The 65,229-nt window shown below is 38.0% G+C and overlaps 1 protein-coding gene across 1 annotated transcript; it reads left to right on the top strand.

The window, feature by feature from the left end:
* Positions 1-16,157: 16,157 nt before the first annotated feature.
* LOC103035402 (transmembrane protein 47) lies at positions 16,158-50,387 on the top strand. The gene is made up of 3 exons (XM_022686644.2): positions 16,158-16,391; positions 33,584-33,724; positions 46,718-50,387. Exons 1-3 carry the CDS (start codon positions 16,196-16,198, stop codon positions 46,897-46,899), a joined length of 519 nt encoding a protein of 172 aa, XP_022542365.2. The 5' UTR covers positions 16,158-16,195; the 3' UTR covers positions 46,900-50,387.
* Positions 50,388-65,229: the final 14,842 nt, after the last annotated feature.

The following is a 65,229-nucleotide window of genomic DNA, read 5'->3' as shown; positions in this document are numbered from 1 at the left end:
TTAGGTGCAGGGCAGGAGAGAGCTGATTGGTCCTGAGCAGTGTGTATCTCTGATAGTGGTGAGATGCAGATAGTGGGAGGGGCACTGGGTGATGTATGGGTTTAGGTGCAGGGCAGGAGAGAGCTGATTGGTCCTGAGCAGTGTGTATCTCTGATAGTGGTGAGACGCAGATGGTGGGAGGGGCACTGGGTGATGTATGGGTTTAGGTGCAGGGCAGGAGAGAGCTGATTGGTCCTGAGCAGTGTTCTTCTGATAGTGGTGAGACGCAGATGGTGGGAGGGGCACTGGGTGATGTATGGGTTTAGGTGCAGGGCAGGAAGGAGAGCTGATTGGTCCTGAGCAGTGTGTATCTCTGATAGCGGTGAGACGCAGATGGTGGGAGGGGCACTGGATGATGTATGGGTTTAGAGGTGGGGCAGGAGAGAGAGCTGATTGGGCTGAGCAGTGTTCTTCTGATAGTGGTGAGACGCAGATGGTGGGAGGGGCACTGGGTGATGTATGGGTTTAGGTGCAGGGCAGGAGAGAGCTGATTGGTCCTGAGCAGTGTGTATCTCTGATAGTGGTGAGACGCAGATAGTGGGAGGGGCACTGGGTGATGTATGGGTTTAGGTGCAGGGCAGGAGAGAGCTGATTGGTCCTGAGCAGTGTGTATCTCTGATAGTGGTGAGACGCAGATGGTGGGAGGGGCACTGGGTGATGTATGGGTTTAGGTGCAGGGCAGGAGAGAGCTGATTGGTCCTGAGCAGTGTGTATCTCTGATAGTGGTGAGACGCAGATGGTGGAAGGGGCACTGGGTGATGTATGGGTTTAGAGGCGGGGCAGGAAGGAGAGCTGATTGGTGCTGAGCAGTGTGTTTCGCTGATAGTGGTGAGACACAGATGCTGGGAGGGGCACTGGGTGATGTATGGGTTTAGAGGCGGGGCAGGAAGGAGAGCTGATTGGGCTGAACAGTTTGTATCTCTGATAGTGGTGAGACGCAGATGGTGGGAGGGGCACTGGGTGATGTATGGGTTTAGGTGCAGGGCAGGAGAGAGCTGATTGGTCCTGAGCAGTGTGTATCTCTGATAGTGGTGAGACGCAGATGGTGGGAGGGGCACTGGATGATGTATGGATTTAGAGGCGGGGCAGGAGAAAGAGCTGATTGGGCTGAGCATTGTGTTTCTCTGATAGTGGTGAGACACAGATGGTTAAAGGGTCACTGGGTGATGTATGGGTTTAGAGGCGGGGCAGCAGAGAGAGCTGATTGGTGCTGAGCAGTGTTCCTCTGATAGCGGTGAGACCCAGATGGTGGGAGGGGCATTGGGTGATGTATGGGTTTAGAGGCGGGGCAGGAGAGAGAGCTGATTGGGCTGAGCGGTGTGTATCTCTGATAGTGGTGAGACGCAGATGGTGGGAGGGGCACTGGGTGATGTATGGGTTTATGGTCGGGGCAGGAGGGGGACCTGATTGGGCTGAGCAGTGTGTCTCTCTGATAGTGGTGAGAAGCAGATGGTGGGAGGGGCTCTGGGTGTTGTATGGGTTTAGGTGCGGGGCAGGAGAGAGAGCTGATTGGTGCTGAGCGGTGTTCCTCTGATAGTGGTGAGACGCAGATGGTTAAAGGGGCTCTGGGTGATGTATGGGTTTAGAGGCGGGGCAGGAAGGAAAGCTGATTGGTGCTGATCAGTGTTCCTCTAATAGTGGTGAGACACAGATTGTTAAAGGGGCACTGGGTGATGTATGGGTTTAGGGGCGGGGCAGGAAGGAGAGCTGATTGGTCCTGAGCAGTGTGTATCTCTGATAGTGGTGAGACGCAGATGGTGGGAGGGGCACTGGGTGATGTATGGGTTTAGGTGCAGGGCAGGAGAGAGCTGATTGGTCCTGAGCAGTGTGTATCTCTGATATTGGTGAGACGCAGATGGTTGGAAATAACTGCAATAAAAGTGTATTTAAAAGGTTAGGAAAAGTTTATAAAATTTTAAGCAGGTCTGAAATGTTTTATAACTTTTAATGAACACGTTTTAGCTATTAATGGAGAAGAATATGGTTTAGGGTTTAGTGGCTCTTTAAGGACATAGATAGAACTGAGAAAGAGAGATAAAAGAAAGGAGAGAGAGAGAGAGAGAGAGAGAGAGAGGGTTTAGTTAATGCTGAGAGTCTCTCTCTCTGTTCTGAATGAGGTTGATGATGATCTGGGAGGTTCAGTCCATTAGCCGATCCACTCGTCTCACTGAAGAGCTCACGCCGGAATATGCATCTCATACAGCTTCACTTTAATCACGCATCTCATTATCACACGAGAGCTTTTCACCACCCACCACCATCTGATCAACCCCACCGTACCACACGCCGAGTTTATACACTCTATTATACACCATAATATATACCGTTACATTAAAATCTTCTGTATTATAGATTAATACTGAGTATTAAACAAATCAGAATATGTTCTATATTTTACATTATTCTGTTTTACACATCTGGACATGCTGGATTTTCTCAGTCAGCCTTATGATCAGGGTTCATACACTTTTTAACCAATAAATTTCCACAATTTGTTCATGACTTTTCCATGCCTTAAAAGGGAAAGTTTTTCACGACCATACGGTTTTTATTGAATTTAGAACTCTGAACTGATTTGTCTTGTATTTGTATCTCAAAATCATAAAATTTTCTCCATCGATAAACTGAAACGCAAAGATCTGTAGACCAAACTTCCATGACTTTTCCAAAACTTTCCAAACATTTTCAAATTCCTTTACGTTTCCAGGGCTTTCATGACCGCACAAACCAAAACCTGTATGGGGTAGAGTCTCCTGGAATTCAGGCTTTCAGTTAACAGCTGTGCTGAACTCATCAAGAGTTAATTACTTGAATTTCTTGTCTCTTAATAAAGTGTTTGAGAGCATCAGTTAAAGTAAAGTAGTGAAGAGGTAGAGTTACAGGTATACAGTGAATAGTGTATGTTATGTAAGTAATGTTCGAATCCAGGTTATGAGAAGCAACAACTACCTTAACTACCCAGCTGGAACACAACCGATCTTCAACGTAGAAATGTGGTTGAATGTAGAGCTTAGATTCTCTCCCTGAACCAAACCCGGGATTTACCACCACTTTCCTTGGGTTGGGCTCTGTTTTTTTTATCCTGTTTTTATTTTATATAAAGCTGCATAATGGTGTGATAATCACAATATAGCAATGTAACAAATCAATTTGTGTTTTTTAAAATAAAAAGTTGCACGTTAGAATGTTATAATCACAAACAACAAACCCAAGCTTCTGAAGTGAGGATTAAAATGATATCAGCTGAGCTCACTTTTTAGCCCAGTGTGTAGGAGATTTTAAAACCCTCAGATTTTCAGAGTGTAAATAAATATAATATGTTATTTTACTGCAGAGAAAAAGGGTTTTGTATCACCTACACCTGTAAGCTGTATACAGGACAAGAAAGTTTAAGGGGTTAATAAACATTGTTAATAAATAGTAGGTCTATGCTTCTTCAGTGTTGCAATGTTAATGAACATCATTATGAACTGATTTTGCTCATTCAAACAGCCTGAAAATGCTTTTAAAAAGCTCAGTTTTAATGCTCTGCTTACTTAAAAAAATTATGGGGTTTAAATCGGGCTCATACTCGATTTGTTTATAAGTCGGGTCGGAAGTAATGTCTGTTGTTGTTTCTACATTGAAATAACATTTAATGTTAAATTTAATGTCCTCAACCTTCTGCTTTTTGAATTAATATTTTACATTTCATCACCATGTAATTTCTAAAAAATGGTTGGATGGAGGGATGAAAAAGTGGTTAACTTCTATTTGCAGTAACTGCTTGTTAATTGTTCATGTTCTATTAGTTTTACTATTCTAGTTCACTGTTTTTGAGATCAGATGTTCAGTAATCAGATTGGGAGTGGTGATGGGTATAAACTGATTTTATACTCAGATTTACTAAAGTGATGTAAGTTTATTGTTAATACTTTGTTAACCAGATAATTGTTCACATTTAGTGAGCTATGGTTTATTTAAGGTAAAACGTATGACGTTGAAACTACGTTACTGTATCAACGTTGTTGATTCACTTTTCAAAATCGACACCAAACCCAACCTTGATTCAATGTTGAAATGCCAACTGGGTAAGTAAAGAACTTTGAAAGTTTCCTCAAGTACAGTCACTACGAAGGCCATTAAAAAAGTTATGATAATGGGGGAACTGGCACTCATCAGGACCGCCCTAGTTAAGGATAGAACAGTGAGTTTCCTCTGTTGTACAGGATGAGTTTATCATCGAGTTTCCATCTTCAGAAATCACAAGTTAACAAACATCTCCCCAGATAAGAGTATTTAAATACTTCACAGAGTATTTTGGTTTGTTTAACACTGTTTTTAAGTTACTACATGATTCATTACGTATTCCTTCATAATCTGATAGATAGTTTGAAGTAGATGTTATGAGTCGTGAATGAGACACACTGGTGTTGACGGGGCTGCAGGACATTCTGGCCTGATTTAGATGACCTGATTTACAAGACCACAAATTTGTGGTCACAGCACAGTGGGATCTGATGTATATTTACATTACATTACATTACATTTGGCAGACGCTTTTGTCCAAAGCGACTTACAATAGTCAAGCACAATGTAAAATAAGTTTAAAGGAAAAACATCTTTGGATAGGGATAAAAGGAGGTCAAAGGGGAATAATAGGATAGAGGAGTGAAGGAGGGGAAGAAGGAAATGAGGTTAGAAGTAGTTAGTGTGTTAGAGGTGTTAGGAGAGTAAGAGCTCTTTGAAGAGCTCTGTCTTCAGGAGTTTATTAAAGATAGTGAGAGATTCTCCTGATCTGGTAGTAGAAGGTAGTTAGTTAGAGGTGTTAAGAGAGTAAGTGCTCTTTGAAGAGCTCTGTCTTCAGGAGTTTATTAAAGATAGCGAGAGATTCTCCTGATCTGGTAGTAGAAGGTAGTTAGTTAGAGGTGTTAGGAGAGTAAGAGCTCTTTGAAGAGCTCTGTCTTCAGGAGTTTATTAAAGATAGCGAGAGATTCTCCTGATCTGGTAGTGGAAGGTAGTTTGTTCCACCATTGGGGAACTCTGTATGAGAACAGTCTGGATTGCTTTGTGTGAATGTTTGTTTGGTAAAGCGAGGCGACGTTCATTGGAGGAGCGCAGCGGCCGGGAGGTAGCGTAAGCCTTCAGGAGCGAGTGCAGGTAGGAAGGAGCTGTTCTGTCATCACCTTGTAGGCGATTGTAAGAGCTTTGAATTTGATGCGAGCATCAACTGGTAGCCAATGGAGCTTAATGAGCAGCGGGGTGACATGTGCCCGTTTTGGCTGGCATATTTACTGTATTTGGACATAAACTGTATAAAATATGCAAATATAATCTGTAATTTATGGTTAGAAAAGCTATATAGTGAGGTTTAAACCCTGAACGGTCAAAAAAATGAGTTGAGTTTGTAAAAAATAAAAGTCCAGGCCTGATGATTCTTATCAAAACCAAATATATATTGAAAGATTCAGAAAATAAACTCAATAAATCACAAATATTAGATATTTATCTACATTTCCAACACAAATAAACGCCAAGAGTGACCAAATACAGACTCAAAAACAGAAAATAACCCATATAATACAGAATATCCAATATCAAACACATGATTACACTCTCACAATTCCACAAAATAAAAACGATAAAATTAAGAGAAACTAAACAAAATTTAACAGGAAATAAATACATTAAACAGACAAAGTGTGAAAGATAGATTCAGCTGTAAGAAAAGCTCCTCAGACGTGATGTTCAGGTCAGTGGTGAGTTATAAAGAGTTATAAACACTTCATGAAGCTGAAGTTTGCAGAACTGAAAACTTAGGAGTACCCACAATGCCTCAGGTGAGAACAGTGACATCACAGAAGTGTTACATCATTATCTCTTCTTAAACTGCAATAATCATCAATTCACTGCTATAGTAGTAACTATAAAAATAGATTTAATATACAGATTTAAGACTATCAAAGTGAATTCAACACTACAGTAGTGAATTCCACACTATTATTGAACTGAACACTACAGTAGTGAACTGGTTACTGTCATGGCGAGTTCAAGACTACAGTAGTAAAGTGAACACTATCGGTGTATTTGACACTTTAGTAGTGAATTCATCACTATTGTAGTGAACTGAACACTATAATAGTAAAGTCAACACTACAGTAAAGGGAACACTATCATACTGAATTTAACACTATAGTAGGGATTTCATCACTAGAGTAGTGAAATGAATACTAGAGTAGCAAATTCAACACTACAGCAGTGAACTGAAAAGTATAGTAGAAAAATCAACACTGTCATAGTGAAACGTTATAAAGAACTGAAAACTGTGAGTACCCAGGATGCCGTGGGTGAGAACAGTGACATCACAGGAGTGTTACATCATCAATACTTCTACTTATCCCCCAAAAATAAATAGGGAGGTGCAACACCGCAGTTGTGAATTAAACACCATAACCATAGTGAGTTCAGCAGTATAAAAATAGATTCAGCACTACAGTAGTGAACTGAGCAGTGATAGTAAATACAGCACTGTGGTAGTCAACAAAACTATTTAGTAGTGCAATATAGTAGTGAACTAAACTCTATAGAAAATAACTCAGAACTCAAATTACAGTAGTGAATTGAACAGTCATAGTAAATTAAAAACCATAGCAATGAATTCAACCCTATAAAAGTGAATTCAAAGTTGTAAGCTGATCACTAAAGTAGTGAATTCAACACTACAGGAGTAAACTGAACACTATAAAAGTGAATAGAATAGTAGAGTAGTGAATTCAAGCCCATAAAAATAAATTCAGCCTTATAGTAGTGACAGACTTTTTTACACAACATTGTTATAGTGCGTGCTGATCAGAATCGTGAGTACAATACTGTAATACTAACATGAACACTACAATAGTGAATCCAACACTGCACCTTCAAAGTTACCATAGGAATTCAACAATGCAGTAGCGAATTTATCACTATAGTAGTGATACTATACAGCAGCACTGTAATAGTGAATTTAGCAGTACAACAAGATCTGAAACTCATCATTACAGTCGTGCACATAATACATAATAGTGGTCACTCTTAAGAGTGATACAACACTCCAGATGTTTAGATGTTCCTTCAAGACGTCAGAGGGGCGTTGCGTCATCAGCAGCCACTTGGTCCACCCCCGCGAATCCCGGTACACCTCAGCGAGGCGGTGCCGAACCCGGGGAACCGAACCCCGACATCTTCATCATCTCCATCCTCTTCATCATCTCCATCCTCCCCATCACCTTCATCATTATCCTCCTCGCGCGCTCTAGTCAGTCCTACACGAACTGGGGCGAGTCGCTGGAGCTGGACTCCGCCCCCTCCGCGCGCTCCACGTCCGAAGGAGCCACGGTGTGCTTCATCCGGTACAGCATCACGACCAGCAGCGCGAGCAGCAGCGCGAGCAGCCCCGCGAACAGCGCCACGTGCGTGTGCAGGCTGGGCAGGCGCGGGTCCGCCGCGGGGTACGTGGGGTACGTGGGGCGCGCGCTCCAAGCGGGTCCGGTGGGGTCAGGGGTTGACGGCACCGCGAACTTCCTCCATATCACGCGCTGCTGCTGCGGGGTCATCGCGCGCGCGGCCACGAGCTCATGTCCAGCGCGCCATTGTTTCCAGAAACCGCAAAATAAACAACCGCTAATAAAGAAAACAACCGCAAACAAAGAAAACAGCCGCAAATAAACAACTCAATAGATCCGCAGCCTCAGGGAGCGCGAGCTCTGCTGCCAACCACGACTGAAGAGCGATGGTTTTCTTTTTTTTCCACCCCTATTCAGACAACATTAAACATGCCCCGCCCCCCGCTGCTCCGGCGGCTGCGATTGGCTGTTGGCGGATTGCGCCTGTGACATTGTAACTAACCAGTGCTCCAATTTAGAACGGAGGAGCAAAAAATTCAAAGACAAAAAATGCATGCACTTTAACCAATCACAGCACAAAGTGGGCGGAGATATCTATGGCTTTCTGGAATGACAGACTGGTTACAGGAACACCACTGGCCAATCACTGCTCAAGAGAATGGGATCACTATCCAATGACAGAGCAGGTGGAATGCTACTATTTGACTGGCAACAAGTATGGACTACAAACCAATCACATAGCGTGAGGGGCGGGACTACAGGTAGACTGGTTCCAGGAATGGGACGTAACTGGCCAATCACGGAGCAGGTGGGTGGAACCCTAGGAGCCAATCAGTGTTTAGGAGAATGGGACATCACTGACCAATCACAGATCAGGTGGGATGCTACCAACCAATCAATGTGCACAAGGGCTACAGTGCACTGGTTACAGTAAATGAATATTAACCAATATAATGAATAAAGGGCGGGACTATGGCTTTTTAGAATGGTACAAGTATAGAGTGGCTACAAGTATAACCTACCAACCAATCACAGTGCACAAGGGGCAGGGCTATGATTTTCTTGGGTTTTGTGACTGGCAACAAGCATGAACTACCAACCAATTACAGAGAATAAGGGGGCGGGGCTACTGTTTTTGACCGGTTACAGGTATGGACTGCTAACCAATCACTGTGCATGACGGGCAGGGCTATCAGTTTATAGACTAGAATATGAGTTAGAGAGTGAGGGACCACTGGCCAATCACAGAGCAGCTGAGTAAAACATTATCAGCCAATCACTGTTCAGAAGAATGGCGAATTACTGGCCAAATTAAAGAGCAGGTATCGCAGTGTATGGATAACTAGTAGCAAATTACAGCTCAGGTCAATGGAACATTTTAAACCAATCACAAAGCAGTTGGATGAAACAGTGTTAGCCAATCACTAAAGTGGTAGACTAATTATAGTGTTTAAAAGGCGGGGCTATGCCTTTTTTGAATGGTAAACTTTGACAGCTCATACCTGTAACCAATCAATCATTCACAAGTGGGTGGAGAGTGGAGCTATAGGTTCATACTGGAATGGTGGAATGCTAATGACCAATGACAGTGCATGGGGGCGTGGCCTGTGCCACAGTGTAGGAGGGCAGGGTACGTTGGAATACAGGTGGGATAAAAAAAGAACATAAGGACCATTTGCTGGAGAGGGGCGGGGTAAGGGGTGTGGTTATGTGGAGGGGGGTGGGGTATCTGTGTGCTCAGTGTTTCCCTGGTGTTTCAGGATGGTTTAAGTATTTATGAGGGTGGAGCTCAGCGGCGCTAAGCTAAAGATGACCTTGGCGCTGCTGATAGAGCTGCTCATCACCTGACTCTTCATGCATGATAATGATGTTTCACACATCTGTCACCAGGAGACACACAAGGGGGCGGGGTTAGCAACTAACACCCTCATTAGCATCTGTCAGCACCACCAGGTACATAATGATGCATCCATCGCTAACCTCGGTGTCGCTAATATATATTATAAGGTAATGGAACGTCATCCGATACCTTTGGGATCAATATCTGACCTCGCTGAAGCTCTCATGGGTTTGAATGCAATCAGATCATTCTCACAGCAATGTTTCTTAAAAATACAGTGTATACCACAGCAACCACTAAGAAACAACATAGAAGGAACCACATGGAACCCCTTAGCAATTCTACAGCAAGCACCAGGGGTACGACAGCAACCACTAAGGTATAGCATAAAAGGAAACATATGGAAAACGTTTGCAAATCAACAGCAACACCCAGGGGTACCACAGCAACCACTAAAAAAACAACATAGAAGGAAACACAAGGACACCCCTAGCAAATCCACAGAAACCCCTAGGAAAGAACATAGAAGGAACCATAAGGAACCCCTAACAAATCTGCAGCAACCACCAGGGCTACCACAGCAACCACTAAGAAACAACATAGAAGGAAACACAAGGACCCTCTTAGCAATTCAACAGGGACCAACAGGGGTATCACGCCAACCACTATGAAACTAAAAGAAAAATACTGCAACCATGTGGAATAGCTTAGCAACCTCATAGCAACCACCATTATAAACATTATAGAAGGAACCAAATGGACACCTTAGCAATTCTACAGTAACCACCAGGCGTACCGCAGCAACCACTTAGAAACAACATAGAAGGAACCACATGGAACAATCATGTGGAACAGCCTAGCTACCTCATAGCAACCACCTGGGATACCATTGTAACCAAATGGAACAGACTAGCTACCTCATAGCAACCACTTGGAATTCCACTTCAACAGCATAGCCTAGCAATCATTTGAAAACCATTACAACCAACTGGCAACTACATGGGATGCAACAGCATAGCCACTGTTTAGTAATCTCTTGGCGTCCCATAGCAACCGCTTAGCAATAGCATAAAAAATATGCAGAACAACATAGCATCCACTTTTGCAAGATCATAGCAACCACCTGAAGTAATACTAAATAGTACTTGGTTAGCAACAGCATAGCAACCACCTTGCAACCCTACCTGGGGTACCATTGCAGCCATTTAGACATGAACCTGCGCTAAAAAAAAAAAAAATACTTCCTAGTAAACACACAGCTCTGGAAACACTTCAGTTTCTGAATCAGTTTCTCTGATTTTGCTATTTATAAGTTTATATTTGAGTAAAATGAACATTGTTGTTTTATTCTATAAACTACAGACAACATTTCTCCCAAATTCCAAATAAAAATATTCTCATTTAGAGCATTTATTTACAGAAAATGAGAAATGACTGAAATAACAAAAAAGATGCAGAGCTTTCAGACCTCAAATAATACAAAGAAAACAAAAAGTTCATATTCATAAAGTTTTAAGAGTTCAGAAATAATCAATATTTGGTGGAATAACCCTGGTTTTTATTAAAGTTTCTTGATCTTGGCATCATGTTCTCCTCCACCAGTCTTACACACTGCTTTTGGATAACTTTATGCTGCTTTACTCCTGGTGCAAATATTGAAGTAGTTCAGCAGTTCAGTTGTGATCGTCCATCACAATTTAGAATTTGGTAAAATCAAAGAAACTCATCATTTTTAAGTGCTTTCTTATTTTTTTCCGAGCTGTAAATGTGATTTTTGATTGCTGCAGGGCTTTATTTCAGCATTAGTTATGAAATTCCAGCATTCCGTTACTCTGAAACCCGTTCAGAACATCAGAATCAGGATCTGTTCAGAGGAACTAAAGGTCAGGAGGCTTGTTTATCAGGAGATTATTAAAGTGCTCGTCCTGAGGATATTCAAGGCTGGATTATGAAGAATATGAAATATGCGACTCTCTTTATTGGTGTATCTCTGAGGGTTCAGACACAAGGCTGAGTTCACCTCGCGTTTAAACGTCATACTCTAAACAATCAGACCGGTATGAATAGATCAGAAGGAGGAGGAAATTGAGTATAACCTTGGCTTTTATTTTAGAGAACTTTAGAATCACTCTGACTGAACGAGCTGTGTTCCTCCGTTTACCTTAAGTAAGTCTTATGTTCACCATGACCTGAAGTAGTGCTGGGCGATATGGGAAAAATCATATATCACGATATGGAATTTTTTATTTCACGATAACGATTTATATATCATGATATACCACATTTGAGTATGTATTTAGTAATTCTTCGAAAAATATGACAAAATAATATCATTGCTTACTTACGTACCAAAAAACGCACCAAAAACATATAAGAAACGCACCAAAAACACACCAAAAATTTACTGAAAACGCACCAAAAACGTATCAATAACATACCAAAAACTTACCAAAAACGTACTAAAAAAAAGCACCAAAAGTGCACCAAAAACGTACCAAAAACACGCCAAAAACGTACCAAAAATGCACCAAAAGCGTATCAAGAACGTACCAAAAAAGTACCAAAAACGCACCAAAAAAGTACCAAAAAAGTACCAAAAACACACCAAAAAAGTGCCAAAAATGCACCAAAAGCGTACAAAAATGCTCCAAAAACGCACCAAAAACGTACCAAAAACACACCAATAAGGCACCAAAAAAGTACCAAAAACACACCGAAAATTTATCAAAAAAGTACCAAAAACGCACCAAAAATCTACCAAAAACGCACCAAAAATCTACCAAAAACACACCAATAAGGCACCAAAAAAGTACCAAAAAAACACAGAAAACTTATCAAAAACACATCAAAAACTCACCAAAAACCTACTAAAAAAACGTATCAAAAACATACTAAAAAGGCACCAAAAACGTACCGAACCGTGGGGTTAATACCGAAGTGTGAACCCCCAGTTTCACACTGTAAAGCAACCAGACGAGTTCAGCTGATTTAAAGCTCTTTAGTTTTTTTGGTTCAGACTGAATAACGTCTCATTAATAAATCAGACTCACATTTTTTACACCCAAAAAAAAAGCTCAGCATCACCAGTACAGTAATAAAGAAGCTACAGTTCATTACCCGGCCCCTGGGTGTCGCACAGACTCCGTTCACCGATACCCAGAACTACGAGTTTTGTTTCCCACCTACATTCAGATAAGACACGCCCTCGAGCACTCGGATTGGTCAGTGGTTCCTACAGAAACAATGCGTGGTTCTAGAATCGTGCATGGAGATGTTCTAGACTAGTAGAAAAAAAAGAGTTATTTTACTATTAACAAGTTTTGCTCCAGAATCATGTTGAAACTACAAATAACCATTTTTAGTTTCAAAGGTAGAATATTAAATAGTTTAATTTACTATTTACACTTTTACTAAAGAACCCTTAAAGAACCTTCTGTTTATTGTAACAATTGAAAACGTTCTAAACATTTTAAATTCTTTTTACACTCCAAGCAAAAAGAGTTCTAATTTGTGGTGGAAAAAGCTCTTTGACTTCTAAAATTAGTAGAACCGTTGAATACTTTTCGGAGCTGAACACCAAGGACGGATTAATGATAGTTCTGGTGCGCGTCTAAACGGTGTTATGGTAGCCGCGTGCACAGCGGAGCTGGAGGAGCAAAAACTCGCGCCTCTCGTGCAAAGACTGACAACAGAACTGTAATTAATTTAGAAATATTTATCCTATAAAATAAGCAAATGAAATGGTTATCACATAATACCACTTAGGTCTTGAAGAACTTTATGTACTTTTTCAGTAATAATACAGAAAAATAAGGCAAGAGTTTAGAGTCCTATAAAACATGAACATCAAAGAGTTATTATATCACACCACTAAATTCTTAAAGATAGGACTTCCGGGTTGGGACATGTAGGAGCAAGACGCGAGAACGAGGGTCTCCTGGGATTTTGACTAAAATCACCTAAAAACACCTATATACACGACTTTACACCGAAGTAATAGTATTTTAAGTTCATTATTCATTAAAACGGCTAGTTCTAGGTTACTAAACATGTCTAAGAAAGATTCTGAGAAGAAGTCCAGCCGAACGCTAAGTAGTAAAGTGGCTAACATGGCGGCAGCTGCTAATGCCGAAGACTTCGGTATGATATTGGCGGCAGAGATGGAAAAACAACACGAACATTTGAAACTGGACATGACGTCTCTAATTAATACATCGCTGGCGCCTATCCAGGCATCTATAGCGAGTTTCCAAGAGACGGCGGATAAACTGGAAAAGAGGGTCGCTGCGGTGGAGTCCACAGCAGGTGACAACTTTGATGCGCTGTTCAAGGCTGAGCAAGATATTATGGAATTGAAAAAGCTAAACGTTACACTGATGGATCGTATTGATGACCTGGAGAACCGGTCTAGGAGGGTGAATCTTCGCATCATTAACGTGCCTGAAGGTAGCGAAAAGAAAGCAGACAACATGGTCACGTTAGTCTCAACTCTCTTGAAGAATTACATGGGAGATACCCTCCCTTCACTACCCAGATTGGAACGAGCCAACCGGATTTCGCTACGGAGACCTAAAAAAGGCAAGCCGAGTCCGAGACCCATATTCGTCGCTTTCCACAGCTTTCAAGACCGCGAGCGAGTTCTGAAATGGGCAAGGCAGAACGAAATTATCTATGAGGAACACACCCTGAGATTTTACCCCGATCTCAGCACTCATCTCTCAAGGAAGCGCGCAGCCTTCAAGAACGTCAAAGCGGCCCTTTACAATAAAGGAATTCAGTTTAACCTACTCTACCCTGCCTGCCACCGTGTTAATTACGGCAAGGAAACACTACTGTTCGAGACTCCTGCGGAGGCTGAGACATTCTACTCTCAAAGGGTTGAGGGAAACCCAGATATCCGGGCTGAGTCGGAGGAACAGGAGTAATTACGCAACATATCCAGCAATGGGTAAAGTAACCTAAGCGCATTTGATGTTGGGGGAGAAAAAAAAAAAAAACAGCAGCTGTGTACTGTTAAATCAGGCTTCGGTGACTGTTCTTGGTTCGCTATCTCTAAGCCTGAGTTTTCACTCTTTCATTCAACTGTGAACAAATACTTCAGGTTATAGGTTGATTTCCCCCTTATTTTTTTTTTTTATTTCTTTATGTCTTAATTCAGGAGTTCTCTCAAGAGTGAGGTTATTGAACGAAAGTTTTTGGAAGTATCAGAAGAGGGAAGAATCCTGCGTGCTGCTATTTTAGCAGAGTTAGGAGGGATAGCACTTTTTGGGGATGAATGGGTAGACTGGACCCTTTATTCTTGTATTCTTGTGGACGGTAAGCTTTTTGTTTCTTACTGTGTACCACTAGCTTCAATGGTGTTAGGTATGACTGACGTTTTGCACGTTAAGGGATACAGGATATTATTATTTGCAATGTGTTCAATGTGCACCAGACAGGGCTGCCCATTGAGCCCTTTACTATTCACACTGGTTATAGAACCACTAGCCTTGGCTCTTAAATCAACACCCTCAATAAGAGGTATCAGAAGATGGGGATTGGAATCAAAGTAGTCATTGTATGCAGATGATTTATTGCTTTACATATCAGATCCATTGAACTCCATTAATACAATTATTTCAGTGTTGCATAATTTTGGTCAGATCTCAGGGTATAAACTTAATCTAACAAAAAGTGAATGCTTACCCATAAACAAACTAGCTATGCAAATTCCAGACCATGCTCTACCATTTCATATTTCTAGGTCAGGATTTAAGTATTTGGGTATCTACATAACACCTTCATTTAATAATCTCTTTGATGCAAATCTAACACCACTCATGTCTAAGTTGGACTCATATTTGCAAAGATGGGATGTTCTACATTTGACCGTGGCAGGCAGAGTAAACTGCATTAAAATGAATGTTTTACCGAATTTTTTATTTTTATTTCAGAGCCTTCCTATTTTCTTGACAAAGTCTTTTTTCAGTAAACTTGACAAACTCATATCTAGATTCATATGGAAAGGTCAAAACCCTAGGATTAAGAAGGAGTTCTTACAACAATCAAAGGTGGAAGGAGGGCTGGCTCTGCCAAACTTCAGAGTTTACTATTGGGCAGCGAATTTCCACAAAATAGCACATTGGATTCAATCCGTAGATACAGATTGGTGTGAAATGGAGTACATGTCATGCATATCATCCTCTTGCGCTGGGGTTTTTTGAGTGCGAAAAAAAAAAAAAAACGAAAAATCTTTTGTAAACATAATGACAATGTACTGTTTGTATATCTGATTTTTCAATAAAAAGATCTATAAAAAAAAAATCTTAAAGATATCTTTCTCATGTATTCAAAATATATGTTTCAAGTGATATTACTGTATCATTTTGGAGTAATGTGGTACCAAACTTCTATATTCAGTTCTTATAAAACAGACGTGATCACTTGTGTGTGGTCCTCTCAACTTATACATCAGATATATTATACATCAGCCTAATTTTAAAGCACTTGTCTAAGCCCAAAACAGGCGGGATTTCTCTTACTGAACACAAAAAAAGGATTGAGATAAAACAAACAACAAACAAAACAAATGTAAAGTTGTGTAGCTGATAGTGCTGCTAGTTTTTACAACACTGTACAAGCTGTCGATTTTTTTTATTTTCATTTTTATTTTATATTTATGTTCGTTAAATATGTATATAATTGTGTGCTCAACATTGTCATTGAATAATGTTGCATGTACTGTTATTTTATATAAAAATGGTTATTATATACGCTGTATAGGCCTACAGTATATGTATATAATAAGATGTGGGAGGGGCATTGTCACTCCCAGCCAATCGCAGCGCACGTAGGGCGTGGTTTGTCACAAAACGGGTGGTGATTCTGGCCCCACCCCCATCCCCCCCCCCCCCCCCCCCCTGTCCAGTCCGGGCTGAAGTTTGGTCGCGCGCTCGCCAGTGCAGTGAGCGCGAGGATGTCGGTGAACGAGGTGCGCGTGTTCCGACCGTTTAAGCTGATCGCGCTGCTGTGCGTGTTCCTCGCGCTGTGTCTGGACGTCGTGGCGCTCGTGAGCCCCGCGTGGGTGACGGCGGAGGGATACGCGCTGTCCCTGTGGGAGTCGTGCTGGGAGCGCGAGGCGGAGTGGGGCTGTGTGTCCACGCTCCAATCCGGTAAGAGCGCGCGGGGGACGGATGTCGGGGGACGGGGCGCGCGGGGATAAGCAATAAAAGTAACAAAGTAGCGTTATTAAAAAGATGCAGTAACACTAAGTAACATAACAATACGTTTCTAATAATATATTAATTATATAGAATAATAACTGTGTAGCAGTATGTCTAGTAAACTATAGCTACAGTAAGAACCCACCGCTACAACGTTTCCCAAACGTTGTGACGACGTTGCGGGCACCAAAACAATGGGTTGTCACAACGTTGTCGCTTCGTAACTGTGTTAGGTTAGCTGGGTGTATCCGCACTCTCTTTCTCTAGAAGATATAAAACAACTTTTTGAAGGTTAAAGCATTTAACAGTTAGAACGCCTATGCAAATAACGGTTTAAATTTAAAAAGCAACGGTTATTTTAAGAAGTAGCAGTTTACATTAAAAAAATAACGGTTTAAGTTTGAAAGATGAGGGTTGAAATTTAAAATACAACGGTTTAAATTTGAAATATAATGATTTACATTTGAAAAATGACAGTTTAAATTTGAAACTTAACGGTTTACATTCGAAAAAGAAAGCGGTTTAAGTTTGAATTAAAATAGAATAGTTTAAATAATAATAAACAGTTATATTTGAAAAGTAGGGTCTTAAATTTGCATTTAGTTGCAATCAAATTGCACTTTGTATGTATAAGTGTTCACGTCACTGTTTTTAAACCACCGTTTAATGCTAATAAATAACTGTTTAAATAAAAATAACTGCTTGTTAAAGCAGGTTATGCTGGTTGTTTAGCACTTGACCAGTATAGTGTATTCTTATTTTATCTGAGTTTGGTGGTTTAGCTTCAACTTAACTTGACCAATCCAAACCACCAGGATGGCCAAGCTTGACCTTACTGGTTGACCAGTGTGACCAAAATAAAAGCTAACTACACTGTGCTGCCCAGGAGCTGTGTAAACAACTGGTAAACCAGTATAGGGTATGTTTATGTCTGGATAAACACCTCATCAACCACCTTTACCAATAAAGACCATCAAGACCATATGAAACCAGTAGCAGCTAGAGGTGGAATTTCCATCAGGGAGTTATTTAAATGAGAAAAATAATTATTTAATGAAATGTATAGTTGGGTCAGTGTTTCTTAAGCATTGATGATATCTTTCATATTCAAGCTAAATCATATCATCTATACAATAAAAATGTACTGCCCAGTTCTAATTGGCACAGCCAATATTCTTACTGGTTCTAAAACTTTAGTTTTAAGCATTTAGTGAGTTCTCAGACGTAGAGATGTTCTCAGACGTTGAGCTGATGTTGAAGCACCTGCTACTGAATATTCTGAATACTCATTTTTAACTCTAATAAACTTCTTCACATTTACAGCAGCTGAAACTAAACTCTACCTTAGTTATACTGTAGTTTTAATGCCAGACTGCATGTTTATACATTAACCCCCAAAAAATCGGTACTCTCTTACTCTAGAAAATATAAAACAACTTTTTGAACTTTTAGGCATTTAACAGTTAGAACGCCTATGCAAATAACGGTTTAAATTTGAAAAGTAACAGTTATTTTAAGAAGTAGCAGTTTACATTTGAAAAATAACGGTTTAAGTTTGAAAAATGACAGTTTGAATTTGAAACTTTAACGTTTTAAATTTGGAAAAGAAAATGGTTTAAGTTTAAATTAAAAAGAACGGTTTTAAATCTGCTAATAAACTTGTACACATTTAAAGCAGCTGGAACTAAACTCTATTTTAGTTATACTCTAGTTTTAATGCCAGTCTGCATGTTTACATATTAACCCCAAAAGGCTTTTAGCACTATAGCTCAGTATGCTAGCGGTTCTGGCGTATGTAGCTATATATATTTTGGATTTCTTTCTTCATTCCTATATATATATATATATATATATATATACACATAATAAATTATTTTAAATGCTTACAGGCATTTTCAGGGGTGTTATTAGCTTCAGTAATGCTAATATATTGATGTTTGTGAGTTTAGAAACAGCTGAGGAATTTAAGGCTAAAGGTGACGAGCCTTGTGAATGTTAAACGTCTAATACCGCATTCTCTTTAAACTCAGATGTTGGAATTGTGTTGTTGGATGTTTTGCGAATGTTACTTTTTAACCTTTCCACAATGTTCGCATTTGTCCAGCTCGAAAAGTTTGTGTGAGAAACGCTCTAATGATGTGGTAAAAATCATTATTATATCACAGGTTTTCAGAATGTCCCTGTAACGTCTGACGTTTTTATTTTATAACGTTGCTGCAAGGTCACTTCTTTCAGTGTTTTAACTTTTATGTTTGGGGAATGTTACTTTTTGTTTGTATTGTCTGGGATGTTGTGCTACAATATTTTAATATTGACATTCTTTCTACATCTACTTTCTGTTTTGGGAATGTTGCTTTACATAACATTTCCACAATGTTAGTATTCCTCTAGCTGGGAACGTTGTGGGAGAAACATTCTAATAATGTTGTGATACAAACCATTATTATGTTAAACATTTTCAGGACGTTCCTGGAAGGTTTTTCCTGTATTGTTACAGGTTAACCTTCCTGAAAACGTTTCTAAACGTTCTTTCAATGTTTGCTGTTAGCTGCTGAATGTTTTGCTTGATTGAGTTGTTTCTACATGTGTTTGTTGTATCAACTCAACTCAATAAACTCGATTTAAACATACTTTATTCTGCTCTAAATCTTTGCTGGTCACCCAGTTGGACCCAGTTAGATGATTATACAGGTCTGTGGGCTGGCTGGCTGTGGTGGTGTTATTGTTAGCGGTTAGCTGTTTTTAGCTGCAGATTTAGCAGCAATAGAAATGCGTGGAATTTACTGTGATTTTCTACGTTCAGGACGGACGACGAGGCCAGACAAAGGGCTATTGTTAATGACCTGGTTCTCTCTCTCTCTCTCTCTCTCTCTCTCTCAGTCAAACACAAACATAGCCTCAGTGCTACACTAACATTTAGCTCTTTAAGTACTGGGTTAACCTCAACCCAACATTTTTCCTATAAAAGCTTTATCTAAGTTTCTGGTTTTTAAAAATGTGATTATGTTTTTTCCTAATGGAATCCATTGGTTCTAATGTAACGCAGAGTGTGATAGCAAGTAAGATTGTGTTTAAAGCCTCTATTAGCAATGCTAATGGAGCAACATGATATTACCCCAACACTTACGGCTAAAGCAGCACATCCCATGTAATCGTAGAACCCATCTGGGATCTCTTTATCTGACTTTAGTCATATATGTCATGTTGGTTGTGAGAAGCCCAAGTGTTTGGGACACGGAAATTAGCACAGCAAACCTGTCTGGTTTAAACAGCAGCAGAGCTTCTGAATATACATCTACACTGATGGGCGTGGTGGTCTGGAATTGAGGTGTGTTCAGCAGACTGATTTAAACCATGACAACAGTCAGAGATAGTCAGAGAAGTTATACATCAACAATAAACAGAATAGTAAATAAAATAACATTGCTGTTCCCGTAAATGAGCTGCTGGAGCTCCTTCACAGCGTCAACCAGCAGCTCAGTTTCCTCTGCTGAGAAGAGTTTGTTGAACACGTCCAGGTAGCTGCACCGTTACAATAGCAATCCACCAAAGACAGAGCTCACCTGGTTCTACTCTTAAAGAGAATGATGAGCTCTTAAAGAGCACTCTGATTGGTTTATTATTTCACGTTACGCCCAAAATTAAACACACTCATGATTCATTAAAATAATTAGTACATGACTTTTGCTTTGTGTTTCGAGCTGCACAAGGTGTACTTTGCCCATCGTTACGATAGCAAAGACACACCGACACGCCCTAAATCAAGCTGTACGGTACTGTTTTAGGGTATTTTTAGCCCTAAAAGTGTAGGCATTCATTCCACCTGCTATTTTGGTTAAAATCAAGCCGAAATGTTCAAAGATCCAGACCAAACAAAAAGTAGGTGTGAAATCTGGAAGAAAATATGGATATTTTATAGGAGAACTCTGGGTTAAAATTGATTCTAAGTGTATTAAAACATGATAAAAAAGTACTAACCTTTATTGAATAGCACACCTCCGCTCTCCCACAGCATTCTGAGATCCAAAAATGTTGTACTTTTTGCCCAGCACTCTATACAACAGCCGTAATAGGGCAAAATGTACCCTGATAAATCACTTTTTACACCGTTATCCTGCTCAAAGTAGCTCCACACCTCCTTACTAGAATCCGGAGAGCCCTCACTTTTAAAACGAGGCATTAATAACTTAAAAAGTGCTTAAAAAGAAGCTTAAAAAAACGCTGCTATTTTCAGCTCCGAGCGCCGCCATCACTGTACTGATAAGGACAGACATATATATACACATAAACTCCTTTAAAGTATTACAATACTGAATAAATTCTCTAAAACACAGTATTGATTTTTTATTAATAGTTTAGATGTGAAAATTGATGTCAGAAGTGGATCATTTAGTGTTTAGTCTTTAAACCCCGCCCACTAGCAAACAGTATTGTACTTCTAGATCATTAGATTAGATCCTCTGTTCTGATTGGATGAATAGCCTGCTAGCTGCAGCTGAATGCAGGGTGTTTTGGTGGTCAGGCAGTAGTGATGGAGAGTTAATGGTGTGTGGAGAACAGCAGTAAACACCTGATTATGATTCATCCTAATAAAACAGCTGTTTGAGCCGCAGAGTTTTACACCTGCTGTAAAAACAGCTTCATTAGAAAATAATGAAAAACAGATTTATTTCATTTGGAGGTGGAGGAAGAGTAGAGTGGACATCTGGTCAGTTACGGACTTTTAGTAATTCACTAGAACACTTAAGAACTCAGTTACTGGGGTGTTAACACATGGTAGCTATGGAATCATCGACAGGATTACATTTAAGACACACCATAAATTCAGTGCTTTTTATTATTTTCAAATGTTAAAATAGTGTTAATCTACATTGTAGATTAGTGCAGTCACCGCAAAAAACATTGAAGCTGTTATAATGATAAAACTGGCACTCATCAGGTTTGTTTCACACTTTTAAGTAACTACAGTTTGCAGTTTTAATGAAATTGTTAAGATATGGTATTGGCTTGGTGGTTGCTGTGGTATTTCAGGTTGTTTTTTGGGGCGTTTTTGGTACTTGTTATGATATGGTATATCTGCTCGATGGTTGCTGTGGTATTCCAGGTCGCTTCTTGGGTGTGTCTAGGTGGTTGCAGTTTTTGGAAGTTGATATGGTATTGTGTTGGCTAGGTGGTTGCTGTGGTATTTCAGATCGCTTCGTGGGTGCTTCTAGATGGTTGCAGTTTTTATGGAGGGTTTTATGGTATTGGCTAGGTGGTTTCTGTGGTATTCCAAGCTGCTTCTTGTGTGTTTCTAGGTGGTTGCAATTTTAGGGAGTTATAATATGGTATGTTTGCTAGGTGGTTAACGTGGTATTTCAGGTTGCTTCTTGGGTGTTTCTAAGTGGCTGTAGTTTTTAAGAGTTGTTATGATATGGTATATCAGCTAGGAGGCTGCTGTGGTATTTTCGGTTGTTTCTTGGGTGTTTTTGGTACTTGTTATGATATGTTATATCTGCTCGATGGTTGCTGTGTTATTCCAGGTCGCTTCTTGGGTGTTTCTAAGTGGCTGTAGTTTTTGGGAGTTGTTATGATACGGTATTGGCTAGGTGGTTAACATGGTATTGCTATGATATGGTATTGGCTAGGTGGTTGCTAAGGTATTTCAGGTTGCTTTTTAAGTGTTTCTAGGCAGTTGCAGTTTTTGACAGTTGTTATATTATGGTATATCTGCTAGGTGGTTGCTGTGGTATACCAGGTTGCTTCTTGGGTTTTTCTAAGTGGCTGTAGTTTTTGGGAGTTGTTATGATGTAGTATATATGATAGGTGTTGTGGGTGTTTTTTTGGGGCGTTTTTGGTACTTGTTATGATATGGTATATCTGCTAGGTGGTTGCTGTGGTATTTCGGGTTCCTTCTTGGGTGTGTCTAGGTGGTTGCAGTTTTTGGAAGTTGATATGGTGTTGTGTTGGCTAGGTGGTTGCTGTGGTATTTCGGATTGTTTCTTGGGTATTTTTGGTACTTGTTATGAAATAGCATATCTGCTAGGAGGTTGCTGTGGTATTTCAGGTTGCTTCTTGGGTGTGTCTAGGTGGTTGCAGTTTGTGGAAGTTGATATGGTATTGTGTTGGCTAGGTGGTTGCTGTGGTATTTCAGTTTGCTTTGTGGGTGTTTCTAGGCAGTTGCAGTTTTAATTAGGTTTTTATGATATGTTATTGGATAGACGGTTACTGCGGTATTCTAAGTTGCTTCTTGGGTGCTTCTAGGTGGTTGCAGTATTTGCTAGTTGTTATAATATGGAATTGGCTTGGTGGTAACATGGTATTTCAGGCTGCTTCTTGGGTGTTTCCTAGATGGTTGCAGTTTTTATGGAGTTGTTATATTATGATATATCTGATAGGTGGTTGCTGTGGTATTTCAGGGTGTTTCTTGGGTCTTGCTAAATTGTTGTAAAACTTTAAACTAATGATAAAAAAAAGATATTTGGGTTATTTGGGATGTTTGTTGAAACATTGCCATCGCCATCGATCTTCAAAATTCTAATTCTAGAACTTCTAATTCACAAAAAAAAACTTAAACAGAACACTAAAAAACCTACAGAAAAACTCTTCTATTGGTTAAATAATGTTATTTTTCCTGAGTTCCTCCTGATTAATCAGTGTTGGAGCTGCTGGCTGGTCTGAGACTCTGTGCGTTTGGTGAAAGTGATGGTATTGATCGGTGATCAGCTGGCGTGACGAGTCTTTGCTTTGACCCTATTGTGTTTATTCACTGCGCTCTATTGTTAACTGCAGGCTGCTGGAATGCTATTGCTCTCTTTGTTCTCCAGCTGTTTATTGTCTCGTTCTGTTTCTTTATTTTACCCTCTAAAGGAGCAGAATTGATGGGACAGATGTCTTCCTAGTGGGGGTGAGGCTGATGGTGCAGGGCTTGGTGAAACGGTGGCAAATAGTGACTTAGGAGATTACAAAATTGCTAAATATATATATAATAATATGTTTCTTTGATTTTACCAAATTGAAAACCTCTGGAATATAATCAAGAGGAAGATGGATGATCACAAACCATCAAACCACCAAACTGAACTGCTTGAATTTTTGCACCAGGAGTAAAGCAGCATAAAGTTATCCAAAAGCAGTGTGTAAGACTGGTGGAGGAGAACATGATGACAAGATACATGAAAAAAACTGTGATTAAAAACCAACCAGGGTTATTCCACCAAATATTGATTATTTCTGAACTCTTAAAACTTTATGAATATGAACTTGTTTTCTTTGTATTATTTGAGGTCTGAAAGCTCTTTTTTGTTATTTCAGCCATTTCTCATTTTCTGTAAATAAATGCTCTAAATGAGAATATTTTTATTTGTAATTTGGGAGAAATGTTGTCTGTAGTTTATAGAATAAAACAACAATGTTCATTTTACTCAAACATAAACCTATAAATAGCAAAATCAGAGAAACTGAAGCATTATCTTTATTTGTGGATGTATGGAAGCCCATTTCCACCACCTAAAATAAAATATATGTATTATCAAGTAAACTGCTATGTCTTTATATGTATATATTAAGTCATTATTTTGAGATACTAAGTCATTATTCTAAGATAGCAAGTGTGTTTGCTTTTGGGGAAAAAAAATCTTTCAAAATAATTACTTATAATCACAAAATCATGAGATAGTATCTCATAATAGTGACTTACAACCTAAACAATGAAAAAGCAGTTTACATAATAATAAGAAAAAAAATGTTTCCACACCCCGGGTTGCCAGGTATGGAGCACAATTAGCAGAGATGGGGTAAAACATCAGGAAATATTGGCAGTTCCTTCAATAGTTGGAGCCCAGAAGGACTACAAGACTGATGCCAACCTGCTAATTCTCTCCTGAACAGATATAACAGATATATATATATATATATATATATATATATATATATATATATATATATAACAAATACCAATCCTACAATTTGTTGACCAATACGGTGCTGTGAATTGGTTGTTGTGGTGTTCAGGGTGGTTGCTAAGCTATTACTCTGTGGTATTCCTTGTTATTGAGTGTCGTCTACTGGTTGGTATGTTATATCTGCTAGGTGGTTGCTGTAGTTTTTAAATGTGTTTACGATTATACAATGTATTGCAGAAGTATTCATACCCCTTAATTCCACAATCTTAAATGTATATTAAAAGCTCAGGTGGGAGAATCTTTAACTGTAAGTCCTGCACTCCACAAATCTGGCCTTTCTGTGAAGCATGGTGGTGGCAGCATCATGCTGTGGGGATAAGCTTTTCTTCAGCAGGGACAGATTTAGGAAGCTGGTCAGAGTTGATGGAGGGAAGATGGATGGAGATAAATAAATACAGAACAATCCTGGAAGAAGAAAAGCTGTTGGAGGCTGTAAAAGAGACTTGAGGCCTTCCGTCAAGACGATGACCCTAAACATACAGCCAGAAGCTGTTTTATAAAGAAGAATGAGGCAGAAATATCTCAAAAAAGCTGGTAGAGACAAACCCCAAAAGACCTGCAGCTGTAACTGGTGGATCTGTATTGATATACTGATATAGGGGGCTGAATACTTTTGCACATCACACTCTTTTCAGATTTGAATTTGATTAAATGTAGTTTCTTTGATTATCTCGATCAAATTCATTTTTCAATTCAGGTTTGTGGTTGTTAGGCGACAAAATGTGAACACGTCCGAAAGGACACGAATACTTTAGCGAGCAAGGTGGTCGATATGGTATCGAAGGATGTTTCTGGCGTCTTGTTAAGTTCTTGTCATCTTTGAGTGGTTGATGTGGGTTCCGGTGTGGTTCATAAGGTTTTTTTTTTTTAAGCTGATTGATATGGTTCATTATCTGCTAGGTGGTTGCTGTGGTGTTTTAGATCATATTTTTAGATGTTTAGATCACACATGTCTGTTTATTAGACACTGTGTGGTACTGGCTCTGTAAGATCTCAGCGAGTGGCTTCATGTGCGTCGGTGTGGTGTTGCCGTGGTATCGCCGATCCCCAGCTTCACACACTGAATTAGAGGCTGTGTGAGGGGTGTAACTCCTCTGGGTGCTGAGAATAAAACTGACGAGGACAAAGCCCTCGCAACACACACACTGAACACACACACACACTGAACACACACACACACACACACACACACTGAACACACACACACACTGAACACACACACACACACACACAGTACAGACGTTAGTGAAGAATGAGAAGTTGAGTCAGTCTGTCTGATGCACAAACCTTTCATCTCCACAGAGCTTTTATCTCTCTCTCTCTCTTTCTTTTTCTATCTCTCTCTTGCCCTCGCTTTCTGTATAAAACATTTTCTAAACGTTACTTTTAACATTTTAATTTAATATTCAGTCTGTCAAGTGTTCTGGATGTTCTCAGAACGTTTTTATTTATCTTTTTTAAACGTTTTGGTAACGTCGCCGCAACGTCACTGCTACGTAGACATCTACATACAACGTTTTCTAAATGTTACATTTAACATCTTTATTTAACATTCAGTCTGTCAAGTATTTATCGTTTTTAAACATTCTGGTGATGTCACTTGTATGTAACAGTGTCACATATTTAGTTTTGGGAATGTTACTTTTAAACGTTTTTAGAATGTTAGTATTCGCCCAGCTGCATATGTTTTGTGAGAAACGTTTTAAAAACATTGTGTTAGAATAGTAATAGCAAACTATTATTAATTATGTATATACACATTTTCAGAACGTTACTAAAACATTTTTCCTGTAACGTTACAAATTAAGACCTTTTAAAATTTCTTTCTATATCTCTCTCTCTTTCTCCTTTCTCTTTTTTTATCCCTCTCTTGTCATCGCTATCTGTATAAAACGTTTTCTAAATGTTACTTTTAACATCTTTATTTAATGTCCAGTCTGTTAAGTGTTCTGGATGTTCCCAGAATGTTTTTATTAAACGTATTTAAAAGGTCTGGTGATGTAACTTGTAACATTGTATTAATTTTTAGTTTTGGGAATGCTACATTTAAACGTTTTGCTACATTTAATGTTAGTATTCGCTTAACTGGATACGGAACCCTGTCAAAACTTTGTTCTCTTTGTTCTCTGTGAGCTGGTTCTCTCTTTCTTTTCTCTTTTTCTGCCTCTTATCCCTCTCTTTCTCTTTTCTTTTTTTCTCTCCTATCCGCTCTCCCTTTCTTTTTTCTTTTTCTGTCTCTTATCCTCTCTATCACTCGCTCCCTCTCTCTCTTGCCTCTTATCCTCTCTCTTTTGTCTTTTTTTGTCTCATCTTCTCTCAGTCATTTCTTTCTTTTTTTGCCTCTCATCCTCCTTCTCTCTTTTTTCTTTTCTCCTTTTCTGCCTCTCATCTCTCTTTTTTTGCCTTTTCTGTTTCTTATTCTCTCTCCCTCTCACTATTTTACTTTTTCTGCTGCTCATTTATCATTTTTCTTCTTTCTCTTTCTATGTCTTTCACACTCTCCCTCTATCCCCCTCTCTCTCTCTCTCTCTCTCTCTCTCTCTCTCTCTCTCTCTCTCAGCACTTACTGATGATAATGAGGCTGCCTCCCTGCTGACTGGAGATGCTGCTAGAGAAAGAGTGTGTGTGTGTGTGTGTGATGTGTGTGTAAGTGTGTGTGTGTGTGTGTGTGTGTGTGTGTCTTTTTGTCTCACAGCACCACTCCCTAAAGGTCTCTCCTAAAGGATCGCTCTAGGACACACACACACTTACACACACTTACACACACACACACACACACACACATACTCACACACTTATACACACGCACACACACACAGGGTGGGAATTGTGCTCGTTCTGTGAAAGCTAGTTAAATTCCTTTGGTGAGAACTGAACACACACACACACACACACACACACACACACACTCTGGGGTATTAGATAGCAGCTTGAGGCAGTGTGTGTGTGTGTGTGTGTGTGTGTGTGCATTGAGGACACACACCTGTTCATCCCTTTGTCTCCCCGTGACCCACTTTAACTGCCCTTCTCTCTCTCACACACATTTACCTCAGTAGAGCTATTCTAATCATACATTTACCTCAGAAGTGCTATTCTAATCATACATTTACCTCAACAGAGCTAATCTAATCATACATTTACCTCAACAGAGCTAATCTAATCATACATTTACCTCAGATGTGCTATTCTAATCACATTTACCTCAGATGTGCTATTCTTATCATACATTTACCTCAGCAGTGCTATTCTAATCATACATTGACCTCAACAGTGCTATTCTAATCATACATTTACCTCAGTAGAGCTATTCTAATCATACATTTACTTCAGCATAGTTATTCTAATCATACATTAACCTCAGCAGTGCTATTCTAATCATACATTTACCTCAACAGTGCTATACTAATCATGAATTTACCTCAGCAGTACTATCCTAATCATACCTGTACCTCTTCAGAGCTATACTCATTGGGAATTTACCTCAGCAGTGCTATTCTAGTCATATATTTACTTTAGCAGAGCAATTCTAATCATACATTTACCTCAGCAGAGGTATTCCAATCACACATTTACCTTCATTAAGTTAAGTTATTTATTAAGTAAATCTATTCTAATCATACATGTACCTCAGCAGTGCTTTTTTAATCATAATGAATTTGAATGAATTTACCTCACACATTTACCTCAGCGGTAGGTATTGTGATATAGAGTATAGTCGTGGTGTTTCTGGAAAGTCTCTGTTCTCACAGTACTTTTTATCCTCTCGCTCTAAATACGCTCTAAAATCTCGACTTAATCCCCCTCTCCTCTGGGCCAAGTTCATTTAAAGCTCCTCTACTCTCGCGCTCTTTCATTCGCTCTCTCTCTCTCTCTCTCTCTCTCTCTCTCTTCTTTTGGAGGTATATACTCAGTAACGTATCGACAGGATTGATTGGTCGTGATCTCCGGGGATAGACGCTACGTAAACAATCACACAGCGTTTTATTCGTCTTTGGTAATGCTCTCTCTCTCTCTTTCTTTCTTTCTCTCTCTCTCTTCTCTGTGGTTGGGCTCATTAACACTCAGACCCCCGGAGGATGAAGGAGAGCGAGAGAGAGCGTGAGAGCAACAGAGGAGAAAGTGAGAGGGTGATAGAGTGAGCAGTAGACAGAGTGGAGAGAGAGAGAGAGAGAGAGAGAGAGAGATAGGGGGTGAATGAGTGAATAAGCAGAGTTAATTAACCAATTATAGCTCTCCTCTCGTTCTTTAGGGCGAGTCACACTGGATTAGAGCACAGCGGGGTGATGGAGAGAGAGAGAGTGAAAGTATGAGACGGATGGATTATTTTGGAGTGAGCTTTGTTGTAAACTTTGCTATTTATAGGTTTATATTTGAGTAAAATGAACATTGTTGTTTTATTCTAGTAATGGGACGATCCACTTTTCAGCTACGATCTGATTCAGATATAAAACTGATATAAAACTGCCGATACCGATAAAAATACTGATAAATACTACTTTTAGTTTATTATTGGTACTATGATTAAGGTTACATAATGAGTCTGAAACAGAACACACAGCTCTTTGAAGAGTAAACACAAGTGTGTTTAATGTAAATGCATTCTAAAGTCCTTTATTTGACACACTTCATATACACTTTATATATTAAAACAATAGTTTTGTTTCAATTAAATATTTCCATTTTTATTAAATATAAAAAAAATCATACATTTACCTCAGCAGAGGTATTCCAATCACACATTTACCTTTTTTGAGTTTTTGTACTCATTAATTTACTTTAGTAAATCTATTCTAAACATACACGTACCTCAGCAGTGTTATTCTAACCATATATTTACCTTAAAAGTGCTATTCTAATCATACATATACATCCGCAGTGCTATTCTAGTAACACATTTACCTCAGCAGTGTTATTTGAATTAGACATTTACCTTAGCAGTGCTATTCTAATCACATATTTACCTCAGCAGTGATATTCTAGTCATATATTTACTTTAGCAGAGCAATTCTAATCATACATTTACCTCAGCAGAGCAATTCCAATCACACATTTACCTTTGTTGAGTTTTTGTAGTCATGAATTTACTCTCTCTCTAGACTAACTTTTTCCTCAGGTTGCACAGGAGGCTTTTATTTTGACACGTAGCATAGTGAATTAGCTGCAGTGGCTAATGGTATCCGATTTGTTAAATTACATCAATATCGGCCTCGATATCGATACTGTATCAGAGCGGTCCCTTCTCTAATTTATTCTATAAACTACAGACAACATTTCTCCCAAATTCCAAATAAAAATATTTAAGTTATTTAGAGCATTTATTTACAGAAAATGAGAAATGACTGAAATAACAAAAAAGATGCAGAACTTTCAGACCTCAAATAATGCAAAGAAAACAAGTTCATATTCATAAAGTTTTAAGAGTTCAGAAATAATCAATATTTGGTGGAATAATCCTGGATTTTAATCACAGTTTTTTTCATGCATCTTGGCATCATGTTCTCCTCCACCAGTCTTACACACTGCTTTTGAATAACCTTATGCTGCTTTACTCCTGGTGTAAAAATTCAAGCAGTTCAGTTTGGTGGTTTGATGGTTTGTGATCATCCATCTTCCCCTTGATTATATTCCAGAGGTTTTCAATTTGGTAAAATCAAAGATACTCATCATTTTAAGTGGTTTTTAGTGGGCTGTATACTGTCAAAATAAGAATAGTTACCTTGACAGGCGTAGTAATTGCCTTGTATTACTGTTATATTGTTATATATCAGCTGCAAAAAATGTCTTAAAAGGACAATTTTATTGTTTATCGCATTTATTTCTGATAGTTATCAGAGCTATTTAAACAGTTATGTTTCATTAAAACTCTTATGCTACCAGAGAACAAATATATTGTGGACAAATTATCCACTACATTTCATTGCCTCTATATGTATCGTACACTGATTCTGCTGTGTGGAAGTTTCTAATCACTTTATTTGGGTAGAGTTCACCACATATTGTGAATAAATATTACCTAAATTTAGCAGCTGAGACAGTAAAAATTAAGATAAAGAAGTACAACTCTCCTATTGGCTCCTGGCATCATTTATTTGTGTTTATTTGCATAATAGGCACTTCACCCCAGCTGCCTTTTGCCATTCCTTTTGTAGGTCACTTGGTTGCTGGCTGACATTAGAATAAGATGACGGTTATCCCTGTCTGTAGCTTTCTTGTCCCCAGTATCTGCTGCTTTACCTTGTTGTAATAAAAAGCCATCTTAGAAATTTTAAAGATTTAAGGCAACATGGCGCTCACTTTTATCCCTCTGCCTGTAAAGAATAAAGAATTGAGCCCTTTTTTTCCGCACTCAATACTTTACTTTTCAACTCCTTTGTCCTGGTTAATAGTTCTTTTTTATTCCAGTTATTTTTTTAGCTATGCCTCGCACTTGTTTTGCCATCTAGCTTATCCTTATGCAGGAGGATTGTGATGAACACAGCCGTGTTTTTTATACTTTTCCTCATTAAAAATAAGATTTGGTTCCGGTTATAACCTAATCAGAAACACAACATGCTAATTAAATGTATATTGCATAATAGCAACATGAATTGTGTCAATAGTATAGTCCCCAACTGACAGATGTTGTGCTGAGCATATTTAAAGATTTGAAAATGTGAATTAAATTTAAATAATGATGAAACTGGCACTCATCAGGAGAGTTTACTCTGTTGTACAGGAGTTACCAGCCTCAGAAACCACAAGTTAACAAACAGCTCCTCAAATCCTAATAATAATAATAATTAAAAATAATAATAATAATGAGTATTTTTTGGTTTGTTTAACACTGTTTTTAAGTTACTACATGATTCTTTGTTGTGTTCCTTCATAATCTGATAGATCACTTTACTACTCATTAACTATGCAGAAAAAGTAAAAGAATAAAAAGGTTTCTCCCCTTAACTTATCCAGTAACTCTTGTTATTGTATAATAAATAAATATTCTTTAGAAACTGAATCCACCAACATTTCCCTCTTTCCTTCCAGAAGCTTCAGCTTCTGACTGTTTGTCAAATTAAAGCTTTTAAAATATGAATAGATGCATAAAAAACTCCTCCTTGAGGGAGAAAGTGTGACAGCAGTCTAAATCCAGCGTCTGGCAGCGTGGAAACATCACAGCGTTTCTGCAGGATGAATAACTCAAGTCTAAACTGAAACTGACCCAAAAACTGCACACGGCTTCAATCTAAAATCACACAGTAAGCAGCGCTGCACCTCAGTAACATACATTACATTCAGTTCTAATTATAGCACTAAATATCACACCTATACGATAATAAAACCAGCGCTACAGAGCTAATGTAGCTAACAAATAATATCATCTTAAACTTTATCAGTTAGCACTGAGGATAGGAGGCTAATATAGCTTTTTATTAATAACAAAACAAAGCACCATCAGTTAATACTGGAGATACAAGGCTAATATAGCTTTTTAGTAGGAGAAACAGATGCCACAAAAGTTATTACTGGAGATCTGAGGCTAATTTAGCTTTTTATTACTAGAAACTGATGCTACATCAGTTAATACTGGAGATACAAAACTAAAATAGATTTTTATTAATAAAATCTGATGCCACATCAGTTAATACTGGAGATACGAGGCTAATATAGCTTTTTATTAACAGAAAATGATGCTACATCAGTTAGCTCTGGAAATACAAGGCTAATATAGCTTTTTTATTAATAGAAACGTCAATTAGCATTGAAGATATAAGATTAATGTAGATTTTTATTAATAAAAACTGATGCTACACAAGTTAATACTGGAGATAAAAGGCTAATATAGCTTTTTATTAATAATAACTGATGCTACATCAGTTAATACTGAAGGTACAAGGCTAATTTAGCTTTTTATTAATAAAAACTGATGCTACATCAGTTAATACTGGAGATACAAGGCTAATATAGATTTTTATTAATAAAAAACAATGCTAAATCAGTTAGCACTGGAGATACAAGGCTAATATAGCTTTTTATAATAATAACTGATGCTACATCAGTTAATACCGGAGATACAAGGATAATAAAGCTTTTTATTAATAAAAACCAATGCTAAATCAGTTAGCACTGGAGATACAAGGCTAATATAGCTTTATTAATAAAAACTGATGCTGATGTAGAAATCCGATGCTACATCAGTTAATACTGAAGATACAAAGCTAATATAGCTTTTTATTAGGAGAAACACATGCCACTTCAGTTAGCACTGGAGATATAAGACTAATATAGCTTTTTATTAATAAAACAACAGATGCAACATCAGTTAATACTGGAGCTACAAGGCTAATACAGCTTTTTATTAATAAAATCTGATGCTGTGTCCATTAACTAACAAGGAATCAGAGCTTAAACATCACTAAGTATCATTGAAGCTTAAAGGCTAATGTAGTGGAAAAGCAATAAAATCTTACAGCCCACCAATTAGCATTGATGTTTTTAAGCTAATATAAAAAAAAAACGTGGGCTATATAACTTTCATTCTAGAGGAGAAAAAAGGTGTCAGGTTCCTCTATAGGCAAGTTGTGCATCGAGCAGCTTGATTTAGAGCGTGTTGGTGTGTCTTTGCTATCGTAACGACGGGAAAAGTACACCTTATGCATCTCCAAATGTGCAAAAGTCATGAACTAATTCTCTTAATTAATGATGTGTGTGGTTAATTTTGGGCGTAACGTGAAATAAACCAATCAGAGCGTCTCTAGAGTAGATCAGGTGAGCTCTGACTTTGGTGGATTGCTATTGTAACGGTGCAGCTACCTGGACGTGTCCAACAAACTCTTCTCAGCAGAGGAAACTGAGCTGCTGGTTGACGCTGTGAAGGAGCTCCAGCAGCTCATTTACGGGAACAGCAATGTTATTTTATTTACTATTCTGTTTATTGTTGATGTAAAAGTTGGGTTTGTGCTGCTGTGTGTTCATGTGTGTGTAATAAGTGGGGGTTTTACTCTGGTTTTATTGATTTGCTGGTTAAAATAACAGGTAATAAGCAGAGCTTTTCAGTTGCAGTTGAACAGATTAATCCTGATGGAGTATAACCTGAATTATTGGTGTTTAAATTTATATTAAGGCTTTAGAGGTGTGTGAAAATGAATTATAATGTCTCTCTTTGTCTCTCTCTGTCTCTCTGTCTCTGTCTCTCTCTCTCTGTCTCTTTCTCTCTCTCAGATTGGCAGATAGCAACGCTGGTGCTGTTGTTGGCGGGGGCGTCGGTGACGTTGGTGGCGTTCCTGGTGGCGGTGATCTCTCTGTGTAGAGGAACACACCGGAAACACTACCGCACCATCGCCGTGTTCCTCTTCACCGCAGGTAACACACAAAAATGTGTTTAAATATCAATGTATCACTTTTACTAAAGTAATTTCCATCGCAATAAATATTGATATCAAATTATTGCCCAATTCTAATGCAATGGGAGACCTGAAAAAAATGTGCGTATTTTCGTAACAGGCAAACGTTTCGATGATTATACGGTTTCATGTTCTAAATTATGCTCATCAATGTATGAATGGAAGTTCTCCCAACACAAATCAGGGCATCTTTTCAAAGATTAAGTCCCGCCCCTCAACAAAAAGAGCCAATCAGATTGCTGCTTGTGCCGAGAGTGGAGGGAGGTTGGTGTTCTAGTGGAAATCCATCCTCTCATATTGGAGATCTGCGCAAGTGCAGTAGCCAGTAACAAGCCAAAAAACAATCTCACTTTTTGTGCATTATTAAGAAAAACGCTATAAACTGTTCACAAGGATTTTATCATGACATCTCTATAATATTTATGAATGAACACAATTAATTCTGCAGTCTATTCTACTATCCTACCTATTCGTTCACACTCGTCAGTTGAATTATTACAAGTAATAAAAATGAAGAGAGCACTTCAGTTTCTGAATCAGTTTCTCTGATTTCTCTATTTATAGGTTTATGTTTGAGTAAAATGAACATTGTTGTTTTATTCTATAAACTACAGACAACATTTCTCCCAAATTCCAAATAAAAATATTCTCATTTAGAGCATTTATTTGCAGAAAATGAGAAATGTCTGAAATAACAAAAAAGATGCAGAACTTTCAGACCTCAAATAATGCAAAGAAAACAAATTCATATTCATAAAGTTTTAAGAGTTCAGAAATAATCAATATTTGGTGGAATAATCCTGGATTTTAATCACAGTTTTTTCATGCATCTTGGCATCATGTTCTCCTCCACCAGTCTTACACACTGCTTTTGGATAACTTTATGCTGCTTTACTCCTGGTGCAAAAATTCAAGCAGTTCAGTTTGGTGGTTTGATGGCTTGTGATCATCCATCTTCCTCTTGATTATATTCCAGAGGTTTTTAATTTGGTAAAATTAAAGAAACTCTTCATTTTTAAACGCTCTCTTATTTTTTTCCAGAGCTATATATTGTCAAAATAAGAATAGTTATCCTAGTAATTGCCTTGTAATACTGTTATATTATTCTATATCAGCTGAAAAACTCTTAAAAGGACATTTTTATTGTTTATCACAGTTATTTCTGATAGGTATCAGAACCTTTATCCTACCAGAATGATCTGAGGGCATTCATCCACTACATTTCATTGTCTCTATATTTATCGTACACTGATCTCCATGGTTACGGTACAGTAATAGTGAAATGGTTGTGAAATACACACATTTCCGAGATTACGCTTAACGTTTAAATAGTGTAAGTAGAGGAACAGTAAGAGCTCCAGACGCTCGGTGTGGGAAAGCCTGTATATAAACAGAGCTAATCGCTAATCAGCGCTGTTATTTTAGCGGTTAGCACTGTTTATTTAACCGTCACATGACCTTTAATCACATCACACTTCATTACATACGCCGTCCGGATCTTTTATCTACACACACACACAAACACACACGCTAACACACTAATACACACACACTGGTGTACTGGAGTGGAGGAATGTATTTTCTTTTTAGCAAAAATCCCAGAAACACCCTGTTCTTTCTCCACTATCTACACCCTTTTCATCACTATTCACAAACTCACTCACACTCTTATGTTCTTCTACTCTTATTTTGTGAAGCTCCGCCCACTACATCCAGCAACACCATAGCAACCACCCAGTAATTATATAAGAACACAAGTAAAACTTTAAAGTAACCACCAGTGAAATTCAGGAAAACTTGAAAAAGAAGGTAATTGAGATCTATCAGTCTGGAAAGGGTTATAAAGCCATTTCCAAAGCTTTGGGAATCCAGCAAACCACAGTGAGAGCCATTGAACACAAATGGCGAAGATATGGAACAGTGGTAAACCTTCCCAGGAGTGACCGGCCGCCCAAAATTACCGCAAGAGTGCAGCGACGCTCATCCAAGAGGTCACAAAAGACCCACAACAACTTCCAAAGACCTGCAGGCCTTACTCGCCTCAGTTAAAGTCAGTGTTCATGCCTCCACCATCAGAAAGAGACTGGGTAAAAATGGCCGACATGGCAGAGTTCCTAGATGAAAACCACTGCTGAGCAAAAACAACATTAAAGCTCGTCTCAATTTTATCAGAACACATCTTGATGATCCCCAAGACTTTTAGGAAAACATTCTGTGGACCATTGAGACAAAAGTTGAACTCTTTGGAAGGTGTGTGTCCCTCAGACAAACACCGCATTCCAGAAAAAGAAGATTATACCAACAGTAAAACATGGTGGTGGTAGTGTGATGGTGTGATGGTCTGGAAGGGTCTGGAAGACTTGCTGTGATAAATAAATGGAACTATAAATTCTGCCGTCTACCAAAAAATCCTGAAGGAGAATGATGTCCGAACATCTGTTCCTGACCTCAAGCTGAAATGAACTTGGGTTCTGCAGCAGGACAACGACCCAAAACACACCAGCAAGTTCAGCTCTGAATGTCTGTTTTTGTTTATTGTTTAAATCTAGATTTAATTTCGTTCAACTTCACACTTATGCAATACTTTATGTACTTTGTGTTGGTTTATCACTTAAAATCTCTGTAAAGTACATTTAAGTTTGTGGTTGTAATGTGACAAAATGTGACGAATTTCAAAGGGTTCAAGGGGTTTGGATACTTTTGCAAGTGTTCAGCTCTTGAGTCTGGAAGCTCTGCAGGAATATTAAACCCTCATTACGGAGCCGAGCGAGAGCCGTGTTCCTCAGCGGGAGGCGGAGCAGCATGGGAATGTTCCTGTGTCAGGATTAGGGCTCACACACATACACACACACACACACACACACACACTTATACACACACACACACACACACACACTTATATACACACACTTATACACACAGCTGCAGCTCTGTTCCCACTGCTGGCGCTGGACGTTAACCACTGTAGCGCATACCATCCACATTACAGCACACACTGCTGCTACACTCGCACCAGCACACATACACACACACAGACGCAGTGTGTGTGAGAGAGAGAGTGAGAGTGTGTGTGTGTGTGTGCGCGAGAGTGTCTGGGTGGGTGTGTCTTTCACCAACACCCTGAAACTGGAGTCTAAATGAGCTCAGCTACTCTAAAATCTTATGTTACGTAACACGTGAACCCCAGTGTGTGTGAGCGTGTGTAGTGTGTGTGTAGTTTTCGAGTGTGTGTGTGTGTGTGTGTGGTTAAGTTTTGAGTGTGTGTGAGTGTGTGTGTTTTCCTTCCTCCTGTAATTGCTTTGGAGCCTCCAGTGGATAAAGGTCCCCTTATAGAGCTACTGATCAGAGTCATTATAGAACTTTCTCTGTGTGTGTGTGTGTGTGTGTGCGTGTGTGCGTGTAGTTTTTAAGTGTGTGTGTGAGGTGATAAAGGGTAGGTCTGTCCAGCTCAGTGTGCTATATATATATATATATACATATATATACACACACACACACGTATTGGGACACTTTGTTTTTTTCTGAAATTAAGGGTATTAAATAGAGTTTATTCTGATTAACTGTCTCTACTGTACATATAAAACTTTATACTAGATTCTAAAATCAATTTGCTGTGAGTATTTGATTGTACTCAGCCACAAGAGCTCAGATTAATGAGGTCAGAATGTTAGATAACATTACCCACATCCCCAACTCAACACCAACGCATCCCCAACTCTTCCCCAACTCATCCCCAACTCTTCCCCAACGCATCCTCAACTCTTCCCCAATGCATCCCCAACTCATCCCCAACTCTTCCCCAACGCATCCCAACTCTTCCCCAACTCATCCCCAACTCTTCCCCAACGCATCCCAACTCTTCCCCAACTCATCCCCAACTCTTTCCCCAATGCATCCCCAACGCATCCCCAACTCTTCCTCAACGCATCCCCAACTCTTCCCCAACGCATCCCCAACTCTTCCCCAACTCATCCCCAACTCTTTCCCCAATGCATCCCCAACGCATCCCCAACTCTTCCTCAACGCATCCCCAACTCTTCCCCAACGCATCCCCAACTCTTCCCCAACGCATCCCCAACTCTTCCCCAACGCATCCCCAACTCTTCCCCAACTCATCCCCAACTCTTTCCCCAATGCATCCCCAACTCATCCCCAACTCTTCCCCAACGCATCCCAACTCTTCCCCAACTCTTCCCCAACGCATCCCCAACTCTTCCCCAACGCATCCCCAACGCATCCCCAACTCTTCCCAACGCATCCCCAACTCTTCCCCAACGCATCCCCAACTCTTCCCCAACGTATCCCCAACTCTTCCCCAACTCTTCCCCAACGCATCCCAACTCTTCCCCAACTCATCCCCAACTCTTCCCCAACGCATCCCCAACTCTTCCCAACGCATCCTCAACTCTTCCCCAACTCATCCCCAACTCTTCCCCAACGCATCCCCAACTCTTCCCCAACGCATCCCCAACTCTTCCCAACGCATCCCCAACTCTTACCCAACGCATCCCCAACTCTTCCCCAACGCATCCCCAACTCTTCCCCAACGCATCCCAACTCTTCCCCAACTCATCCCCAACTCTTCCCCAACGCATCCCCAACTCTTCCCAACGCATCCCCAACTCTTCCCCAACGCATCCTCAACTCTTCCCCAATGCATCCCCAACTCATCCCCAACTCTTCCCCAACGCATCCCAACTCTTCCCCAACTCATCCCCAACTCTTCCCCAACGCATCCCCAACTCTTCCCCAACGCATCCCCAACTCTTCCCAACGCATCCCCAACTCTTCCCCAACGCATCCCCAACTCTTCCCCAACTCTTCCCCAACACATCCCCAACTCTTTCCCCAACGCATCCCCAACTCTTACCCAACTCATCCCCAACTTATCCCCGACTCTTCCCCAATTCATCCCCGACTCTTCCCCAATGCATCCCCCACTCTTCCCTAACGCATCCCCCACTCTTCCCCAACGCATCCCCCACTCTTCCCCAATGCACCCCAACTCTTTCCTAACTCATCCTCAACTTTTCAACCCATCTCCACCTCTTCCCCAAATCATCCTTTACTGTTCAACAACTTTTCCTCAACCTATCCCCATCTCCCCAATTCATCCCCACCTCATCATCAACTCTTCCCCAACTGTCAAACTCATCCCCAACTTATACCCAACTCTCCAACTTATTCCCAACTATTCCCCAACTGATCCACAACTCATTCCCAATTTATCCAACTATCCAACTTATCCCAACCCATCCCCAACTCATCCCTAAATCCTCAGTTTGTCCACAACTCATCCCCAACTCCCTAACTCTTCCTCAACGCATTCCCAACTCTTCTCGACTCATCATCAACTCTTCCGTAACTCTTCTCTAACTCATCATCAAGTCCTCCCCACTTTATTTTGTTTGTACTGGAGATATGTGATGTCACACATTCTGTCTCAGTCAGTACAGATAAAGACAGTATTGTATTTTTGGGAGTGTGTGTAAAGTGTGTGTTCAGACCGCTGTTCTCTTTTATAAAAGAGTGATGTCGCTCGTTGCCAAGGATGTTACCTTGCTAGGTATCTGGGGTAACCATGGTAACGCGTGGGCTCTGCAGATCGCTTTATAATATTACAGACAGACAAGATAAGATACCACAGCCACGAGCCGGAGCTCATCCTCCATCACTACAGTCAGCCATCAAACAGAACTGTGATATTTAATCAAAAATACTTTAACTTTCATTGATTTAGTTTTTAATTTGTCAGTGTGAACACAAAGTGAACCAGAGCTCAAATACAACAGTGTATCACTCTGTGCTTTCATCTGGACCAGAAGAACCAAATTGACAAAATAAAAATAAATAAAGAAATAAATAAAAATCTGTTCAGAATTCTATTTTTTTTTTTAATTAAAAAAATCTGGTTCAGTTCAGAAATCAGCCTTTTAATTTGAGATAATATGGGGTAGAATTAGAATTTTTAAAAAGTCAGTTTTATTTCAGAATAAAAAAAACAATTTCACTTTTAGTTACAGTTTTAAAAGGTACATTTCACTTTTAAAATAGTTTTTTAAAAATAGTTTTAGTTCAGAATTAAGTTTTAAAAGTTCAGCTACAGATGCTGATTGAAAATAAGCAGGCAAATTTTAATTTGATGAAAATAGAGTATTCTCTATAATTTACACGGTATGTTTTCAGTTTAGATATACATGCAGTATTCTGTTCTTTAGTGGTAGATTCTTTTGTTAAATAACATTATTTTTATTTTGTTTATTTTGTTGCATTTTTTTTATTTATAGAAAATCACACTCTGGATTTCTACTGAATGTTTGATTAAAACTTTAATTCATTTTGCTGCAGCAGTCTCAAAATTAATACAAAACATCAGTCCGATATGTTTTATATTGAGTACAGGCGAAAAACAACACTGGAAAACAACTTAAAACAGTGTTAAATGTAGTAGTTTGATGAACACAGGCAGCAGTGAGTGAAAGTACAGAAGAAAATTACTTACATTCTTACAGAAACCCCAGCCAGAGGACGGTGCTCCTGAGATAAAACTCTAGACGGTAAAACTGTACTCATATACGGGGAAAATGGGCTGATTCTAAAGATCGATTCGGGTTTATATGAATGGATATTGGATCATTCAAATGAAGATCGATTTAAATTAAAGAATCGATTTTTAAAACACACCAATAGTTGCAAGGTTCGTCCATAGAAGTCCTTAAGAGTTAATTGACAGAGAGCAATCAGAGAACAAAAATAGAAATACAAATACTTTCTGAAAAAAAATTATAAAACAGAACAAAACTTAAATAATACAAATAAATACCAATAATTTTCTAACACAAATAAAACTTAAACACTTGAGTTGACATTGAGTTTTTAACTTTTAAGGTCCTTTAAAAAAGGTTTATTATTCAGATGAATGAAGCTACAACTTCCTCTGAACCTCCATTGTTGCCACATGGCTTCCATTTTTTTTATTGCTTGTAATCTGTGATAAATAAGCAGTGCTGCCCCCACAGGTCCGGGGACGAATTACAACTACAACCAAAAATGATGTTCTGCCGTTACGTCATTCCTTTTAAATGCACATTGTGTTTGTTTTAATAGTTTAGTTTTTTCCTCAAATGTCCCTAAAGTCAGTATTTTATTATACTGTGACACACACACACCGCACACACACCATTCACACACATATACACCATTCACACACATATACACCAGTCACACACACTAGACAAAGGAAAATCATTATGGCCTTGGAAAAACTGCTACTTTCTTACTGAATGACTCACACACACTCACACACTATACTCACACACTATACACACACACTATACACACACTATACACACACACTCACACACTATACACACACACTATACACACACACTCACACACTATACTCACACACTATACACACACACTATACACACACACACTCACACACTATACACACAGTGAATAGTGAATGACTCACTTTCACACACATTTCCCCTTTAACCACGGACATTATCCCAAACTAACTGTCCAACACACACACACACACACACACTTAATATACACTCTCACACACTCACTCACACACACACACACACACACACACACACACACTGTGTGTGTATCCAGCTGTAATGTGTGTCTAAGTAATGATACTTGCAGCTGTCTGTGAGTCAACTTGGAAAGTGTATTGCAGTAGTCTTGGACAGTGTGTGTGTGTGAGTGTGAGTGTGTGTGTGTGTGTGTGTGTGTGGACTGTTAAAGGTTAAACAAGGTCATACAACATACTGGTTTATAGTCACTAAAATAATTTAACACTGAATTAATTTCAGTTTACAGTTAATTCATTCCTAATGATGTAACTACCTCCACCATGTTTAGAAGCTGTACTTTATCCTGGCTAGCTCTCACTGTGAGATAGTAGATGGTGAAACTACAGGGGTTGGAGAATGAAACTGAAACACCTGTCATCATTTTAGTGTGGGATTTTAGGTTTCATGGCTAAATTGGAGCAGCCTGGTGTTCAATCTTCATTAATTGCACATTGCACCAGTAAGAGCAGAGTGTGAAGGTTCAATTAGCAGGGTAAGAGCACAGTTCTGCTCTAAATATTACAATGCACACAACATTATGGGAGACATACCAGAGTTCAAAAGAGGACAAATTGTTGGTGCACGTCTTGCTGGAGCATCTGTGACCAAGACAGCAAGTCTTTGTGATGCATCAAGAGCCACGGTATCCAGGGTAATGTCAGCATACCACCAAGAAGCACCAACCACATCCAACAGGATTAACTGTGGACGCTGTAAGAGGAAGCTGTCTGAAAGGGATGTTCGGGTGCTAACCCGGATTGTATCCAAAAAACATAAAACTGCAAGCTGTACTTTATCCTGTACTTTATCCTGTACTTTATCCTGGTTAGCTCTCATTATAAGTTGTTGGTATGCTTAAATACAATGCTCTATTACGCCACCTAGAGGAGATTCAAAGAATGGATAATAAAAGTGAATTTTGGAAGTGCTATTGGAAGACGAGAAGATGACCAGAAGAATGTTCTTCTAGAACCAGTTTAACCAGTAAAAATGTTGGTTTTACATGTCGTTCCCAGTTGTTCTGAAGTTTATTATTACAGTGACCTGGTGTGACTGGCATGATTCACATCCACGTCCAACACAATACGGGGGGATGTTAAAGAATGTGTGTGTGTGTGTGTGTGTGTGTGTGTGTGTGTGTGTGTGTGTGTGTGTGTGTGTAGTGTGTGTGTGTGTGTAGGGAAACATAGCTAATATAGAAGAATGCCGTCCAAAACAATAACACCACCACACGCCGCATTCCAGGCATTGTTCGGGCTCACATGTCTAAAACACTGTAATATCCTCCCTCCCTCTCTCTCTCTCTTTCTCTCTCCTCTCTCTCTATATTTCTCTACCTCTCTCTACCTCACTCTCTTTCTACCTTTCTATCTGTACCTCTCTTTCTATCTCTTTTCTTATCTCTCTCTACCTCACAACCTCTTTCTCTCTACCTCTTTTTCTCTATCTCTCTCTAACTCTCTCTCTTTCTCTTTTACGCTCTCTCTCTATCCTCTTTCTCTCTCTATCTCTATCTATCTTTCTATCTATCTCTCTACCTCTCTATCCCACAGTAAGAGCTAGTCAGGATAAAGTACAGCTTCCAAACATGGTGGAGGTAGTTACATTTTCTACAACTTTCTTTCTTTCTTTCTCTCTATACCTCTCTCTGTACCTTTCTCTTTTTCTACCTCCCTATCTGTACGTCTCTCTTTCTCTCTTTCTACATTTATCTTCCTGTCTATCGCTCTCCCATTTTCTTTCTGTCTCTCTCCCCTCTCTATTTCTCTACCTCTCTCTACCTCACTCTCTCTCTCTACCTTTCTTTCTGTACCTCTCTTTCTATCTCTTTTCTTATCTCTCTCTACCTCTCTATCTCTTTCTCGCTCTCTCTACCTCTCTCTCTCTCTCTCTCTCTAAAGTTCCCTTTTTTCTCTACCTCTCTTTCTCTCTCTCTTCTAATCATACATTTACTTTAGCAGTGCTAATCTAATCATACACTTACCTAAGCATTGCTATACTAATCACACATTTATCTTGGCGGCGCTTTTGCAATCATAAATTTACCTCAGCAGTGCTATTCTAATTACACCTTTACCTCAGCAGAGCTATTTTAACCATAAATTTACCTCAGTAGTGCTATTCTAATTACACCTTTACCTCAGCAGAGCTATTTTAACCATAAATTTACCTCAGTAGTGCTGTTCTAATCATACATTTACCTCAGCAGTTATTATAATCATACAGTTACCCCAGAAGAGCTATTTTAATCATAAATTTACCTCAGAAGTGCTATTTTTAATTTTGACTAATTACAACACAGTAGTAGATGACTGTAAAATCGTCCATAACGTTTACAGTAAGTGCTATCTATGTATTCCTCCTCTTCAATACGGTAAAAAATCGTTTTTTAAGAGTTCTCCTCTAGCCACATATACTCACACTGAGCCTTTCAGGACGCTAGTGTATTCATTAGCATTAGCGCTGCGCTATTAGCGTGGTGTGTGTCCAGCTTTCAGTGGCTAATCAGAATCTCAGCGGTCCGTAACTCCAGAGAGTTGGCTGGCGAGCGATTCGTCGGGGCTTTTCAGATCTTTCACTCTGTTATAAACGGAAAACGCTGGATCTGCATAAAACCCATATTCCAGTTTATCACTTCTGAACCCTTTAAACCGGCGTGATGAAGATAAATCGCTCCGTTAGCCTGCAGCCCGGTTCTGCCGGATCATCTGACAGAACCTTCTGTACTGGATCCAACTCATTTTCCTCCCTTCAGCCAATTTCCCTCCAGAACTCCAGCTTTAAAGACTTTCTCCACATGTCCAAACACTTAAAACACCAGAGTTTATTCCCACAACAAGGGAAATAACCTGGAGTTAACCCTCCTTTACTGCAGGAACTGTTGATACTCTACTGGGAAAGCTTTACACTAGTAACACATTTACCTCAGCAGTGTTATTTTAGTCAAACATTTTCTTCAGCAGTCATCTTTTAGTCATTTTAGACAACAATGTACCTGAAAAGTGCTATTTTACTCATACATTTACCTTAAAATTGCTATTCTAATCATTTATTTACCTTAGAATTGCTATTCTAATCATGAATTCAGCTCCAAATTGCTATTCTAATCATGAATTTACTTCATCAGAGCTATTTTAATCATGAATTTGCCTCAGCAGGGCTATTTTAATAATGTCTTTACTAGAGGTGTGCCAAAAAATCGATTCACATAAGAATCTTGATTCTCATTTACTACGATTCAGAATCGATTTAAAATGTCCCAAAATCGATTCTGAGGGGCGGGTTTTAGACTGATTTTGGGCTGGGTATTTTTGTTGGACCTGGCAACCCTGGGGATAGCGCTTGTCCCTTTGGAGATCTTCCAGACACACACAGAGCGTAGGTGTTTGAGAATCACCGGTAAGATGGCAGAACAAGCACTATATTACCTTAGATTAACGTGTAGTTTCAATGTTTTATGGCAGAATGCTTCATAACAAGCATAAAAAAGATCGCTAGTAGTTAGTTTCAGTAACTGTTAGCTAGCTAACTAGCTAACTTTCCAGTTCCACCTTAAATAACGCTACAGGTGGCAGCGGGCTGCAGCATTTAAGGCGGAACGGAAAAATACAATAAGCTAATCAGAGCTAATTTCAGCTCCTCATCACAGAGGAATTAAGGAATGGACCATATGAATTAATTTCTCCACCTCCTGCCCCCTTTCTGAAGAAATACAACCACCTTAAATTAACTAGTTAATCAGCAGCTGCTCCTGAACTTTAGCGCTCCACTGCTATCATCACATCTGCCCAGCAGCGTCACCTACACACCACCGCTAGTAGCCTGGTAATAAAGCAGTGTTATTTATTTATGTATTTATTGTTCATTAACGTCATTGTGATATCCCAGTGATTTCTCTGTCACTGAGGACCCACATTCCTGCACATTTTATTGTTTTTGTAACACATTACTTGCTCCAGGACCAGTGTATATTATGGAGGGTTTTTTTTCAATACGATTCATAAGCCAGAAGCAGAAATATTTATAATTCAAATCGTTTTGAATCAAAAATCGATTTTGAATCGAATCGTGGCCCCCAAAATCGGAATCGAATCGAATCGTGAGATAGTAATCGATTCCCACCCCTAGTCTTTACCTCATCAGTGCTACTCTATTCATATATTTATCTCAGCACTGCTATTTTAATCATGAATTTACCTCAGGTGAGGTATTCTAATCATGAATTTATCTCAGAATTGCTATTCTAACCATGGATTTACCTCAGCAGTGCTATTATAATCATGAATTAACCTTGGCAGTATTACTATAATCATGAATTTACCTCAGCACTGGTATTTTAATCATACATTTACCTCAGAATTGCTATTCTAATCATACATTTACCTCAGCATTGCTATTATAATTATGAATTAACCTTGGCAATGCTACTAAAATCATGAATTTATCTCAGCAGAGCTACTATAAGCATGAATTTATCTGGGCAGTGCTATTCTAATCATACGTTTACCTCAGCAGAACTATTGTTATCATGAATTTACCTCAGCAGTGCTATTCTAATCATACATTTACCTCAGAATTGGTAGTCTAGACATTAATTTACCTCAGCAGTGCTACTAAAATCATGAATTTACCTCAGCAGAGCTATTTTAATCATGACTTTAATACAGAAGTGCTACTATAAGCATGAATTTATCTGAGCAGTGCTATTCTAATCATACATTTACCTCAACAGAACTATTATAATCATGAATTTACCTCAGCAGTGCTATTCTAATCATACATTTACTTCAGAATTGGTAGTCTAGACATGACTTTACCTCATCAGAGCTATTTTAATCATGACTTTACTTCAGAAGTTCTAAACTAATTACGACTTTACCTTAGCATTGCTAATCTTATCATGACTTATCTCAGCAGTGTTATTCCAATCATACATTTACATTGCCAGAGCTGTTTTAATCATGACTTTACTTTAGCAGTGCTATTCTTATTATAATTTTACCTCAGCACTGCTATTTTAACCAGTTTTAACCATTTTAACCATTACAGTGGCTGTAATGCTCTCCCATAACACACACATATTAACACACACACACACACACTAACAAACACACACACACTAATACACATACACATAATAACACGTACACTCCAACACACACAGTCAGCTGTGCTGTGGTTCTCAGGCAGAAGCAGAGCTATTCTAATCATACATGTACATTTACCTCAGCAGTGCTAATTTAATTATTCATTTACTTCAGAATTGCTATTCTAATCATACATTTACCTCAGCAGAGTTATTTTAAGCATCAATTTACCACAGCAGTGCTATTCTAATTATTAATCTCTCTCTCTCTCCACAGTGGTTCTGCAGGCCTGTGCTCTGGTTCTCTACCCAATCAAATTCATCGACGGGAAAATGCTCCAGACCTACCACGAGTTTAACTGGGGCTACGGTCTGGGCTGGGGCGCTACCATCTTCATGCTGGGCGGGGGGATCCTGCTGTGTCTCAGGACGGACATGTACGAGGACGGCATGTACTGAATCCTCGGCCACGCCCCCTAAAGTGACAAACCAATGTGAACGCACAGATGGGCGGGGTTAAAGATCGGACCTTAAACATCACACATCGTTCACCATCACGTACAACCGTACACCACACAGCTACATACTGTACATCTATACTGTATTCTAATAGGGAACAGTTTACGTTCTTTTTAACGAATTTACCAAAATATATCGCCCAGATTAAGATTAAACTTTACGTATCGTATATATTTAATATATATAAGGCCTGAGACTGTTATACAGTGTGTATATAGTATAAAGCTAAACGCTAACAATTATTAGCGAGGTTCTGAATGCAGTAAATTTAGTTTAATACAGCTCATTTCAATTATCTGAACTATTTGGACAAATTTCTAAATATATAAAAGGTATAAAATGACATTAGCGTGGTTCTGTTAAAACGTTAAACTGGTTTAAATTTTATTTTTCCATTTACTCTGTTGCTAAACCAGGACTTGAAAGTTCCCAGCATCTCGTAATAGTTAAACAATATTTGCTGTCATCGAGTTAGCATGCTAGCATGTTAGCATTCTTATTAGCTTAGCATGGTACATGCTAACTTTATGCGAAATAAAGAACTGTTTTTGTCAAAGAAGCGCAGTGCAATGACTGTAGAAAACTCACCAATACTCATTAGCTCAGTAGCTCCGCCTCCTTTTCCCAAAACAAGCTTTTGTCTCAGACTGCCTTCACTGAGTTTACAGTACAACCTCAAGTACCAGAACCAGAATGAACTAAACTAGCATGTCTAACTGCGCTAATGTTAGCTTAGCTGGCTCACTAACAGCCTATTATATCACATTAGATCCTTTTAGACATTTATGCTAACATCAATCAGACTTACCAAAACGAAACTCAACGAGAAAGTGTAGCTAGTTAGCTATCTTCTTACGATATATCAGAATAAGGTTATGAACTGATTTCTAAAGGGGAAATAAAATAAAAATAAAAATATTTGGAATTGTCCGGATACTGGAGATGGATCGAGGCTGTTTTGTCGTTAAAATATAAGGAAATGGGCGGAGCTACACGTCATACTGCAACCAGCCAGCAGAGGCGCTAGACCTGATATATGCTGTACTAGCTGTGCTTTTTCTACAGTCACTGTAATTGATTAAATCTTAGTATTAAAATACACAGATCAGAACCATATGTAATATATACTCTAATATATACACTAAACCCAATTCTAGGAGGTCTGGGTTACAGAACCACTGTGTTATAGCGTAAGAAAGCTTGGGAAAAACATAATTACAGTATAATATGGATTTTTTGGCTTAATTAATGCTATTTAAAGCAGATAAAATTATCCATATATTGTCTATCAATAGACTGAATAGCTGTACAGTTCTCACTATTATAACACAATTATAATAAAAATTTAAAATTTATCTGAAACATATAGGCCTTGATGATTATACATTTTTGGATGATATATTGACCCAGAAATAATTGAAATTTAAATGTATATTATTGTAATTTTAAGACAATTCCAATCTACAGATATAATAATAATTAAAACATGATAGCATATAAAGTTGTTACAGTATTTTACATTATTTTTAGAAGAGCAATGCACTTTACTTATTTAAAAAAAATCATACAAATGAAAAAATATTTAATTGTTAAACTATTGAAAATATATCAAACGTAAATGCATATAAGTACTTAATTTTTTTTTTAAAGAAATCGACATACAGGCTTGATTATATTAATGAACATACAAAACATAATAGGTAATAAAATAAATTTACCAAAAAAATGATTAAAGTAATAATATTTTTTACAGTAAATTGATATTCACGATCATATTTAAAAGTCACATGTTGGTTATACTCCAATTAATTTAAATAAGTATATAGTCATATTCTCTACAGAAATAAACATATCTAATTCAACACACAATTAAGTAATTTTCTACTTATTTTAACTTTAATTTTTTATTCATTTTACTCATGGTAATATTAGGGAAGTTAAATTTGGCACATACATGTTTTTTATTATAAATTTCTGAATTTTTAAAAGTGCATTGCTCTTTTAAAGTCATTTATAACGGCATTATTATTGTAAATATTATTAACATTATGTCAGTGGAATGGAATGGTCTTAAAATTTAAATAATATGGTTTATTACAATTATTTCTAATAGATCATGCAATATATACATAAAAACATTATTATGACAGTCCTATAAATAGTTCTTTTGGTTATTTGAAAATTTTGGGGTGACAAAAAGATTTGCACAAACTCACAATCATACATACACACACACACACACACACACACTGCTGTGTTAAATATAGGCCGATATTGAAGCCCTCTGGCTTCCACTGTGAGCTGTAGGAGAGATGAAGTACGAGGAGCAGCTGTGTGAAATGGACTACAACTCCCATAATCCTCTGAGTGAAGTTAACTACAATTACTATAATCATTTGTGTATATGAACTACAACTCCCACAGTCCTCTGTGTGAGATTGACTACAACTCCCATAATCATTTGTATATATGGACTACAAGGTCTATAATCATCTGTACTAAACAAACTACAACTACCACAATTCTTTGAGTGAGATTGACTACAACTTCCACATTATGCTGTATATAATGGACTACACCTCCCACGATCCTATTTAAGGTTGCTTGTAAGACTTACAACTCCCACAACAATCCTCTGTGTGAAATGGACTACAACTCCCACAACAAAACTTCCACATTATGCTGTATAAAATGGACTACACCTTCCACAATCTCCTATAATTTACAGCTCCTACAATCTTTTGTGTCAAATGGACTACAACTCTCACGACAATCCTCTGCGTGAAATGGACTACAACTCTCACAACAATCATTTGCAAGAAAATGACTACAACTACCATAACAATCCTCTTTGTGAGATTGACTATAACTCCCATACCAATCCTCTGTGTAAAAATGGACTACAAATCCCACAACAATCCTCTGTGTAAAAAAAGGACTACAACTCCCACAACAATCCTCTGTGACATTGACTACGACTCCCACAATCCTCTGTGTGGGCCTCTTGAGGCCGTTCTGAGAGACTTGAGATCATGCCACACCCTCTTTCTTTGACCTTTGACCCCCCGATTTCAGCAGCGTGTCCCGCGGATCTCCACTCTCATTGGACGATGCAGTAATTTGTTTTTAAGGACGTATATATATATATAAATATATTATTATATATTTACTACTTTGTATATTTCTGGTGTTGCATTAGGATAGAGCACAGATCATCCTGTACATGTGTTTATATAACACTCAGACTTTGTGTATCACTGAATTTGAGGGATATATTTTATGTTGTTTGATAATTTTGCAGTTTTTTTATTTTAATTTTCACTGTTGCTGGATTCAGTGGAGGAGATGAAGACGAGAAATCCTGTGTTTTAGCTTTATATCAGACTTTTCTTTCATTTTTGCATTTAATAAAAATGTAATAAATGGTACTGTTGAACAAATGTCCTGTTTTTAATCTTCTATAAACTTATATTACTTTAATAATACAGTGCTTTAAATCGAATGGTTAAATTTAAATAGTTAATTAAATTAACTACAAGTACCACAATCCTTTGCATGCCAGCTAGAAAAGGATTGTTTTCTTTTGCTCAATTGTTCCTCATTGATGTCTCACAAAACTATTTGGGATTCTTACTATATGGTTTCGTTAAGAGATCAACTTAGTCACAGATGTTCCTCCTAAAAGCGCTCATGAGACAAATATGCTATAAAATATAATTTTAGACAAAAATGAGACATAATGAGATACATCTGAGTCCAAAAAAACGATGATAAGCTGCTGTCAGAAACATGTCTAAGCTGAAGCAGAATAGCCAGCACTTCAGTGCCAGCTTAGGCAAGAAGATTTTTTTTTTCTTTGGCTCAATTGTTGCTCATCGATGTCTCAGGAGGCTGTTTGGGATTCTTACTATGGTTTTGTACTATGGTTTAAAGATCAACTTAGTCACAGATGTTCCTCCTAAATGTGCTAATGAGACAAATATGCTATAAAATAGAATGTCATACAAAAATGAGACATAATGAGATACTTCTGAGTCAAAAAAAACATGCCAGCAGTGCCAGCTTAAGCAAGAAAAGGCTTTTCTTTTGCTCAGTTGTTGCTCATCGATGTTTTAGGGGACTATTTAGGATTTTTAATATGGTTTCATTTAAAGATCAAGTTAGTCACAGATGTTCCTCCTAAAAGTGCTCGAGACAAATATGCTTTAAAATATAAATTTAGACAAAAATGAGACATAATGAGATACCTTCGTTAAAACACATGGCAAGAAAAGGCTTTTCTTTTGCTCAATTGTTGCTGATCGATGTCTCAGGAGACTATTTGGGAGTCTTTCTATGGTAGCTTTTTACTATACTATAAATAGCATTTTACACAAAATTGAGACATAATAAGACACTTCTCACCTCAGTGCTAGCTTAGGCAAGAAAAGGCTTGTTTTCTTCAGCTCAATTGTTGCTCATCGATGTCTCAGGAGGCTGTTTGGGATTCTTACTATGGTTTTGTACTATGGTTTAGAGATCAACGTTGTCACAGGTGTTTCTCCTAAAAGAGTTAATGAGACAAATTAGATACTTCTGAGTCAAAATACGTGCCAACAGTGCCAGCTAAGGCAAGAAAAGGTTTTTCTTTTGCTCAATTGTTGCTCATCGATGTCTCACGAAACAATTTGGGATTCTTACTATATGGTTTTGTTTAGAGATCAACTTAGTCACAGATGTTCCTCCTAAAAGTGCTCATGAAAGAAATATGCAATAAAATTGCATTTTAGACAAAAATGAGACATAATGAGATACCTTAGTTAAAAAACGTGGCAAGAAAAGGCTTTTCTTTTGCTCAATTGTTTCTCATCGATGTCTCAGGAGACTATTTGGGACTCTTACTATGGTAGCATTTTACTATATTATAAATAGCATTTCAGACAAAAATGAGACATAATGAGATACTTCTCACCTCAGTGCCAGCTTAGGCAAGAAAAGGCTTTTTTTCTTTGGCTCAATTGTTGCTCATCGGTGTCTCAGCAGGCTGTTTGGGATTCTTACTATGGTTTTGTACTATGGTTTAGAGATCAACTTAGTCACAGATGTTCCTCCTAAAAGCGCTCATGAGACAAATATGCTATAAAATAGAATTTCAGACAATAATGAGACATAAGGAGATATATTTGAGTCAAAAACGATGATAAGCTGCTGTCAGAATCAGCTCCAGTAGGTAAGGGAATAATGGAAAGGGTGAAATGTGTCTGAGCTGGAGCAGAAATAGCCAGCGTTTGACCCCAGCAGTGCTATTTGAGTCGCTATGTTCTCGTACTCTTCTCGAGGTGCTGCTCTCGAACCACTTCCCAAAATACCCTCGGGCCGGTATGGCTGGAATGCGTCGCTCTGGAGTAATCTCAGCGGCGTCTCTGCTGGAGCTCCAGATGTTGCTGTGGTGAGGAAGTGGCATGGCCGACGTCCAGGAGCCTCGTTACGTTTCGATCTCCAGTCAAAACGAGCCTCTCCGGCCCGAGAGCCCAGAGCCCGAACTCAATTATAGCGGCCATTAGAGGGGGCGCGGGGGTCCGGACCGGCCTGGCGCTGGAGGTGCCGGCGTAGCGCCGTAATGAGCTCTTCAGGCCGGAGCTCCCGGGATATTGATGGTGTTTCTCCTCGGCCAATCCGACAGACACTAATAACTGCCTCGACCGGGAGCATCGAGCCGAATGAGGCGGTGGAGATCTCGAATTAATCACCTAAAGACCTCCATCCCCCCGGAGCCGAGCTACAGGACCCGAGTCTACACCTCAACACCAGCTTACAGAGGAAAAAATGCTGTTCTTTTGCTCAATTGTTGCTCATCAATGTCTCAGGAGACGTATATGGTTTCGTTTAGAGATCAACTGCATCACAGATGTTCCTCCTGAAAGCACTCATTATAGCATTTTAGACTAAAATGGGAAATATCATCTAGAGCTCTATTTTAGTAATCTATAGGTGAGCTGTTCATGTCAGTGTGTCTTTGCTATCGTAATGATAGGAAAAGTACACCTTACTCAGCTCAAAACGTGCAATCAATAATGCTTAGGACAAGTTACCTTGGTATGCAGCCAGCTGCTAAGTGGTTGCTGTGGTGTTACCAAGCGATTTCTGTGATAGTCCAGATGGTTGCTAAGACGTTGCTTTGGTATGCAACCGGTAAGCGGTTGCTTTGTTATCGTAACGACAGGAAAAGTACACATCTTGCACATCTCAAAAAGCAAAGCAAAAGTCATGTACTAATTCTCTTAATTAATCATGGGTGTGGTTAATTTTGGACGTCAAACAAACACCACGTGTCTCTTGCTCATCACTCCCTTTAAGAGTGAGATATTAGGGAGATATAATGAGAAGATCCTTGTGACCAATGGCTCTCTAAGTTCTCTTAAAGCAAGCGAACATCATTCACATTCACGTTGTGAACTAAGCTTTGTAAACTAACTAAACACATTCAATTCGATCAGTTTTATTAATTTTGCATAGAAAAAAAAAAAAACATGAAGTATTGGTGCAATGTCCCTACTCAAATGTTAATTGAATCATATTAAAGGTGTAAAAATGTCTAGTTGTGTCTTTAGTATGAATAAAAGCCATGTGAGCTGTTTTTTGTGAATAAAAAAAGTGCTCCGGTGATCCGGTATAACACTGCTTTAATACGGTGGAGGAGTGGGCAGAAAAAACGTCAGGATTTAGAATCTTGCTCATGAATATTCATGCATGCAAACATATCGCCTCTGATTGGCATACAGCACTCTGTCTCACACCAGGTAGGCAGTGAGACGGACAACAGTTAGAAACATTTTTGAAAAAAAGAGATTTTTACACTAATAACAGTCTTTGTAATGTTATATGTTACTTTACAACATGTGTAACCTCCTATCACCTGTACAGCAAACACCATATTAACCACCTAGCACCTGCACCGGAACCACCTAGCTCATAATTTTGCTTAGCAACACCATATTAACCACCTAGAACCTGCATAGCAATCACCTAAGACACAACAGAAAGTGCTTAACAACACCATGTCAACCACCATGCACCTGCATAGGAACAATCTAGCTCATAATTTTGCTCAGCAACACCATAGCAACCACTTGTAACAACATACAGTATTGGGTTCACTGTATTTTGTTTAATAAAGAGTATTAAAAACGTTTATTATGATTTTGTTGGAGTAACTGTCTCTACTGTAGAAAGAACACTTTCTACTGGATTCTGGACACAGCATTTTTACAAGTGACTGCAATCATTAATGGACAGTAGAGACAGTTATTCCAACAAAAGCAGAATAAACTCTATTAATACCGTTAATTTTGGAAAATATAATGTATAAAGTGCAGGTGTTCCGATACTTTTGATCATACAGAGTACAAAACAACACATTATTAAGATTTAAAAAGAAAAATACTATATTTACTGTATCATTAGATAATGAAAGGATGTGATTAGCTAAATGACGCAATACTTCAAAGGCCAGTTTAGCGACGAGCTCACAGCGCTACGCTAACGACAATCAGTAACTAATGAAGGAAAATAAACAGAGATAAGCTGATTGTAGCATGTTGTGAGAGCATGTCCTCCACAGCAGGAATCTAGAGCATGTTCCCCTGTAGAATCTGAGGAACAGGATGTTTCGTTAGCGGAAAGCGCTAACGGAGGGGCGCGGCTAATCAGCTGGTGCTATTAGCCCAGCAGGCTAAACACAGCCAGAGCTGAAATAACGACGGCAGAGATTCAGCACAGAAACAGATCTGTTATTCTGACAGGAACGGAACACCTCATCACCGCTGCTCTAAAGATACTTTATTATCTCCTCCTCGCCATCGCTATCTCTCGCCTCGTACAGGAGCGAGAGAAACCGAGGGAACACTTCTGAATGTGTTTCTGCGTTAGTTATTAATACAATTAATTTCACATCATTATCTAATTCACAATTAGATAGATAGATCTAGAAACATCTAGAGCCCTATTCTAGTGCTCTATAGGTGAGACATTAAACGTGCACTGTGCAGCTTAATATAGCAGGGGTGTCCAAACTACGGCCCGCGGGCCATTTGCGGCCCGTTTCCTTTTTTGGAGCGGCCCGCGAGGTATTTTAGAAATAGAATGAAAGTTGGCCCGCTGTTAAGCAGGTTTTTATAATATTAGATTCAAAGTTTGAACGCTAGGTGTCAGAAACGGGCCAAAGAGCCTAAAAGCGGAGAGAGTGTTCAGTTGTAGCGCAGAAAAACTGGCCAAAGAGTCTAAAAGTGGAGAGAGTGCGCATTTCTAGCTCAGAAAACGGGCCAAAGAGTCTAAAAGCTGAGAGGGTGCGCATTTCTAGCTCAGAAAAACGGGCCAAAGAGTCTAAAAGCGGAAAGAGTGCGCATTTCTAGCACAAAAAAACGGGCCAAAGAGTCTACAAGCGGAGAGGGTGAGGTTTTAGCACAGAAAAACGGGCCAAAGAGTCTAAAAGCGGAGAGAGTGCGCATTTCTAGCGCAAAAAAAGGGGCCAAAGAGTCTAAAAGCGGAGAGAGTGTTCAGTTGTAGCGCAGAAAAACGGGCCAAAGAGTCTAAAAGCGGAGAGAGTGTTCAGTTGTTGCGCAGAAAAACGTGCCAAAGAGTCTAAAAGCAGAGAGGGTGAGGTTTTAGCGCAGAAAAACGGGTCAAAGAGTCTAAAAGCGGAGAATGCGCATTTCTAGTGCAAAAAAACGGGCCAAAGAGTCTAAAAGCGGAAAGAGAGTGAAGTTTTAGCGCAGAAAAATGGGCCAAAGAGTCTAAAAGTTGCTGTAATTTAAAATTTAAAGTTAAGAGACATCATGAAATGAAACATCAATTGTAAAAATCTTAGTTTACACAACACTGTCAAAGATAAAGATAGTAAGTCAGGTAAAATGGTGTGTAAATGAAAGTAATCAGGAAAATGTATTATTTAAAGTGGTATATTTCATTATTTGTTTTATTACAGAGTCTGTGGCCCGTGACTTCAAATATATTTCTCCTTCTGGCCCCCAACAAAAAAAGTTTGGACACCCCTGATTTAGGGCATGTCAGTCTGTTTTCGCTGTCGTAACGACGGGAAAAGTACACCTTGCACGACTTAAAGCGCACAACAGGCATGTACTATTTCTCAATTCTTCATTCTTTCAGACTCTGCATCCATTACAGTGGACATCTTTTTTTTTGCTTTATTATAAAATCTTTTGTTGCACATAACACTATTTTAAAGCTGTTGTCCACCAATAAAACAGTGGCTTGGCCCCGCCCACTGCACTGGAAAAACTAAAAAGTAGTACCATAGCCATTAAGGCAAAGTAACAGCTATTTTTTTCACTTTAATTTAATGTGATTCAGAACAGTTTTAATCATGTGTTTTACTGTTTAGAGATGGTTTATGAAATAAAAATGTCAATATGAAACAGAAAACATTACACACAAGCTATTAAACATTTTAGATAATTTGATTTATTTGAAATATAGGTTTTATATTAGAATATTAGAGTCTTCTTTTCTGTGCATTATAGAGTATTTATTTAAACAACACAGAAGATATGACTTTTTTCCATTAATAACATGCACACACAATACAGTACAGTGTACACTAAACAGTAAACATCCACAGTGCAGGCTAGAAAAAGTAAGTGAAGCCTTTGAAATGAGCAGTGCCAGATGTTTGCTTTGATCTTTGATGTACTGCAACTGTTGTAAAGATGCATCGTAGTTTTTAGCTGGTTAGTTGAGTTCTGTTTGACGTGACATTTCAGTTAGGTGCTCTGTTGCTTAGTAGTTGCTAGGTGATTTGCTGGTGGTTGGTGTGGTGCCGCTTGCTGTTTGCTGTGATACTCAAGGTTGTAGCTGTGATGTTACTTAGTGGTGGTTACTAGGTGTTGCTATAGTATTAGTTGCACTATCAGTGTTATGTGAGTTTTGGGTAGGTGGTTGCTATGGTGGTGGGACAGTGTTGCTAAGTGACTGTTGTGGTGGTAACTTCGGTGTTAAAAAATCAGGCATTACTGATAATTACTTACTATTATTTGCTGGAGGTTCATATTTTGCCGGATGCAGGAATGACGAACCTGGCTATTAGTGCTTGATTGTGGTTGCTATGGTATCCCAGGTCCTGTTAAATTATGTTTGCATTAAAGTTATAATTATAGATCAGCACACATACACACATTAACCACTGTAGAGGAGAGGTGTACACTCTCTACACTCGAGGCTAACGCTAAACATATCGCTTACCCTGACCTTTTGACCCCAACACCGACCCCTCAGGTCTCCACTGGTTCCAGTAGCAGTGGGATCTATAACTGGAGAGGTTATCTGCACAGAGAGAAAACAGCAAAACTGCTACGTATTTATTATATGGTTGTGTTTGCAAGCAACACCAGAGCAACCCCCTGAGAAACCACTGCACTCATTCAACCACTTACTGATACCAATATCCAGGAAATTACCAACAACCACAAAACAACACCATATCAACCACCTTGAATATCAAATTACATCTCCCACCAACACATTATCAACCACGTTGGAGAGCCAATGAATCTCCTAACAACACCACAGCAACCACCTTGGATAGCAAGCAAAGGATTTACAACTAAATGATTAAATCTGTTTAAAATGTGTCTGTTCCAATACTTTTTGCTCGTAAGAAAAATGGGTGCATTTCAGACAGAAGGTGCTACAGTATCTTCTGATAATGTTCCTGATAATAATAGAAGCTATATATTTATATATAACATAAAATCTAATAAAATGGAAACATCTATCTCTGTCTCTCACACAGTCTCATTCCCTGAAAACGGAAATTAAGGTGTCTGGGTTGAAAGTGTTTCATGAGGCAGGTGTGTGTGTGTGTGTGTGTGTGTGTGTGTGTGTGTGTGTGTGTGTGTGTGTGTGTGTGTGTGTGTGTGTGTGTGTGTGTGTGTGTGTGTGTGTGTGTGTGTGTGTGTGTGTGTGTGTGCCCACTTCTCAGGTGTCTGTTGCCGCTATTTATTTATAGCAGCAGTGACAGATGTGTGGTGTGTGTAGACAGTGTGTGTGTGTGTGTGTGTGTACTGTGTGTGTTTGTGTGTGTGTGTGTGTGTGTGTGTGTGCACAGTGTGTGTTTATGGGGTTCAAGCTATTCTCTGTCATTAGCTGTGGCACATTACAGTATAACCGTAGATAATGTGTGTTCAAACGCTTTCACACACACACACACACACACACACACACACACACACACACACACTGTACACACACACTGTACACACACTGTACACACACGCACACACACACACGCACACACTGTACACACACACACACACATCAGAAACAGCTACATACCCTTACTGGACACTTTATTAGAAACACCTACCAACTCTTACTGGCCACTTTATCAGAAACACTTACATACCCTTACTGGCCACTTTATTGGAAACACTTACTAACCCTTACTGGCCACTTTATTGAAAACGCCTATCAACCCTTACTGGCCACTTTATTGGAAACACCTGCCAACTCTTACTGGCCACTTTATTAGAAACACCTACCAACCCTTACTGGCCACTTTAATGGTTGGTAGGTGTTTCCAATAAAGTGGCCACTAAATGGTAGGTGTATCCAATAAAGTGGCAACTTGTAGGTGTTACTGATAAAATGGCTAGCAGTTAGTAGGTGTTTCCAATAAAGTGTCCAGAATTTGGTAGGTGTTTCTAATAAAGTGTCCAGAATTTGGTAGGTGTTTCCTATAAAGTGGCCAGTTGTTAGAAGGTGTTTCTTGTAAAGTGGCCAGAATTTAAAATGTGTTTCCAATAAAGTGGCTAGAATTTAGTAGGTGTTTCTAATAAAGTGGCCAGTACGTGTAAGTAGGTGTTTCCAATAAAGTGGCCAGTACGTGTAAGTAGGTGTTTCCTATAAAGTGGCCAGTAGTTAGAAAGTGTTTCTTGTAAAGTGGCCAGAATTTGGTAGGTGTTTCTGATAAAGTGGCCAGAATTTAGTAGGTGTTTTCAATAAAGTGGCCAGAATTTGGTAGGTGTTTCTAATAAAGTGGCCACAAACAGGTACGTGTTTCCAATAAAGTGGCCAGAATTTGGAAGCTGTTTCCAATAAAGTTGCCAGTCTCTCTGTTATTAGGTTTTGTAACTCCAAAAATGCAGCAGAATTTTAGTGGAGTTATTTCGCCACCTAGTGGCCGATAAAGGGAATTACTGAAACCTGAACACATACACACACTCACACACACACACACACACACACCACTGTGTCCTATTATTCACACACACACATTCTAATAAGTGTGTGTGTGTGTGTGTGTGTGTGTGTGCAGGTGTGAAGGTTCCCACGTCTATAGGCCACATGGTTATTCACACACATTGCCATTTGACCACAGACTGCCACCTGGACTCACACACACACACACACACACACACACACACACACACACACACACACACACACACACTCCAGCAAGAACATAGCAGATGTATGTAGTCTAGTATGAAGATGATCCGTGCAGAAACTCAAGAGAACTTAGAATCTTATTTATTCTTAACTTTTATTTTTTATTTTAGTTCTTCTTTTAGTTTTTTTTATTTGTTTCCATATTTTATTATTATTTTTTTAAATTATTTTTATTATTTTTTATAGTTTTGTGTTATTGCTTTTTAATTTATTTTGATTTTCTTTTATTATTATTATTATTATTACTATTATTTTTATTATTATTGCTTTTTATTTTTATTTTTTTAGTTTATTTATTTGTATTTTTATTGTATTATGTAAAAGTTAGTTTTAGCTAAATTTAACTAATTTTTGTTGTATAAGGCGTATTTTCTTTTAATCTTTATTTTTTATCAATTAAACCATACTTTATTATAATCATTAATTTTATTTTTTTTTCTATTTTTCTATTTTATTTACTGTTATTTTAAAATAATTAAATGTAGTTATTATTTTCTCTGTCATGTAAATCCCTGTATTTGTAAACACTGAAAATGAGGGTTGCCCTCAATATACATCCGAGTCAAAAAACAGTTGATTGATTGATTGATTGATTGATTAATTAATTGATTTTCATTGTTCTGTATTTAAAATACATTTATTTACAATGGGACCTATATGCAGCTGAAACACTAAAATCCCAAATTATATTATCAACATTAACATTTTAATATTTTAACATTATAGTCATTATGCTTTTAGTAAAATGTGTTTTTGGGGGGGTATAGAGCACTATAGGACTCTGTGGGCGTGGCCTATGCTCTTGTTCTTAATGACTTTTTTATTTTTTCTCCTTACATTACTTTTACTTTCTTCCTTTTAAGTAGTTTTGAAACCAGTAATTTTACCTAAACACTTTTAATTAAAGAGTAAAAACCCTGAGTTGATACTTTTTTTCAGCTTCTACAGAAGTATTTTATTATTAAACTCTAGTATCAATACTCTACTCTACCTACAGAGTAATGGATGGAGATGTTTTTCACCCCGTTGGTCGTAGAGTCTGAACCATGAGGACAGTACTGAGATCATCCCTGTGTTTCACAGATTCAGAACAAGGACAGATATCAGTTACTGACCCCAGAGATCAGAGATACTGAATCAGAGCTGGAGATCCTGCAGCACAAAATCACATCAATACTATAAATACATTAAAAATGATGAGTTTCACTGATTTTAGCAAATTAAAAAGCTCTGGAATATAATCAAGAGGAAGATGGATGATCACAAACCATCAAACCACCAAACTGAACTGCTTGAATTTTTGCACCAGGAGTAAAGCAGCATAAAGTTATCCAAAAGCAGTGTGTAAGACTGGTGGAGGAGAACATGATGCCAAGATGCATGAAAAAAACAGGGTTATTCCACCAAATATTGATTATTTCTGAACTCTTAAAACTTTATGAATATGAACTTGTTTTCTTTGCATTATTTGAGGTCTGAAAGTTCTGCATCTTTTTTGTTATTTCAGTCATTTCTCATTTTCTGTAAATAAATGCTCTAAATGACAATATTTTTATTTGTAATTTGGGAGAAATGTTGTCTGTAGTTTATAGAATAAAACAACAATGTTCATTTTACTCAAACATAAACCTATAAATAGCAAAATCAGAGAAACTGATTCAGAAACTGAAGAAAATCGCATACATTAAACAGAAAAGTATGTATGAAAATATACTCTTTTATTACTTTATTAGTTATGCTTAACCCAAATCTCACACATCTCAGCAGTTTTCTGTTTATATACATATGAGTATATATTTATATATTTTATATTTGATATATTTTATATTATATATTATATATTTATATTATAGAATTGACTGTAGTTGCTCGTAGCTGTGGAGCGAGTAGAAATATGTCCTTATTGTTACGTTACTTTGGTAGAAATGTAGGTTATCTGTCCTTTACTGGAGTTATTATTTTATAATATACATTTATCTTTATATATTATTTTATATTATTATTAATATGTTATAATAACACATTTATCCTTGAGGACAGATCTGAACACTTTTGGTATTTTAATCTCAGTAATTTTTAGAGTTTTAATGATTAGTTTAGGTGTAAAAATTGGTGTCAGAAGTGGATCATTTAGTTCATTTAGTTTAGTGTTTAAAACACGAGTTCTAGAGTTCTAGATAACAGTGTTGTACTCTCTTATTAGACCCCACTGTTCTGATTAGATTAAAAATAAAAAATATTTTTACTCAGATTTTATTCATATGATAAATATATATATATATATATTTATATTGTGGCAGTTTTCCTAAGATTTGATTTAAACAACTGATTTCCTTACAGAATCACAATATATTACAATATATACTATCAAAAGTCAAAAGTTTGGAAACACCTCTTCTCATGTCTTTTCTTTTCTTCTCATTTTTGTTCTTTTTATGATTTTTTACATTGTAAATTTAATTAAAGCTATACTATATTATTTTATAAAATAAACCAGAATCTGTTTTATATTTTAGAATTTTCTAAGTATCACATTTATTTTTGAGGACAGATCTGCACACTTTTGGTATTTTAATCTCAGTATTTACATTTTTATGATTAGTTTATATGTAAAAAATTGGTGTCAGAAGTGGATCATTTAGTTAATTTAGTTTAGTGTTTAAAACACGAGTTCTAGAGTTCTAGATAACAGTGTTGTGCTCTGTTATTAGATCCCACTGTTCTGATAAGATTAAAAATAAACTTTATTTGTACTCAGATTCTATTAATATAATAATTATATATTTTTTTATATTTTGACAGTTTTCCTAAGATTTGATTTAAACAACCGATTTCCTTACAGAATCACAATATATTACAATATATAGTATCAAAAGTCAAAAGTTTGGACACACCTCTTCTCCAATCTTGAATTTAGTGTTTTTTTTTCTTTTTATGATTTTTTTACATTGTAAATTTAATATTGAAGACTATATTAAAGCTATACTATATTATTTTATAGTTTTATACTTTATATTCTTCTTAATAAGCAGCACATTTATTTTTAAGGACAGATCTGCACACTTTTGGTATTTTAATCTGAGTATTTTTAGAGTTTTAATGATTAGTTTACATGTAAAAATTACTTATCTTTTACTTTTTTAGATTTTATTAATATGAGGAATATATGTTTTATATTTAGATTTGATTTAAACAGCCGGCTTCCTTAGTGTGAGTTTCTCCTTTCTTTTTATGATTATTTTAAGTTATAAATTTAATATTAAAGACTGTATTAAAAGCTATACAGGAACACGTGCTGAATTATTAATATTTTTCATATTCATATTTTAGATTCTTCTAAATAAGTGTCACATTTATATTTGAGGACAGATTTGCTACGATTTTATTTAAACAACCAAATTTCTTTTTAATATCACAATATATTACAATATACAGAACTAAAAGTCAAAAGTTTGGAAACACCTCTTCTCATTTAATGTGTTTTTTGGTTCTTTTTATGACTTTTTACATTGTAAATGTAATATTTAAGACTATATTTAAGCTAAATATGTGTCCCTTAATCGTTTTCATGTCTTTAATATCAATCTACAGTGTAGAAAATACATTAAATAAAGAAATAAATAATTAAAGCAGTAAATGAGAAGGTGTGTTTTAGTGTTATAGATACGAGAACACTCACCTCTCCAGGGTCTGCCAGCCCACCTGAGAACACCTGAGAACACCTGAGACTGAGGGTCTGCCAGAGCTTAGCTCCTCCCACTCATCAATCAATCATTAACCCAGCCTATCAGATCAGGGTCAGGAGCCAAGGCCACAAACACGGATCAGAACCTGCAGATTATCTATAGATTTATGAACTAAAGTCAGAAACTCGCTGTTTATTTGATTGCAGACGGTTTAAAAACATGAAATATATTTAATATTTTATCTGCTGAACTTTATTTTATTCATTAAAACTAAAAAACTAAAAAAAATAAAGCGTTACAAACACCTTCCAACCGTTTATCCAGCTAACATTTTCTGAAAATTATACTTAAATAAAGCTGAAGTAAGTCTGTACTTAAGTTATGTTAGTTTGTAACCCCTAATTATTACTATTATTAGTACGTGTTTGTAGTTAAAATTATATGAATTTGCACAAAATTTTATAGAACACATTTATAAACACATTTAGTAAAAGTATAGTTCTATTGTAATTAGTATTGTAATAAGTTTTAGAAAATATTACATCTAATAATAATAGAATGCAGGTTTGAACCCCCTCACATTGCAGCTTGCCATCAGCTGCCGGAGCCCTGAGAGAGCACAGTCGTCTTTGCTGTTTCTCTCTGGGTGGGTACAGTACAGTAGATGGCGCTCTCTCTCTTTCCCCTCATCACTCCCCCTAGGGTGATGTGGATCAGCACAAGGTGAGCTGTGTCTGTGAGCTGATGTATCAGAACCACCAGAGTCGCTGCGCTGCTTTCCTCCGAGTGTTAGCGCTGTTGTGATGCTACTCGGCAATGCTACAGCATCAGCAGCAGCTCAAAAAGAGGCGGAGTCTGACTTCACATGTGTCGGAGGAGGCGTGTGCTGGTCATCTTAACCCTCGTGTTGGGGGGAGCATCACTAGTGATAAGGGGAGGAGTCCTAATGAGTGGGTGAGGTAATTGGGCGTGTAAATTGGAGAGAAAATGGTAAAAATTAGAAACAGAATTATAAATAAATAAATAATAATAATAATTAAGGTACATCACCAGTACAAAATTAGCACAGATAAAATATACTTTCTTTTTTTAAGAATACTGAAATACACATTAACCAGATAAAAATTTAAGTATAAGGAGAAAAAAGTATAATTTCATTATTCCACATATAGCTCTGGAAAAAATAATAAACCACTTAAAAATACTGATTTTCTTTGATTTTATCAAATTAAAAACCTCTAGAATATAATCAAGAGGAAGATGGATGATCACAAACCATCAAACCACCAAACTGAACAGCTTGAATTTCTGCACCAGGAGTAAAGCAGCATAAAGTTATCCAAAAGCAGTGTGTAAGACTGGTGGAGGAGAACATGATGCCAAGATGCATGAAATTAAAACTGTGATTAAAAACCAACCAACTGGTCCATTCCTGAATTTTAGACCTGATACACATTCCAAACACAATTGAGAAAACAGAAATTTAGGGCTAGAAAATGATAGAAATTTTACTTTCAAAGTTCTTGAAATTCTTCTTTTCTGATTGACTGACCTTCATTTTTTTTCTTTATTTAGTTGAGCTGTTCTTGTTTCTCATAATCTGGATTAGAACATTACTCAAATACAGCTCTATAAAAAATATCAAGAGATCACTTCAGTTTCTGAATCAGTTTCTCTGATTTATCTATTTATAGGTTTATGTTTGAGTAAAATGAACATTGTTGTTTTATTCTATAAACTACAGACAACATTTCTCCCAAATTACAAATAAAAATATTCTCATTTAGAGCATTTATTTACAGAAAATGAGAAATGACTGAAATAAAAAAAAAGATGCAGAGCTTTCAGACCTCAAATAATGCAAAGAAAACAAGTTCATATTCATAAAGTTTTAAGAGTTCAGAAATAATCAATATTTGGTGGAATAATCCTGGTTGGTTTTTAATCACAGTTTTAATTTCATGCATCTTGGCATCATGTTCTCCTCCACCAGTCTTACACACTGCTTTTGGATAACTTTATGCTGCTTTACTCCTGGTGCAAAAATTCAAGCAGTTCAGTTTGGTGGTTTGATGGTTTGTGATCATCCATCTTCCTCTTGATTTTATTCCAGAGGTTTTTAATTTGATAAAATCAAAGA

This window comes from Astyanax mexicanus, chromosome 1 (genome assembly GCF_023375975.1).
Source record: "Astyanax mexicanus isolate ESR-SI-001 chromosome 1, AstMex3_surface, whole genome shotgun sequence".
Lineage (NCBI taxonomy): Eukaryota > Metazoa > Chordata > Actinopteri > Characiformes > Acestrorhamphidae > Astyanax > Astyanax mexicanus.
This window is presented reverse-complemented; position numbering and strand designations above follow the sequence as displayed.

What these genes read in the sequence shown, in the direction of transcription:
- LOC103035402 (XM_022686644.2), top strand. Translation starts at nt 16,196, where the DNA reads ATGTCGGTGAACGAGGTGCGCGTGTTCCGACCGTTTAAGCTGATCGCG. An exon ending in TGTGTCCACGCTCCAATCCG is followed by an intron (nt 16,392 to 33,583) that starts GTAAGAGCGCGC and finishes TCTCTCTCTCAG; the next exon opens with ATTGGCAGATAGCAACGCTG. An exon ending in CGTGTTCCTCTTCACCGCAG is followed by an intron (nt 33,725 to 46,717) that starts GTAACACACAAA and finishes CTCTCTCCACAG; the next exon opens with TGGTTCTGCAGGCCTGTGCT.